At 38.8% G+C, this 72089-nt stretch overlaps 4 protein-coding genes across 6 annotated transcripts; 2 read left to right on the forward strand and 2 right to left on the reverse strand.

Moving 5' to 3' along the window:
- The first annotated feature begins 1904 nt into the window (after positions 1-1904).
- On the forward strand, positions 1905-16296 carry LOC131331243 (kinesin-like protein KIN-4A). 3 transcript variants are annotated; one of them, XR_009201340.1, is made up of 26 exons: positions 1905-2380; positions 4026-4172; positions 4262-4411; positions 5632-5885; positions 6278-6462; positions 6549-6673; positions 7429-7465; positions 8068-8159; positions 8305-8415; positions 8544-8657; positions 8815-8908; positions 9099-9211; positions 9979-10077; positions 10158-10271; positions 10369-10485; positions 10567-10647; positions 11452-11523; positions 11694-11787; positions 11948-11979; positions 12071-12168; positions 12256-12354; positions 12454-12675; positions 13534-13696; positions 14184-14339; positions 14429-14742; positions 15743-16296. XR_009201340.1 is itself a non-coding variant. In XM_058365126.1 (25 exons), the coding sequence occupies exons 1-25, from the start codon at positions 2255-2257 to the stop codon at positions 14654-14656; spliced, it is 3123 nt and encodes a 1040-aa protein (XP_058221109.1). In that variant the 5' UTR covers positions 1905-2254; the 3' UTR covers positions 14657-16296. The 3 variants fall into 3 exon arrangements, 1 of the variants encoding a protein (XP_058221109.1); XR_009201339.1 differs by having other exon boundaries at positions 14429-14737; positions 15739-16296; XM_058365126.1 differs by having other exon boundaries at positions 14429-16296.
- Positions 16297-21458: 5162 nt separating this feature from the next.
- Positions 21459-30277, reverse strand: LOC131331244 (uncharacterized). The gene is made up of 2 exons (XM_058365127.1): positions 29966-30277; positions 21459-22103 (listed from the first exon to the last, which is right to left on the reverse strand). The coding sequence occupies exons 1-2, from the start codon at positions 30149-30151 to the stop codon at positions 21738-21740; spliced, it is 552 nt and encodes a 183-aa protein (XP_058221110.1). The 5' UTR covers positions 30152-30277; the 3' UTR covers positions 21459-21737.
- Positions 30278-38840: 8563 nt separating this feature from the next.
- LOC131331245 (probable WRKY transcription factor 7) lies at positions 38841-41071 on the reverse strand. The gene is made up of 3 exons (XM_058365128.1): positions 40129-41071; positions 39466-39591; positions 38841-39365 (listed from the first exon to the last, which is right to left on the reverse strand). Exons 1-3 carry the CDS (start codon positions 40836-40838, stop codon positions 39203-39205), a joined length of 999 nt encoding a protein of 332 aa, XP_058221111.1. The 5' UTR covers positions 40839-41071; the 3' UTR covers positions 38841-39202.
- Positions 41072-57203: 16132 nt separating this feature from the next.
- On the forward strand, positions 57204-63120 carry LOC131331246 (cysteine proteinase mucunain-like). The gene is made up of 5 exons (XM_058365129.1): positions 57204-57838; positions 59910-60145; positions 60244-60384; positions 61654-62103; positions 62681-63120. Exons 1-5 carry the CDS (start codon positions 57364-57366, stop codon positions 62777-62779), a joined length of 1401 nt encoding a protein of 466 aa, XP_058221112.1. The 5' UTR covers positions 57204-57363; the 3' UTR covers positions 62780-63120.
- The last annotated feature ends 8969 nt before the right edge of the window (positions 63121-72089 follow it).

The raw sequence follows: 72089 nt of genomic DNA on the forward strand, positions 1-72089 counted from the left end.
CTAGTAAAAAGCTAAGGACATTTGTGTTGTGTCAACAAATACTCCTTTGATGTCTAAGTAAGGCCCTGTTTTGCTAAGATTATTATTTTTAAGTCCTTATTTTTCGCTTTACGAAACAGATTAGTCTCTCACAATACATTATCTTTAAATCAAAAAATAAATACAAACTTATTTTAGTTGGTGGAAAACACCCTAAGTCCATTTTGTAGGTGAAAAGTGCAGAAAATACTCTAGCAATTAGGTAGCAAGAATCATGTACCTTTTGGGTAATGAAGGTGTGTTTATATACGGATCAATAGGAGGATCCTTTCATGTTTAGAGCATCTCCAACCCATGCTCTATTCCTCCATTTGAGAGTATGGAATTCCTCCAACCCATCCTCTCAAGCATCCTCTATTTGAGAGGATGAGATTTTGATCCTCCATATTTAGAGGATGGGAGAAAATATGGAGGATCTCCTCTAAAATCACTTTATGAATAAATAGAGGGTTTGTAGTTGGAGTAAATATGAATAGTAATTTCCTCTAAAATCACTTTATGAATAAAATAGAGTATTTTGATACTCTCAAATAGAGTATTGGATTGGAGATGCTATTATGTCCTTTGTATTTGAAAAAGAAAATGGCTTCGAAGGTAACTACTAGGAAAATGCAGGGACTTTTGAAAGTTTGACAATGTTGTGCTTTGTCCTTCATAACGAAGAAGATTAAAATTTCTTTCTTTGATCCTTTATGTTTGAAAGCCATTTCTCTATTAGGATGTCAAGTGCTTGTTGAGGAAATGCTTAAATTTGGAGATATTGTAGTCATTTCTTATTACTACTAACCTGACTTACTCAATATCGATAACTTGTGGGTGGTAATCGGTATCTATCTAAAGCTTATAATGTACAAGGAACTCGAGATAAAATGTACCAAATTAGTTGGTCGAGAAATATTTTGATACTATAATCACCACAAATACGTAAAAGTAAGGGCCAGTATGAGCATAACCAAGTAAATTAGGGGGGGGGGGGGGGTACAAAACAAAAATGCTACAGGTACCGAAATTGGGGGACCGAAATCGGACCGACGGCCGCCGGCGGGCCGTCTCCGGCCACCGGACGGCCGATCCGAGCCGTCCAAAAATTCTAAAAAAAAAAACCGAGGGGAAATTTACATATACACACGAAAAGGGGTGCTCCGATCAAGCACCCTACACACCTCGGATGACGTTGATTCCCGCGTGGGGCCCCTCGGTTTTTTTTTTTAGAATTTTTGGACGGCTCGGATCGGCCGTCCGGTGGCCGGAGACGGCCCGCCGGCGGCCGTCGGTCCGATTTCGGTCCCCCAATTTCGGTACCTGTAGCAACACTCGGGTACAAAATGCAATAAACCCAACACAATCGCATCTACGTACGTGGCATTGTCGCCTCTACACCGTGCGTGGGAGAGAGTGAGACACCGGTGGGGGCAAAATGGGAATGACGCCCGAGAACGCAAGAGCTGTACCGAACCGGGTAGGGACTAGGGGTAAATCGGGAAAGATTGCCGAAGAAGCATCGATAGCAGAGTTAACAGCCGTCTAGCAGTGAAGACCCAGGAAAATGATAGTGGTTGTTGTCCCTTCTGTATATGCATACATATCAGAAGATATTCAAATGCTCCGTGGGTGAGGTTGAGCATGTTTCTAGAATACATATTGATATGGCGTCTATAGACTCAATAAAATGAAATACAAATTTGAATCGCACACCGATACGACGAGTTTAAACATCACACGCTGCATCAATGTGTCGTGAAGATTCGTTCTCAACCTTGCCCACGGGGCATCGAATATCTATCTTCTCCATATACACATACAGTACCTACATACAGTTATACACTTATACATAAAGCCTACATACAGCAGCTCCCTTTCATTACTTTATTACAGTTCCCCCAACTACCCTTTTCTCTCTCCTTAACTCTCTCTCTATAATTCCCTCCCTCTCACTCTGTAGATTGTCTGCAACTATCTCTCTCTCTCCCTTTCTTTTTCCCTCTCTCTCTCCATTCCTTTCCTGTATCTTCTGCTGTTACTCCATCGCATTCCCTGTCCTCAAATTTCTATAACTCCGTGAAAAAAAAGCCGTTGTTTTCAACTCACTCTCCAGCATTATTTTCTCACAATAACTATTTGAGCTTTCCACTTCTCTCCCTCCCTCTCTCTCTCTCTCTCTCTCTCTCTCTCTCTCTTGAGCTTTCTACTTCTCTCTCTCTCTCCTCTGCTTCCGATGGAAGTGTCGGCGGCGACGGAGAACTGCTGCGTAAAAGTCGCCGTCCACATCCGCCCACTCATCGGCGATGAGCGGCTCCAAGGCTGTGTCGATTGCGTTACCGTGGTCCCCGCGAAACCTCAGGTGACGCTCTCGCACTCATAACGCGAATGTCAAAATTCTAATCCTTGCAGAAATCTCAGTGTTTTTTCCGTAATTCGCTTTCTGAATTCTCCTTTGGGTTTAAAGGATGAGTTCTTCTTGGAGATCTGGATCTTAAGAACAACGAGTGTTGAGAAATCCAAGAGCCTGTCATGCATGTTTGACTACAATAATAGGTGTTGTGGTGTCATTATCGATTTATTATTTTAATTCGAGTTGTAAACATTTTCTGGTGCTTTTTTATTATTGGGTTTGGCAAAAGTTTATGGGAGTACAACTACAAGGCATAAATTTTGATAAATTAAAGTGTTGTCATTATCGATTTAATATTTTAATTTGATGTTTAAGCATATTTGGGTGCTTTTATTATTGGGGTTGTCAAAAGTTTATGGGAATACCACTACCAGGCATAATTTTTGCGAAATTAAAGTGTTAGTCATTATGGGTTTATTATTTTAATTTTGGGTTTTAGACATTTTTTTTGGGTAAATAGTTTTAGACATATTTGGGTGCTTTTATTATCGGGGTTGTCAAAACTTTACTGGAATACTAAAATTTTGTTAAATTGAAGAGTTCACTTTTTTTGGATTGGACTTTTCTATAGCTTGTGTGAGGGTCTACATCAATCCACAATATTAGTAGTAGTCCTTTAGCATACATAGAAATTCAAAGAATCTATAAAAAAAAATTCTTCTTTTTTTACATTTCTTTATTCATCATTCGGGTTGATGAACTAAAGCCAGATAGTTTTATGAGTGAAAGAAAACGGTATACAAAAATGCTTGAAGCATCAAATTTGTTTCTGGGTTGCCTTTTGTTAGCTGCTGTGATGGATTTTCCAGTTCTTAATTTTGACTGGTTTAAGGCTAAAAAAGGAAGGGTAGTAGCCGTTGTTCCATGACATGATGCCTAGGTTTTTGTTTTTAACTTCTTTCCTTAATTTGGATCAGATGATTTGCAGTTTCTTTGTCATTCTTGTCATTCTAGTATAGCCTATCCTATATGAAAACCAACCTATGTGAACGTCTTTCTAAATTCTTTTCCAAGTGGATCTCAACCATTAATTCCAATTAACGAAAACAGTTCTAGGCTTCCGGTTGCAATTTTGCAATGTGGCAGGCTCAATAGGTGCATATATCACTTTCTTTGCCGATCAAAAAGAAGAAGAAGAAGAAGATGCATATATCTTGTATATGGGAGTCGAACGCAAACATATTCTTCCTCTTTGTTGTTGTAATTAGACTTCTACTTCGTCCGTTTTTGGATAGATTAATTTCTTCAGCCAATCCATTCTTGCTTTGTAGTTGCTCTGCAACTAATGTTCTCATTGAACTTTTGATATCTGCAATTGATGCTTAGTTGGTCTGACAGGAATATGATTTTGCACAATTCTGGGACTTTTCTTGTGGATAGGTCATCTTTCATGAGATAGAAACTGCTACATATTGGCAGGAAAACTTAGTTTCAACTTCTCCTCTAATTTTTTATTTTTGTTTGGATAAGTAGGTTCTCCCTTCTTGACTAAATACAATTAATCTTTGATTCTTATATAGTTCGCATGATACTCAGGCTGCTTGTCCATATATTGATCCATTAAGGGTTAATGTTGGTTGTTCCTATATTGCAGGTGCAAATTGGCACTCATTCATTTACATTTGATCATGTCTACGGCAGTACCGGTTCTTCACCATCTGCCATGTTTGAAGAGTGTGTTGCTCCACTTGTCGATGGTTTATTCCAAGGATATAATGCGACTGTTCTCGCTTATGGTCAGGTAAAGCTTTTGTTGTTCCTAGGGAAGTGCCTTTTTCTGCATTGCAACTCAATGCAATCTGTAATAGATGCCATTTCAATGTGCTGCAGACGGGTTCAGGGAAAACCTACACGATGGGTACTAGCTTTAAAGATGGTAGCCAAACCGGATTGATTCCTCAAGTTATGAATGCTTTGTTCAGCAAGATTGAAACTCTGAAGCATCAAACTGAATTTCAGTTGCATGTTTCCTTCATTGAGGTATATTAAATTGTTTCCTCTTCTTATTTTTACATGTATATTCGTTTTTTTTTTTTGCTTGGCAATTACATGTATATTTGTTGATTCTTTAACTATGATGGATAGTACTTAGACATTGGTGGTAGTTGGTACTTGGTTGGAAGATCATATTGACGGTGGATTATGGTAAAAGAAAACGACATTAAAGGAGTGTTATTGACACTTTCTGCTAAAAGGGGAGTGTGAATAAGGTTAGTTAATAGTGGCCTAGTTTTTACAATAGTAATATTACAAGCAGTAAATGTAAGTACCATAACTGTAAACAACTTTTTTGGTGTACCAAGACACAACACTAATCCAAATTTTGGAATGCTTGGACATTTATGTTAACTGTTGTAGCTAATCTGCAACACATGTATGAAAACTGAATAATTAGTTGAGTTTAGTCCAAAAATATTGTCCCAAGTTCTTGACTTCTGTAAAACTCAAATGAAATCAGGAGGTTCTGTAGATTTTAATTTGGAAGTTTCCGTTCCTAACTTATACTTCGTTCTTCCAATTAATTAGGTCTAAGCTTTCTTGTTCTTTATATCTTGTGCACTCATTCTGTACCATAAATATGTTGTTTCTCAAGTGAAGGTGCAAAACTTCTTATTATGAGTAAATGACATCAAGTATGAGTTACACTGTTTCACGGTCTTGGGTAGAACGCAACTTCAAAAGCTAGCTATTGAAGTTAGCTATTGAAGTGAGGGTGCCCTCATGTTTATATACTTCATATTACGTTGGTACCCGGGCGATGTGAGACTTCGCTTCACACCCTCCCTCACGTGCAACGTGCTCCCTTGGCAGCACCTGTCGCGTGTAGGGCAAGGACACGCACCCTAACCAGCTCTGGTACCTAGCTTTGATACCATGTTACACGGTCTTGGGAAGAACTCAACTTCAAAAGCTAGCTATTGAAGTGAATGTGCCCTCATGCTTATATACTTGATATCGCATTGGTACCCAGGTGACGTGGGACTTTGCTTCAAAGTATCTGTACTCTATGTTACCGTACCTCATGACTTGAAATCTTCATTTGTGGTTTGCCATTATCAGTCATTAGTTTCTGTTTTTGTTAACTTGCTCATCACTCCATGGAGATCTTTTCTAGGGCATTGCACTTCTCGTGAATCGTGAGTAATATGCTGACATCAATTTCCATAGCAAGTGTTTAACTTGAAAATTTTGATGTGAAGATCCTAAAAGAAGAAGTACGAGACTTGCTGGATCCCACAGCTGTGAATAAATCAGAAACTACAAATGGGCATGTCGGGAAAGTAACTGTTCCTGGGAAGCCGCCCATACAAATTCGTGAGACATCAAATGGGGTTATCACTCTCGCAGGATCAACTGAAGTTGGTGTCACAACCCTAAAAGAAATGGCCGCCTACCTGGAACAGGGATCTTTGAATAGGGCGACAGGAAGCACAAACATGAATAATCAGTCCAGGTTTACTTCACATTTCTGTACTTTTATCCATAGTACCTCATAGAATACAGATGTTCCCTCTTTGAAAGAGAATATATAGTGTTTTTCTACTATCTGGGACCTATAGGTGCATAATGAAGCCGCCATCGTACAGTAAACTCCAGACCTTGAACTTCCATAATTAGACAATATACACAGTTATATGTCTTGATTTCAATTTCAAATTCCTGTTTTTCATGTGTCGTCCATGTTGGTAGTCATTTCAAGTGTTAACGGACTGGCTGGGTGGGGAACAATTATTTACCAATTGATTCTTCAGATAGTGGACTTTCTTAAATTGCAATCTGTCGTTAAATTTGCAGTAGTTGCCATTGGCAATAACAATTTCCATTGGTTTTTTGTTTGTTTTTCAGTCGTTCACATGCCATCTTCACCATCACATTAGAGCAAATGCGTAAGGTCAATTCAGCTATCCCTGGTGATAACAGTCTTAATGATATGAGCGAAGAATATTTATGTGCCAAATTGCACTTAGTGGATCTTGCGGGATCAGAGCGAGCCAAAAGAACAGGTTCTGATGGCCTTCGTTTTAAGGAAGGTGAGGAACTTGTTTTTCAGTTGTCAGTTGCATCTAAAGGCACTTGTGCTCATGCAAGAGTTATCCAAAGTGCTATCCCTTTTCAGGAGTTCACATAAACAAGGGTCTTCTTGCACTTGGTAATGTTATCAGCGCACTTGGTGATGAAAAAAAGAGGAAAGAAGGTGTACATGTACCTTATCGAGACAGTAAACTTACTAGGCTTTTGCAGGTTAGACACTTTCCGTGTTAGATGTTTCAATTATTATAGATTATTTTTTCCTGGAGTTTGATAAGATGATGAACTATATGAGTATCTATTGCAGTGAATTTCTTCCCTCGTTTTTTCATAATTGTCTTTTATTCGGGGTAAGGAAGAAAATTATTGATACCAAAGAACGAAGACAAATGCCTAGAAGGGCATTCTTCAAGATTACAGAACTCAAGGAGCTAAAGAGGGAAAAAAGGGTCAAGATACTATAAAATAATATATTTGACCTTCTAAAAAGAAACCAAAGTTAATCAGTTATTTGACTAAGGTGATAACATAGCCTCTCCTTGCTCGTTTTGGATATTCTGAAACTTTACGGTGTACAGTAAACACTTCATCATGGCTGACATCTGTTGTAGCATCTCGATGGTGCAACTAAAAACTGCTTATCAAGTAAACAGTGCTGCAGAGTTAGAAGTATGATGGTGGAGATGAACCAAGATAGACAGGTGTTAACATAAGCATCTATAGAACAAATAAAAAGTGTTAAACATTTTAATAGAGATGGATACTCATCGGATAAGGTTGAATTCAACCAAACCACAAATCCATTTGAATCACGGTGCATCAATCACCTGCTGGCACAAATGGTTGCAGAAATGTTCATTGTTGCTCTATTCTTCTCTTTTAATCTTCTCTTTATTCGTTTATCTGTCTCTTTGTTTGCTTTTACAATTTTGCATTCTTACTCTGTTAAGTTTCTTGCATTTTGGCAGGATTCCCTTGGTGGTAACAGCAGAACAGTCATGATTGGTAACTTTTCCTTTTTGTCTCTTTGTACATGAATACTTAATCATGGCATGAGATATTTTTCATGACTAAGCGGTCCTAATTATGCGCCATTCGCTGGTCCTAGTTTCCTGCATGAAATATTTGATATTTCCATGTTTGAAATTTCTTTGCTCATACACATTGTCGTGACTTAGTAAGTTCTTTTTAGAACACGAACATGTCTTCATGGCTAAGAAAATGGCTTTTCTTGTCAAACTGATACCATTTACAGTACCTAAAATAGTAAAATGAGAAGTTAAAGAAGTTTTGTACAACTGATGTCATGCTGGTCTAAGCTGTTTATGCAACCCTGATGTGTGATTCTTTATTTCCATTATTGCGATTTTCAAACAAGATCGTATTGGTGGGTGCAAGTTGATGTATCAATATTATAACTTTCTCTGTTGCTTTTTCGTTTTTTATTTTATGGCCGACAGAAATGGAAACATTGTAGCTCCCATGTTCTTTCCTGACACCATGTTCTCTTTTCTGATTGCACAATGAGATGTGATACTTACATTAAAACGTTTATGTTCTCTTGCGTGTTTCCTGTTTCTTATGCCCATTAAACTACTTCTTTCCAGCCTGCATCAGTCCTGCTGATATAAATGCGGAGGAAACTCTTAACACACTAAAGTATGCAAATCGTGCTCGGAACATCCAGAATAAGCCTGTTGTGAGTCTAATAACCACCATTAACAACCTCTCTTCCTCCCCTCCTAGCCTCTCCTCTTCCCCTTTACCTTTCTGCTACATGTAGATGGGCTTTATTTTTTCCTTACCTTATTCCGAGGTGTCTAAACAAGGATTTATTCGAGCAGGTCAACAGAGATCCGATGTCCAGTGAGATGTTGAAGATGCGCCAACAGTTAGAATACTTACAGGCGGAACTTTGTGCACGTGGGGGAGGAGCTTCATCTGGTGAAATGCAGGTACTTGATCACAACGTACTATTATGTTGATGGCTCTACATTAACTTCGTGGTCATTTTTTATTTTTATTTCCTTCGGGGAGAATTCATATGAGGAAAGTTGTTGGGTGTTATGTTACTGCTCTTTAGGTTCTAAAAGAAAGGATTGCATGGCTTGAGGCTACTAACGAGGATCTTTGTCGGAAACTTCATGAATATCACAGCAGATGTGCTGTTACAGAGCAATTTGAAACAGACATTCAAGTATGTGATAGATTTGGACTCATAACTTCTTACTAAGGATTGTTCTTGTTTTGTTTAAATGCTTTGTGCTTTGTTTTAGTTGGAGACCTTATAAAACTTGCTTATGATTGTTTTGTTTGAACCCTATGGTACTCACGCATTGAGCTTTATCCTTCAGGTTGGTAGCACCTGTTCTATGAAAAATGAAGGACTTAAGAGGGGCTTGCAAAGCATTGACTCGACTGATTATCAAATGGGTGACAATATGACAGGTGTGATATCTCCCCTTTATAACTTGGATAAGGATCCAATTTTCAATTGACGACTTGAACACTATGGGTTGCATTCCAAAACTACGAAGGATGAGCTTTTTGTTTAGTTATTTGTTTTAAGTTTATTCCTGTTTCTTTTTCATTTTCTCTGAGCTTTTTTTACTTACCAAAAAATGTTAACTTTTTGTAGCTGATACTGGGGAAATTGATGAAGAAGTAGCAAAAGAGTGGGAGCATACGCTCCTGCAGAATTCTATGGATAAAGAGTTGAATGAGTTAAATAGACGTTTGGAGCAGAAAGAGGTACAGTTTTGGTCTGACAAACCCACGAAAATGGGATTGCAGGAATGTTTGTTTAGCGCAGCGATTCCTAATGCATGTTTTGTATTGATAACTATTTAAAATTTCCCGAAAGAATTTCTAGGTCATGCTTGATGTTTCAGTTAGTAAACGCTGTGGCATGGTTCAAGTCTTCATGTAAGGAAGAATAGGATCAATTAGGAGTTTCTAGCTGGTGTACAACACTACAACTTTCCATTTTCTGGATTCCTTCATTATTTCAAAACTTATCGAGAATATGCCATTAGACCACACTCGACCACAATGCACCCAAATAAGTCAATCAGATTGTATAAGAGGGAGGGCTTGATCTGAGATCAGTTTCCTTGGAAGTTGAAAGGTCGTGACGATATTCTACTTATAAGTGATTAGTATTTAATCCAAGTTTGGCACGTTAAATGGGAGAAACTATATGCCGAATTGCATTTTTTGGTTGCCAATTAAAGGTGCTACTGAGTCTTCCTCAATATTTATGAATTTTGTTTTAGTCATGCTACCTTTATAGTTTGAGCTTTTGTTGTTTAACAATGCTACCGCATGGCAGCACTAATATGTAATCACAACTTCTTATCATGTACACATTTATTCATCAAGCACTTTCTGCGAAAACGCTTGTTTCGTTTCTTATATTTCAAAGTTGCTGTTTCATAATTATCATCTGGATCCTAAAATGTTGCCTATGCACATGATCGGTTCTTACTTATTCTAGGCATTTTGGCATTTGATTGCAGTCGGAGATGAAACTTGTTGGAGGATTTGACACAGTGGCCCTTAAGCAGCATTTTGGAAAGAAAATCATGGAACTTGAGGATGAGAAAAGAACTGTTCAGGTTACTAGAAACTCTTCTTAGTATAGTCTGCATGACCTTGAAAATTGATGTTCACTTTTTTCAGCTTTGTATCAATGCAGCAAGAAAGGGATCGTTTATTGGCTGAAGTAGAGAATCGTGCTGCTAATACAGATGGACATACACAGAAATTTCAAGATGTCCATGCCCAGAAACTAAAAGCACTTGAGGCACAGGTGATACTTTCACCAACTACTGTTATTTTTGGGTAAATAGTATGTCACTTATCTTAGTGTATTCTAACTGAAAAAATCCAACATTTAACCCCAACAGATTCAGGACCTTAAGAAAAAACAAGAGAACCAGGTTCAGCTTTTAAAGCAAAAGCAGAAAAGTGATGAAGCAGCAAAACGGTTGCAAGAAGAAATACAGTTCATCAAGGCACAAAAGGTTGATAAGTGTCTTTTTTTTTTATCACCATCATCTTGTTGATTTTTGTATATATGCTTCTAATTCTTTCTGAGGTTTTAGGTTCAATTGCAACACAAGATAAAACAAGAGGCAGAACAATTTCGACAATGGAAGGCCTCTCGTGAAAAGGAACTGCTGCAGGTGCAATTTTTTTATCTTCCTTTTGCTATCTTTGGATTGAAGATGTTGGGAAGACAACTTGTGTACTTCGTGGCACCATAATTTGAAAAAGACGCGAAATAATAGTTTTTGTAAACCAGGAAGCAAAATAGTCGAGCCTGCAAAATCAATTGTGCCACTTCCATGTGCTATTCTGTGATCAAGAATAAACCTTTAAAGTCAACAATTAGGCCTCTCAGATTGTTTCCCTGCCGCTAACCGAAAACAGTTGTATTACGAAGTTGTTTCCTCAACAACTTAAGTTTTTCGAACAATTACTGATCTAACTTGGTATCAAAGCTTGGGCTTGTGGGAGCGTGGGTCTTGGACTCTTGGTTTATCCATTTGAAGTTGTTTCCCATGTGCATTCTGCTTCTCCCCTTCGAATTGTGTTTCGCTGTATCTATGGGTGTTTACATCTATATTCTTTGTGGGTGTTTATCAGAGATTCAGAGTAGCTGTTTACTTATTTATGCTACTAAAAGTCTCCCTGTAAGACGCATGAGTTGCTAAATGGAGAGGTGGCAACCATTAGGCCGCTAAACCCACTACCCAAGGCCCACCAACTTTTTAAACTCTCTTGCCAAAGGCCATTAAGTACCCAATGGCCCAATATAGTGACCTCATTTTAGTGATCATCCAAGGGCCTTTAAAAACCCTTGGGTTGCCGATGAGTTACCTTTGAACATGTATGCCTATTCATTTATTTTGAATTTGGCTAGATGAATTGTCTTCATTTTTTTCCTTTCTTGTTCTATCTGCTGATTTTGTCTTTTGAAAATGTAGTTACGGAAGGAAGGGAGGAGGAACGAGTATGAAAGGCATAAGTTACAAGCTCTAAATCAGCGTCAGAAACTTGTGAGCATTTGTCTTTGATTGTGCATTTGTTTGCTTTCCTTCAGTTGTGAAGTATACTCTAAGAGGACTAAATTCAATTAGCCTCTTTTGGCTCGTAAGCTCCTGAAATGCTTATCTTGTCAACATGCTATTGTCTCTGTTTATTGAATTCACTCTAAAATTTCTTTCAGGTGCTTCAAAGAAAAACTGAAGAGGCTGCAGTGGCCACCAAGAGGCTAAAAGAATTGCTAGAAGCACGCAAGTCTGTATCCCGTGACAACTCTGGTATGTATTTGCATTTCAATTGTACAAATGCTTCGACAAGCGACTTGTTTGGAACCCCAGTTCTGTGTTCAATCAAACCTCTTCTTAAAAACAAGTAGGATTTATATAATTTGACCCTCCCTTCTATATACCACTTTTCTGATAATTCGATCTCTTCCAGCAATTACCAATGGAAATGGGGCAAATGGTCAGGTAAGCAGCTATGCTCCTCTTCTTGAAAGATGTTAATCATGCTGTTTTACACTTCGATTCCAAAACAAGTATAACCCAAGTTCCTTTTCAGATCAATGAAAAATCCTTGCAACGTTGGCTTGATCACGAGCTTGAAGTCATGGTGAATGTTCATGAAGTACGCTATGAATATGAGAAGCAAAGCCAAGTGTATGTACTCGGTTTGAAGTTGTTTTAGTCTATAATGTTTGCTTGCTAGTTGGTGTAGTTTCAAAACAAATGTTCTAACTTCTCCAGAAGAGCTGCCCTAGCAGAGGAGTTAGCAGTGTTGAGACAAGTTGACGAATTTGCTTCAAAGGGGCTTACCCCTCCTAAAGGAAAGAATGGGTTTTCCAGGTGAACCTTTTTCTCTCTGTATTTCATTGATATTTGATGCTGACGAGAGAGAGAATTGTTTGGTATTTATTACCATTGTAGCTATTTTCATTTGTCCAGGGTGTCCTCAATGTCCCCAAATGCGAGAATGGCAAGAATATCGTCTCTTGAGAACATGCTTAGCATTTCATCACATTCACTCGTAGCAATGGCTTCACAACTTTCGGAAGCGGAAGAAAGGGAGCGTGCCTTCAGTAATCGCGGACGGTGGAACCAGTTGCGTTCAATGGGAGATGCAAAGAGCTTACTTCAGTATATGTTCAATTCCCTCGCGGATGCAAGGTGTTTCCTTCATTCTACTGGCACACTGAATAATTTTATCATGGTTTCTTGGTATGGTTTTTGTTTTATTGACCGAGTCTTGATATAGAAATCATGTGACAAATGCCGAGGGTTGCTAATTCACGGAAAGGATATGTTTACAGTTTAGTAACTAAATGAAAGAATGTAAAAGCTGATTATACCACAAATTACCCTCACGTAAGTTATTTAGACATAACCATGTGGTGAATGGGTTTAGATTTGAGTGCCCAGTTGATGGATAATGGAATGTAGTAGGAGGGTCAGGGTGTCAGGGATCAGTTTTGAAAATTCACCTGGAAACAATGTTTGATTCTTGTGTACATGTGTTAGTTAGCATTGAGATGCTAAATATGTCACTGAGTAGGTAACCTATAATATGTTGCGATAGGCTTAGAATCTTTGATTAATAGCATACAGTATCTTGTTACAACCATGGAAAGTTCTTTTGAATATTCAGTTGGGATGCAATTTAATCCCACCTGGGTGCTTTAGGAGTTGGGATCATAGGAGACATCTAGAGGTAGATAGGCAATGTCTTTTATTTTTCACACACCAACTCTTTGAACAATGTCAGAAGTTCAGGTGGGTAGCGGTTATTCTATGAAATTTACCAGAATCTTGATTCTATTAAAACTAAATATAAGTCGTTCGACCTAAATATCTTGCAGTCAGTTCTGTAAGTTGCTTTGAGCTTTTAGAAAAAGAAAAGGCAGGCTACCTGATTTTAATTTTTACTGCTGTTATCTGCAACGGTCAATTTTTAGTATCAGATTAAGACAATGTTTTGCAATATAGTAGTTCATAAAGTTTACAAAATAAGTGTGTCTGCTGAAACAGGTGCCAAATTTGGGAGACAGAAATGGAGACTAAGGAGATGAAAGAACAACTGAAAGAACTTGTAGGTCTACTGAGACAGAGTGAATTACGGAGAAAGGAGGTTGAGAAGGAACTAAAACTCAGAGAACAAGCTGGTGCGATTGCATTGGCCTCTTCAGCTTCGGTGAGATTACTTGTAAAGTTGTAATGTCTAGTTTTTTTGTTTTTTTTTGTTCAGTATGATAATTTTCTAATTTGGCATTAGACTCGTAGCAAATAGCTGAAAGCTTCATGCCTACCAAAGAAAATGTATTATAAATCAAAATATTTTGAACATTGAACTTTCCATCGTAGTTTGAGTATGGGTCTCTTGACGGAGTTCCATGTGGCGACTCAGATCAATGGTTTTTCCCAAAGTACCAGAGTCTTGAAAGTTGTCTTACAAAAGGAGTTTTAATGTCTGCAGAACTTTTGTTCATTTTTCTCTTTCTTAAAATATACTCTCTCTCTCATGGTTGCTTCTATATTGTCGCTCATTCACCACAAGAACAATGTAACGCGTTTACAGTGTCCCCAGATAGGTAGGGGGACCCCTTTGAAGCTTTGAATATCCCATGTATCTATGCATACATGCACAGAGATTTACTTTTAAGTTTATTTTTTTCAAACAGGATAACTCTCCCAATTCTCTGAAACACTTTGCTGATGACATGAGTGGTCCCTTGTCTCCAATGTCTGTTCCGGCACCGAAACAGCTCAAATATACAGCTGGCATTGCTAATGGTTCAGTGAGAGAGTCAGCAGCCTTTATGGATCAGACACGAAAGGTTGTTTTCCTGCTTATGCTTAATGTTAGTATCGGTAGCCTATTCCTCGTTTTTGGTAAGTAATTTGAGAGGATGTTCCCTATATGCAGATGGTACCAATTGGGCAGTTGTCAATGAAGAAATTATCAGCTGTAGGCCAAGCTGGTGGGAAGCTATGGAGGTGGAAGAGAAGTCACCACCAGTGGCTTTTACAGTTCAAATGGAAGTGGCAGAAACCCTGGAGACTCTCAGAGTGGATCAGGCACAGTGATGAAACAATCATGAAGGCAAGGCCTCGGCCGCAGGCTCTTCCGGATGTGATATATCACCGTCGTTAGCTAGTATTCGCTCTTGTATATCCATCTTTGACTCAACACAACCCCAACACGTTACAGTGAAGGGCCTAAAAGTAATTACAGGTAATCTCACTATCTTTGATGAATTGGTCTTCCTTGTGAATCTCCTAATTAGTTTCCTAATCTCTAGGGAACAATGTTTTATATTCTAACCATACAGTCATCCGGAAAAGTTTCTTATTTATATGACACTTGCCAAAAACAAGTTGGTCTTAATAGAGAGTAGAGAAATGATTTAGCACTACCCATTTATAGGTTCAACTCCTCCTTTTTGTCTTTGTACATGCGAACTTATTACATTTTCCTTTCGTCTGAAAAAAGAGAATTAACAGTTAATAGTTGATTCAAGCCATTAAAGACAAAACAAAGAGTGTGGATGTAAACTAGCGGAATGCGGAATTACTTCCCTAAGTGATATTTATAAGAATCATAACTATACCAAGATGGATAGTGATCTTTTGTGAATTGTGATTAGTTTAATACGCTGTAAAGAGGTAGCCAATACAAATGTCATGTTCTACTTTGGAAGTGGGAATCAAGGTTAGGCTTCTTCGTAATGTGGTAGGTTCACCAAGTCACTTGCTTCTGTAACCATTTAGCCTTAAGGAGTGTGATTATTGAGCGGTACTGGGGCATGGCCGGTTGGTGTCCCAACTCCTTTGACAACTACATAATCATGTAGGGCCCACACACTTGGTTTTGAACCCTACATGAAATCGTGGTTGCTAATGAGTTGGGGCACCCCTAGCCAACCCCTATTAGTCTAATTGTGTATACGTTAGTCTAAAAGTTGTACTAGACTAAGTATGCCAATTAATCTAGGTTTTGTATTATTGTGAAAAAGCTTGTCTATAAATAAACAAGTACCTCATTTGTAATGGACATGTAAATTCGGAATACGCTTACTCATTCTCTCTCTTGTGAACATCTCTCTTTCAATCAAGCATCATTTTCTTTCCACATTTCCCCTCGTTTAGTTATCGGTATCACAGCCTTCCACACGCCATGAAACAAACTTAAGTGTCTTCTCTTTGTTTTCCTTTGTTTTTACTTCTCGTTTCTAGGAACCAGACATTTTGTGAATTGGTGACATGGAGGATCACTGCGTATAGCTGTCATGGACGAATAGGATTTAGGTTAAAGTAGGTGCAATTGCTGAAATTCAAAAGCTGCGATTATTGCATGGGGACCATCTTGTAAAGCAGTCTGATGCTATCAATGGGTCGCCGGACTGGTCACACGGATAAATGCCAGCAAATCAGGCAGTGGTAGTAGGATACAGCGAGGAATAGAGATCGGAGATCGTGCTTGTGGTGGTGGTGGTCTCCACTTTTTTGTACACGTTTCTGCCAATAACAGTTGCTTTAAGTGAAGATATACTTTCAACAGCCCATAGTTTGTGAATTGAGTGCTCTTTGATTTTTTTTCATTTTGGCCCCCATGTGTATTAGCTTTTTATGGCTTTTGTTTGTACTAGCTTTTTATGGCTTTTGTTTGTAAAGTCAATATTGATTTTTGTTAACAGAAGCTCCACAGCAGTATTCAGTGCAGAAAAATGTTTATCCTTTGAACACTCGTGTAATTACAGTGATTGCCATTTAAGAGGTTGCAATTCTCTAAAATCTGTATTACAACATGAGATTCAATTCAAATGCCTCTCTCTCTCTCTCTCTCTCTCTCTCTGTGTGTGTGTGTGTGTGTGTGTGTGTGTTTGTGTGTTATGTAAACCAAATATAAATCCCTCGAAGGGGAATACAATGAGCAAAAGATCTTAAATATCTATTATCAATATATCAAAAACTAACTAATGAGGGCGCAAGACACCTATTTATAGATTCAAAATCCTACACACATTAAAGACACTAAAATGACAGCAATACCCCTAAATCCTACTGCATTATACACCCCTTCTAAAGAAAACAATTTGTCCTCAAGTTGGACAAAATGACTCAAGACAACTAAATCAAGGAAAATATAGAACTTTAGAAGTATTTATTATGCAGCTCCGAAGTAGGCATGCGGCTGCATATTTTGATCCACGCCACAATCATGCAATAACCCATCTTCAATACGAGTTTCCATTTGTGTACATCCGCCGTGTCCTTGCTTATGTGCCTAGAAATCACCCATTTGCCATGCCTTTTAAGGCTCAACACTTCCTAAACATAGGTGACTACACTTGGTTCCAAAACGTCACAAGAATCATCAACCTTCGCATAGAGAAAATTCAACTTCACCACATGTTCAAGATCATACCCCAGACTTTCTCGAGTGAACATCATTCCCAAAGGATCTTCAAGGTGTTCTAAATAGTCTCTCCCCTCTTTTAGTAACTTTGTAGCTAGATGAGGTACCAACGTAACACACACTTGAACATCTTGAGCCATAGACAATTCAAGAGGCATCTCATACAAGCAACTATCAAGCTTTGGCTCTATGAAATCTTCTAAAATGAGCGGGACATCAAAAGTAACCTATTCCGACTTTGGTAACACGCCAACTCCATTCTCTACTTGTGCTTGTAACACACCAACTCCATTCTCTTCTTGTGCTTCCTCGCTTTCTTGTTTTACCATAGCGAAGCTTTCCTTAATCATGTTAAGGAATCTTCCCTCTTCGATGTGAACACCAAGCTCTTCTTCACACTTGTCATATATGAGAACACCATCTAAATCACTAGCCCCAAAGACGAGTTCATCCTCAACATCTTCACGTGAGAGTCTCTCACATTCAAAGATAGGAACATCATCATTGTCACTATCATCATTTGCATACTCATCATACACGGGAATTCCTTCAAGATCATGTCCAAGTTCCTCATTTGGAAACTCATCAAAGACGGGAAGGTATTTGAAACCACCATCTTTAAAATCAACTCCAAGCTCTTCACGTGAGAGCTCATCAAAGATAGGAATATCATGTGAGAACTCATCACAATAACATTGCTCCTCATCCTTCTCAAATGCATCCGGGTTGAGGCTCGTCTCTTCTTTCTCAAACACATCCAGTTTGAGATTTTTATAGGACTTGGAATCACAGTAACCATCACTATTCTTGAATGAAACGGACAAACGTTGCAACTTTTTCTCTAAAGTAGCAACTTCTCTTTTCAATAACATTAGTTGCACCTTATCATACAAGGTCGCAACTTGTTCACTCAACTTTAATCTCATTCCTATTTTCATGTGAATTGCAATCATTTTCCCTTTGACATTGTGGAATAACCTTCAATTATTCACCATTGTTCACAAAAAATCCTCTACCTCCACCTTCCCCTCTTCCTCTACCTTTTTGAGCCATTTCAATAGTAAAATCAGCCAACTCAATAGTAGACCCGGTCAACTCAGTCCCAAACAAACCCAGTTAACTTAGTACCCAGTTAACTCAAGACTCCATACCACCACAAATCGCAAGCAAACAACAAATCCCCAATAAATCGCAGCAAACAACAACAAACGAGACAAACCCAACTAAAATCAAGCCTAAATTTCAGATTCGAGTGCCAAAGAGTAGTTCAAAGATCATTACCGTTGTTTTTGAGTGCCAAATGAGGGTTAATCGACAAATTCGACTTGAATTGAAGGCTGTTCAACACTAATCAACAGTTTCAACATCAATCGAAGTCTGTTCGAACTATATTCGAGTGATTCGAACACCGTCGGAGTGTGGGCACGCGACCCGGAAATTTTCGTTTACAAAAATTGGGTGTGGCCCTTTTGTTGGAAAAGCGCGGCGAAACGCCTTGATTCAAAGTCGACACTCGGGTTTTAGCGGTAAAAACACTCAAAGAACCGAACTCGAAAACGTTTGCCACGTTTGTTTGATTTTGAAAAGGCGTAGACTGGTCCGTCGTCACCTTCGATATCTGAGGTTCGGGAGCCAGGTTACGAGAGGGGAAGGGTTTTATGGCACCCCTTTTCGCCCAATCCGGAGATCAGTCTCTACTTGGGCATTTTTGTAAAACATTTGCATTTTTCTCTCATTTGATCATTTTCTTAGCCAGTTAGGGCGGGGGAACAGTTAATGGGGGTTTTAAAACTGTAACAAGTTGCAATTTATGTGACAAAATGTTTGTGGATGATTTGCTTGCAATAGTAAACATAGATTGAGAACAAGCACTGAGCAAACCGAATGAATTGAAGTACACTGCCCTGAAAGAACATGAGCAGGATCCACACCAGCATGCACTGGCCGAGCCACTGCATGCTGGCACAACCTGCGCACGCCACACTTAGATTGGCGTACTCCACTTATCAGGTTTCACAGTCTTTGTTTGCAACCCTCTAGGCTCTGGAAAGGGACCAGCGAACACCCAGGACAAACCACGTAGTTTAATAGAACAAAATATATACAGTTACAGACAAATGAAATGGCTTCAAGCCATGAAAAGCAGCAGAACACCCCAAAACAGTGTAGGGATAGCAAGGAGGCCAAAACAAAACTAAGATGCAAGGGCCAGCCTCTGGATCCTGGACAATACTGCCGTACGCCAGTCATAAGCGACCGTACGCCAGTTTATCTTTGGATCCAGTGCTTGGCTTTGCATCATCTGGGTTCTGGAACACGACCAGAAGGATCCCAGAGGCCTTTTAAACATATGAAGGAGTAAGCAGTAACTACTACAGCTAAGCAGCTCTAGATATAGAAAGCAGTAAACTGGTTATTATCATGCTTAGGTGATTGACAGAAAGATAAGATAACAGAAAGGATGATCCATGATCCCCACGCCAATAGTGCTCGTACTGCCATGACTGGCGTACGGCATAGGTGCACTGGCGTGCGCCATGTCTCATCTCATACGATTGTTGTATTTTACCAGTTTAAGGCCAGGACTAGTATTGCTTACTAGCCTGGGCCTTACTGGTCTCCCTCAGAAGTTAAAAACAGAAAGGGACACAAAGGTGGTATACCTTTTTGTGTTGAGGTTTGAATGTGGTATTGAGCTTAAGGGTTGAAGATGGAGGTTTAGAAGGTGACTGGATATCAGTAGGGTATATGGAAGTGAGTTGCCCTACTTTCTCTTTCAATGGAAGAGGAGAGATAGAGAGCAAGAAAGAGGGAAGTAGAAAGCTTTTTCTTCTTAATGAGGCTAACCCCTTGCAAATGAATGCAAGGGGGGATATTTATAGAGGAGAGATAGACTGAGATCAGTTGGTGCTAAGACCTTGTTTGGCTGGTTGTTTGAGGAAAAGAGCCTCCCATGCATTAAATGCATAGGACTTGGCTTGATGGGGGGTGTAGGAGAGAGAGAGAGCGTCCCTGCCGAGAGTAATCATCAGGGAGACTGTGGCCGACGTCAGGGTGGCACAAAAGTCTCGTCCATGTGGCTGAATAAAGTTGATTTGACTGGGATTGACTGGTGTGCGTCACATATGGACCGGCGTGCGCCAGTGATAGCTGAGTCAACGGTCGATGACCGACACGTGGCAGCTAACTGGCGTGCGCCATGGGATCAATGGCGTATGCCAGTTTGGTTTTGCTGGGGCTGTTTGGCTCTGGTTTGAAGGGGGTTTGAAAGAGGTTCGGGACGCTCAAAGCTCAAATACACTATCATCCTCAGACTGTTTTTGACCATAATCATCATTGGGAAAATAAAAGATCGGAAAATAGCATTATCTGGACGGTCCAGAATGGGGTGTCTACAAGGAGCACTACACAGGTATGGGTCTCAGTTTCGAGCTCCGAAATGGCTGAATCGAGTGCGAAATCACCTGTTTGATGTTTGAAACAGGCAGATCTGGTGCGAAATCACTATTTTGAGCTTGAAATCACTGTAGCAGTGCTCGAAATCACTGTAGCAGGCTTGATTGAGTGCAGTAATGTTCGAAAAACCAAAAACAAGTGCAGATTTGGTCAAAAATAGAGATTCGAATGCGTGAACAGTGCCGAAATGAATATTCGAACACTGGGTCATGCATGAACAGTGCTGAAAATGGTTGTACAGTGCTCGAAATCACTATAGCAAGCTCGCAATGCTCCAAAATGCTGCAAAATGAGTTTTGATGTCTAAAAACAGCAAGTATCAGCTCCGAAATGGTGGATTAGAGAGTTTTGAGGGTCAAAATTGAAGTTTAAAGGGTTGGGTTGAGCAGATCTGGAGATTTGGAATGAAATGGTGTCTCTGGCAAGGTTTTCCGGCGCCGTTTTAAGGTTCCAGCGCCGTTTTCCGGTGAGGCTCAGGTTTTCGGCGAGGGTTCCGGCGAGATGAACGGTGGAGATCAAGCCTAGAAGCTCTGATACCAAATGATGCAAACCAAATCAATGATAGATTTTATAAGAGTGATAAATCCCTCAAAGGGGAATACAAGGAGCAATAGCTCTCAAATATCTATTATCAATATATCAAAAACTAACTAATGAGGGGCACAAGACACCTATTTATAGACTCAAAACCCTACACACACTAAAGACACTAAAATGACAACAATACCCCTAAATCCTACTGCATCGGTGTGAAACCTGTACAGGCTGTTTCATTGATAAAACACACAAATTTTCCTTTGAAATTTCTTTTCTTGATCGGAGTAGTTCCCTGCTTGATCACTACAGCTTGATTCTTCATTTGCAGAGATACAGAATCACATTTGTCATTTCTTCCCATCTTTTTCACGTAATTCCCTATCAGGTTACAATGAAATCAAAATTGTAGCCTGCTTCGGTGGATACATGGAAAAATGCAGCGCAGAGATGGAAATCTCCGTGGAGCTATGACTGTCAATTTTCTCAAAAAGGGATGATATAAAGAAAAAAAACACACCTCAACATAAGTATTAAAACACCAATAGCAGCTTAAGAATTCATTCCCTATATTTTCCACCAGTACACGGACGTGTCATTGTCAGATATACAACAGGCCTCATTTTGCAAATCACTCCAACAAACCTAGCATTCAAAATTTTGCTCAAAAATACTACCAGACGCAACTCATTTCAAAGGCTCGTATCAAAACCTATAAAGGCAGTTAAATACAATACATGCATGATGAAATGAACAGCGCATAATTGGTACTGGAGGAATATGTGCATCAAACGAGAGCTAGTATCCTGTTCGATTGTGGCCATTGTCATATTTTGCCACACCAGTATGCAGAGTGTTCATCTTTCCGGTGATTGCTAACTAAACCCCCACATTGTAAGCATACAAAGCTACTTCCATCTGAGAAGGCATCCAGCACAATTTGCTTCCTACCAGTCTCTGCCAGGATAGAATTTCCATGAGCGTCCGATTCAATGGATGGCCCCACCATATCCTGTTCAGATTCCATGGATTTCAAAGGTACAGCTTCTGCGATTGCACACTCTGCAAATAAAGAAGCCAATTCATCGGCGGCAGCACTTGATCGCAATTTGTTTCTGTATAGCTCGCGTGCACGGTTGAGGGTTTGAAATACAGCCTGATCTCCACCTTTGGTTTTCATTGCCATCACCACCTATTACCAAGAGCAGATAAGTAAGGAGATATAGAAATCTCTCATGGTACATTTCTAGTTTAATTTGAATTTTTACCCTCTTTGGCTTTCCCTTTTGACTATACACCGCATAACTTACAGATCATGTAATTTTCATCTTTTATAGGTTTACTTTGAGTTGAGTATTTAATAAACTGAACAACTCAAAAATCTAAGAAATGCTATTCCTATCAATATAAAAATGTTGAATACCTACTTAGAGTTTGCCAACACGAAGGGTAGCTGCTAGTTGTGAGTAGTTCCAAAATAGTAAATAGAAATCTCGCAAGTAAAGCTTGTATCATAGGTAGGGCAAAGCACTCCCGAGTAGTTTATATAAAGAAGGGGCAGGATGTGCTGTCCTAGAAGTTGGCTTGCTACCTCTCATTTTGTGCTAGCATTCTTCTTATTCGTAGGTCATTTGTGGCACGCGGGAAGGGCTCGTGCAGCTGCTGCAGGATTTGAAAAAGGAATTGATCGTGATTTTGAGCCTGTTCTTTCCATGACTCCTCTTAATTGAGATAGGAGATTCAATGACGGGGGCCCACACAAGCGGTGGAGCATGTGGTTTAACATGCATATCACACATAGTACGTAATTGAGACCAATCTTGTAACTTTTAATCCCAAAATCCTGGTTCATTGGATTTTAATCCTCTTCCAAGCATTTTGCCCTTCAACATGTCGCCCTCAATTCCCATCAACAGATGTGCCAAGTTCCCTGCTATCTAGAAATCAAATATCAAAGAAAGCTTTGTGATCTGAAGCCTCACACTTCCTGTCACCAGTTATCCCCCAACCATCCACGCTTTTCATAAACCTTTAAGGCCATATGCCAGCCATAGCCAGCATTACCTTAGTATATCCTCGAGCTGTCTGGACTCTGGACTCAACAAGTGGAAGAACAAGACTACAATAGCTATAAGAAATCCTTGATTTGTCAATTACCAGCAAAAAGAGATCTGAGTCTCCGACAAAACAATTGAAACACAGTAAAAGAACCTGCTATTATGTGCAAAGAATTGACCACAAACGAACCTGCTTAGAAGTAAAGAAGGATTAATGTCGAGCTAGTAGGCACCGACACGTACATGCGACACGATACGAAACGGACACAACACCCACTAGTTCATAAAAACATTGGAGGACACAACACATTGGGTGACGCGTTTTAAGAAATATTTCTTATACTGTTATATTAAAAAAATATGAATATAAAGCTCTAATTGTGAATATGTAACTCCATGTATAACTTGAATCATATTAATCATCAAATCATTCAGAAAAGTATTTCAACAAAAACAGTTTCATCACTTAGGTGTCTTTGTAGTAAACAGAACATCATCTTTCAGAAACTCACAAAAAAAAAAAAAAAACTCTCCCTAAGTTTTAATTAGAGTCTACTATTTCGTTTAACACCCCCCCCCCCCCCCCCCCCAACTTGTTTTGCGAGTGTCCCAAGACTAGAGTGTCTCGAGCAATTTTTAGAGTGTCCCCGGAGTGTTCAAACAAAAAATGTTGAGGAAAATTAAGACACTTGGGATTTAAGTGTCAGACACGAGTTCGGAGATTGTCGTGTCCAACACCGGTATGTGACCTTAGACGAAGTGCCCGTGCTACATAGATGTCAAGTCTGAAACCTAGCATAACTTGTAAATCTTTTGGTTCTCGAATTGAATCCAGCCCTCATCTAGGATGGGGATACTAGGGGCAAGGCCAATGGGAGACCTGTGAATGTACAATTCTAGTGATTTAGGGCTCTTGTTATTTATTATTGTTTTTAAGGGTAGTTTAGTCATACAGTTAAGTAGGGTTTTTCTATTTAACCTAGTCAGTCTTGTATTCTTTATAATCATTTCAATATGCAATAAACCTTGTGGTGTTGTTCTCATGATACCAAAGATGGGTAGGGTTCATGTCTCTTGCCTGCACGCGGCAGGTGCTGCCAAGTGAACACAGTGTGCATGAGGGAGGGCATTGATGCCTCACCTGGGTACCAAAGTAATATGAAGTATATAAGTGTGATGGCACCCTCACTTCAATAGCTAGCTTTTGGGGTTAAATTCTAGTCAAGACCATGTAACAAGACCTACCCGCCAAATAGAAAAAGGAGGACACACAAATGTAATGGAACAAACGCTGACGTGAAGGATTTTGATTCTTTTGGTTCACCGTCCAATGCTAGCAAAGCAATAAAATAAATATTGAGATTCTTATTTTGAGAATTCACCCTTGGCAGTTGGCCTGACAGTTGTGTAGCTGAAACTTGGTGTAGTAAGACTGTAGGTTCAACTCCTCTAGGGAGGCTGCTAATACTCTTCTTGATGGATTGGGTTTGGGGTTAGGGTAATGTAACTTCTTCTAAAGTATGACAAAAAGAAACGTTGATGTGAGGGAATTTCGACCCCTGAAGCTGGTTGTTAAATTTTAATCAAGTAGTCTTGATGGGAAAATTGCTAGAGAACAACTGAAATTCCATATGAAGTCCAGAATAAAGTTCGGTATCCACATTTTGTTCAGGAAAAACTTAAAAAAAGCTTCATGATACTTTTGAGATTACTGAAAAAACATCATCTGGGTTGAAGACGCATATAGGACAAATGCTGTACCTACTATTCAATCTCAAGGAGGCCGAACCAAGAGTATGGCTAAATCATTGAAAAAGATTGGTAAACCAGGTACTCTTGTCAACAGAACTGAGGATGATCTTGTAAACCATGGGAACATATTGAAATAAGCACCTGAGCTATCCTAGCGATTGGTTCACCCTATATGTCAGATTCTGAATTCACAAAACCACAAGCACCACTGCAGCCATAGCTTTATTGCTTTACTACAAGCACAGGCACAATGTCGTTCGAAGAAATTTTGAAATCACCGCCATTTTCTTGTGACGTTGCTCAGTTTTGAGCTTTGTTTACAAGAGCTTTCCACCAACTTCCATGAACTCCCTCCCCATTACCAACTAGGAAGAGATACTTTCCCTCAAGGGGAGGAAGAGGGGTTTTTTAACTAAAAATTAGAACAACTTTTATGAAGTACTTGTTGGTCACTACCTCAAAAATGTGGGCAGCCTTATAGTTCTTATTGGGGGAAGACCAGAATAAAAAACGAACTGGTTTCAACCGTCGGTTTTATTTTATTTTATCAAACTTCTTATTTTCATTATTATTTTTCATGGACACACTACTGATTGTCTAGGTAAACAGAACACACCAACAAAATGTAACCAAACCCCCATACTTCCTCGCACCAAATTAATGATGGAAGCCAATATTAAGAGAATAAGCTCCTATAACATGTGGAGTTAATACTCCCTCCGTCCCAATTCTTTTGACCCTCATCCTATCCCAACAGGATAAAAAACTAATTATAACTTTAAATTGGTAATATTATTTATATGCAATATGGATCTTGTTTGATAGATCTCAATGAACTCTTTTAAACAATGTTTTCAAAATTATCTAAAATATTATAGATTACAAGATATAATCAATTGAAAAGTGGCACGGACTCCCAAAAGGGACTAAAGACGGAGGGAGTAATATGCAAGAATAATTGATATAAGCCATTGAGAAGAAATCAGGAAATAATTTTGCAGACACTTGTCGTCTCTAGATTCATGATCAGCTATTTGAACCTTTAACATCTATAATCCAATTATCATGGTAACAGTAGAAGTTAGACCACTTTTGTTTTGATTGTTTTCACAATTGAATCAAAGGATAAGCCTAAATGGCAATTCCCGTCCATATTTCATTTTAAGCAGAAAATTCACAGTAGTCCAGACATGCCATCCTCATAAGGAGCACAGGAAACCTTTTATGTGATTCAGTAAACAAGATATAACTTATACTGTTTGCTGACCGCCCACCATAGTGTATCTTCTTAACACTTAACAGAAGTCTTCTAGGGAGACCATTACTGAACAGGTGGGCAACGAAAAGAAGCATGAAGAAAACTAGATGTAATTAATACTGTAGGAAACGGGAATCATTCTGAACAACCTGCTCTAATAGAAAATATTTGTATGCTTACATCAGTGGTGGACGTAGGATTCTCCATTTGCAGGGGCTAAACCACGTGTTAACTAATTGAAAAAAGAAACTCTCCCATTTAATCATAAGATACCCAATTTAATTTTTAGACATCAAACGTAATTAACAACAATAAATTCAGATCCAATTGACAAATCAAATTTCCAAATTCCTCCAATTTGGACTATATAATTAGGTTGAGATATTTATGTAACACGTACCAAAGGTGTTGAGAGTCGGTTAGATGGAGAAAGAGGGGAGCAGGTAGATCGATTGGAATGCAAATTTATGATTTGATCATTACCATTTTTGTTTTTGCATACTATTGAGGATTGAGATTTAGGTTTGTTTGATCTGCTCACAAATACTAAGTATTTAATGATACTAGAGAGACATGTAGAGAGAAAGACAGAAGATAGTATAATTTGTATGGGGTATTGGGGTTACAGATGAGATCAGGAGAGAGGGGAGAAACATTCTTTCTAAAATAATCAGACATGAGTTGTGGCCGTAGGGATGTTCATGAAAAATGGGATATCTACTTAACCTCTCCGGCCCGGACCAGCGGCTCGAACCATCCTATTTGGTCAGGTTCCGCAGTCCAGTGGTCTAATTATGGTTTAAAGAAAAGAACCGGTCATTTTAGTTCAGTTATTGGTTCTCCACTTAGACACCACGGTTAGAGCCAAACCGCATCATTTTGTAGTAATATAGATAATTAGGTATTTTAATTTGGTAAGTTTATATTTTTGGTAAGTTATAATATGAATTTATTTAGTGTAAAGATCACTTTTCCAGAAAAGTCTATAACTAATTACCATAGATATTGATCATTAAGGATGCTTTTGTGGACTATATTTGGTTTTGAATCTTAATGAAAATCTTCACATTATTTTGTGGGTTGTTTTGTCATAGGAGTTGGTGATGGCTATGTCAATTGGAATAAGTAGAAATGGAAAATGGAATTGTTTAATTGATTACTGCTGTAATATACAGCTATGGACGGTACAACAATGGAGAAATGAAGTGCAGGGAAAGAGATACAGGAGAGAGGGAGAGAGGGAGAGTCAAGAGAGAAAGGAATTTGCAACTCACTAACTCTTCTCCATCTCAAACCCTTCCACTTTATAAACAAACAAAACAGGTTGTCTAACTACCTTCCTAACAAACTACTAATTACACTTGTGACCATTTCTACTTATTCCAATTCACATAGCCATACCCAACTCCTATCATTTTGTGCGAATGAATGATTTTGCGGCTTCATATTTTTGTCAAAAAGTGTTCGGTACAAACAGGTTAGAACCAAAACCGAACCACCGCTGGACCGGTCTTGCATTTGGCTCTGGACCTTCTGGTCAAGGGTCTACATATATAGTTGCTAGGTTTTGCTTCTCAATTTTCTAGAACTGTTCATAATGGTCCAGTTACAGAATTTCTATAGAACCGCACCAATCCGGACCGTGTGCACCCCTAGTTGTAGGGGTGAGTAATCACATTACACTTAACAAAATGTAGGGGCCAGATATTGGATTTTTACACCCTCACGTAACAATATAGCATACTTACTGGAGCTTTTATAATTTGAGCAGGGGCCCGCACCCCCTAAGCCCCTCTCTCTATCGACCGATGGTTGACATCAACTCGTTAGGCTGATTACAAAATTCGTAGATGTTCCACTCGGCATTGTGCAATTACGCCGCAGCCCCTAAGAGGAAGTCCAAGCAAGAGGCCAACGGGTAAGAACATGGAAGTTTGGATCAACATTTGAACTCCCATGAAAGAGATGGCCACACTTCCACCAATTACGAATCCCAAGATTGTGTAGAATGTTTTTTCCCTTGTTCAAGAACTACGATCCTTAGCTCAGGAGTTGAATCATGTCCATGAAATTTAGAAATTCCCATGTAAATAAAAGGGGATCTTAGTTGGGATGTTTGAAAATTTTCTTTGTTGATGGATGATATAAAATCCCACAAGCACTGCCACGGTGGATTATTTTCTCATTTCTTATTTTCTTACTATGGGTAAGAGCACAATACGAGGGGGGCGCAAATCAGCCCATGAAATTGCTAAAAAAATGCTCTAATCGCGATGACAACATTTCTTCTCTCACCCAAGATGCAATAAAGGCTCTTGCAAAACCTTTCCTTGCCGATTGCTTCCATTTGCCACATTGCTTCTCCTTCACCACCCCAATTCAAGACTTCATTCCAAATATAGAGCTTAAGAACAACTACGAAATCTTCAATTATCATGAAAGAGAAGTTTGTTGTTTGTACAAGAATATATTTTGCAATACTAGTACATCACTGCATAACAAAAATCAGATTCAAGGGACTTCAAAAGCGTTCCGGTCCTTAACATAAATGCAAAGCGAACATGTGACATTCATGATTCAGTGTTATAAACAGCAGTCTCAGTGCACGTATTGGTATCCCTGACGCATCCATGTATCGGCCAAAATAGGACAATAGCAGCTGACGTATTGGAAAATACAGGTACTGGTGGTCCAAAATCCCAACATGTATTGGCCAACATTTAAAACGTTGACTGATATTAGTATTACCAAAATTGGAAACCCATTGAACACAATTTTGTGCTTGTTTTGAGGATATCGCAGTACTATCCTACAGCTAATCAGTCTTCCATTTAGAGTAGCACAGAATAAAGGCCAGATCTTCATGCCTCAGTGATGGATGCTGCCTTCTACCAAAAAATTGGACATTAACGGACCTTAGCTGCAGGAACCTTCAACTATACTCACGTTTCTTCGACGGAAACGCGTTTCCGCGTTCCCATCGAAGGAAACTCCAAGAAACTCGTCCCAATGACGACGGGAACTCGTTCCTTACCTATACGGGAACTTACACCCAAAAAAATGGTTGAGAGACTTACGTTTCAAGCTACAATTGGTACCTTTAAAGTTGTTTTGTTCTTGTTGGTGTGCACATCTGATATTAACCTTCTAGAGTCATACTAATGCCTTTAACTTTTACGCCTACTTAACATGCACAAGAACTCTATTGTGTAATCATGTGCTACAATAAAAATGTTGAAATGTAACTAGAAACTTATAATTTTAATAGTAATATTTTATGTGGTAGAATAATATTTTTATATTAACATTTAACAATATAAAATCCCAATATATATTTATAATTTTAATAATTTTTCCTAACCGCACCCAATGGCGCTCCCACACTTCTTTAATCACCCGCTCCCGCTCCCGTCCCCACTCCCGCTTTGTGTAACTAAGTAACAGACAAATTGACGGAAAATTACAAATTTACAATGGACAATGTGACAACACATAATTGAGCAATATCTCCCAGCTTCATAACCACTCCCTTCTAATACATTTTCCTCCACACATAAAATAACGCATGGCAAAACAAGATTCATGTAACTAACAGACTGCAAACAGTAAGGAGGGGACTTTGTGATGTTGGATGAACCATTTACATTTTCTCTTTCAAAAAGATTATGACCCTGTTCATGTTTGTCTAAAAAATAATAATAATCAGACACTACTGTGTCCGGTTTGGGTCTCTAACAGTTAAAACCAACCCCTCCCTCTGCGCATAGTCCGCAATAAGTTTTCTCCCCAATCATTACTCGCATTTCTATTGGTGAATTAGCTGATAAACATGGGAGGAATTGAGAGCCAAGATACATAGTCAAACCACACTAACCAAAACAACTAATCAGAGTGAACTGAATACTATAAGAAAATAATTGAGTAAAAGAAACACGTACTGAAAGAATAAAAACAACTAAATTCAGAGAGAAAATTAAAAGCTTTTACCGCCTGGAGGGACTGAGAAGGCTTTCCCTGGTCGATCAGCTGTCGAGCCATTGTGAGCAAACCTCTCACGGCGTCGTCGCCGCCGCCTCCTTGGTCGGAATTTGACGTCAGCTCTTGCGGCGTCTGCGGCACCATATCGGACTCCATCATATCAGCGTCCGTACTGGCCATGGTTGCATCTGGCATCTACACCGCCTAGGTTCCTTCTCTCCTCTCTCTCTCTCTCTCTCTCCAATGAACGGAGGTTTTCACCTGGATGTTTCTAGCAATTTCGACAAAATTAGCACTCACTCTTTCTTTCTTCTTCCTTGGGATTTTTACTCCCAAACTTCTGGGCCTGGATCGGTATTGACTTCTGGGCCGAACTAAGAGGCTCAATTGGGCCTAGCGGATCACCCAGCCTCAACAGGCCGAGTTTTTGGGCCAAATCGTGCTTCACGGGCCGGCCCAAGATAGGCCCTGTTACACTCGTCTTGAACAAGAGATCCAGACCGAATCGATTCGGGACCCGAGCCAAAGCTGGGCGACGCTCGTATTTTGCGGACAGACCTTTCCGGCACGTAAGCATAACCGCCGGGTTCAGGTATGCCATGCATAACGTGACTAACGTCACACCAGATGATTAGGCCATGTGTCTGGGACGACATTGCTCAACTTCTAAAGTAGAAATTTTTTAATCCAACGATGATTATTTGTAACGTCTCTCATATGAGATGCGATCCACACATACAAATAACTGTTGCATTGAAACCTTCTTCTTTTTTTTCCCTTCTAAAGAGCAACCAATCATATGAGCTTGGGTTGGTCTTGACTTCAAGCGTTTACAACCAAAACATAGGTCTTCATGAGGTCACATGTTCTATTTTCACGGAGGCTAAATATTCTAGACCTTAGGGCCACTGGAGTTATGCACGGTTGTTACCTTTAAAGCTCTGGAATTAGTCAAGGTGCGCGCAAGCTGACTCAGACATCCGGTCATTTTCAGAATTAACAATTGTTCTTAGCATGTCATTGGAAGGTATTAATTATCACAACACGTCCTGGGCCGTCATTTTCCCAAAACAAAAACAAAATGTGGGTCTAGGACGGTGTTGATTTCTAATTTGGGCTAGACCTAATACTATGCTCTTTTTCATCATTCGTGACAACTGGGCTATGCACAAAACCGTATAGGCCCAGTTGGTCTTGATTGCAACAGTCGGCTGGACCTGCTGCTCTGTTTGGACATTTTTGGTCCTAAGGTCTTCTGCTGTTATTTTATTTTTTTCAAAAAATAGACCGGACCGTCTAGCTAGCTAAGCTTATTTGTGGGCCTTTCTTTTGCTCATTTAGATCAATCGAAACCATTCACTTTTTAGAACTCGTCAAATTTAGCAACCAGTTTAAAACACGTCACTCGTAGATCTTTTAATTTGATTGTGGAACACATTTATATTGATATAAATAGATTAAACTGGTTCCGATTGCAATTCTATTTATTCCAATATGAATGCATTTTGAAATCATATCAAACCCTATCCAATCAATGCGGTTTTTGGTGTTGCTTATATGTTCGATGAACTCTAAAATGTGAACGGTTCCATTAGAGTTGTCCCCAAAAAGATTCCACAAACGGGATTAACTCGACGATCCAATCCATTTCTTAAACCGGAGAAGATCTGTTCCCCAAATTTATTATTGGAGGTTTTGCCATAGAGAGTGACTGGCATCCCAATCGACACTACAGCACCCCAAAAAATTAACTGTAATGATTCTCACACATATATTTTTGTGGGGCCCATATCAAGGTCCCACAAAATGATCCGAACCGCTCATCTTTTTTAAAATATTTTTTGGAGGGTTCCTATAAAAAATCAGCTCTAACGGATATCGGTAAGAGCTTTCTCAGAAATCATAGGACTAATCATTCTGTTTTGCCCTACGAATTCTAAGAAAGCCCTTACCGATATCCATTGAAGCTGATTTTTTACAGGAACCCTCCAAAAAATATTTTAAAAATGATGAACGGTTCGGATCATTTTGTGGGACCCCAATATAGGTCCCACAAAAATGTATGTGCAAGATATGTGCAAAAACATATGTGCAAGTAGCAAGACGGTTGAAAAATTAATCATCGATGGCATTGTTGGAATGAATTTGAAGGCTGGGAATCGTTGGGTTGATTTTCAAGACTGGGAAGATACAAATACAAGTTCATGAAGTAGTAATTTTATTTCTCGTAAGAATAATATGGTGGCCTATGTGCTGGCTAAGCATGCCCTTTCTATTAGTTATCCTCCTATTTTGGTTTGGTGATTTTTCAAGCTGGGCGCAGAGGGAAGCTAATGCGGATGTTGCGTTGAGAAATTGACTAATAAAGCTTACCGATTGACAAAAAAAGAAAAAGAAAAGTAGAAAACAACAATAATCCCCCTTACCAAAAAACAAAAAAAAACAATAATCCCAATCCTCAATTGAATTCATTTCACAAAATAACAATCCTCTATTGATTCATTGGATAAAAGTTATATAATACATGGGCATTTTTCGCATATAACTCTAGACACACTCAAGAGACAAATCTCACATTGAGATCTGTCCATAACCTAAACATTATATATTTTTTCAAAATATAATCAACAAGATAAGTATAATACAACTCTGGACACACTCAAAAGATGAATCTCACACTTAGCCGGAGTTTTGTTTTATTACTCAAAACAATTATATTTGTTTACCATTTTTCCAAAATAAAGTCAGCATGAAGATTGGAAGAAAAAAAAAATTACTAAACCAGGGTTGACATTTGGAAGTTTTTGTTTGTAATACTGTATATTTTAGCCGGTCTATGATAAGGCGTGCCTCAAAGTTAACATTATTCATTTAAAAGTTGTTGAATATGATATTAACAAGTGCTCGGTCAAATTATTTTTTGTCTTAAAAATAATAGAAAAATAGAAATTTAACCATTCAAAATTTGGATTGGTTTTTCTACACTCTATTCTTTTCGAAAAATGTGATTCAAAGGAATGATCTGCAAACAATAGATTAAAAAAAACACTAAAACAGGGTTGACATTGCACTTGGAAGTATTTTTTTATGATACTACTATATATTTTAACCAGTTTTGGATAAGGTGTTCCTCAAAGTTGACATTATTCAATTATAAATTTATTTAATTAAATACTAACAAGTGTCTAATCAAGTTATTTTTGTCTTAAAAACAGTAGACAATTAGAATTTTAACCATCCAAAATGATGATTGTTTTTTGTACACTCTATTCTTTTCGAGACAAATGCGAAAGGAATCATTGCAAACTAGAGATTAATACCATAATTCTAGCCGGTTTATGATAAGATGGTGCCTCAAAGTTGAAATTATTCGTTCAAGAGGTTATATAATTAAATATTAACAAGTGTCTGATCGAATTATTTTCATCTTAAAAATAACAAACAAATAGGATTTTAGCCCGTTTAGAATTTGGATTGTTTTTTCTACACTATATTATTTTTGAGACAAATGTAATTCAAATTAATGATCTTCAAAATAGAGATTAAAAAAACACTGAAACATGGTTGACATTGTACTTGGAAGTTTCGGTTTACAATACTGTATATTTTAGCCAGTGTATCCTAGGTGCCTCAAAGTTGACATTATTCAATTAAAAAAATTAATTAAATATTAGCAAGTGTGTGATCGAATTATTTTTGCCTTAAAAACAATAGACAACTAGAATTTTAACCATTCAAAATTTGGATTGTTTTTCCTACACTCTATTGTTTTCGAGACAAATGCAATCCAAATGAATGTTCTGCAATTTCAAGATTACAAAAAAAAAAAAAACTAAACCAGGGTTGACAGTACTATATATTTTAGCCCGTCTATGCTACGGTGGTTCCTCAAAGTTGACATTATTCATATAAAAACTTTTTTAATTAAGTATTAAAAACAATAAACGATTAGTATTTCAACCGTCCAGAATTTGGATTTGTTTGTTCAAACACTCTTTTTGAGACAAATGTGATTATCTGCGATTAAACAATAGACGATTAGAATTTCAACCGTTCAAAATTTTGATTGCTTTTTCAACACTCTATTCTTTTCGAGACAAATGTGATTCAAGGGAATGATCTGCGAACCAGCCCGAAGACGGACCGGAAATTTTTTTCCAAATTGAATCACCATTTCAAGAAGTTAGAAAAAGTCACATTTGAAATAACAGAGGAGACTGCCCAAAGCCAAAGAATTCTGAGTTAGGCAAGTTTGTGGCCCGTGGGAACGGTAAACAACAACATTGGATCCTTTTGCCTTTGAGGACCATTTCCAACTTTTTGACCACAAGACTGGAAAGAAAGAGAGAGGAAGAAAACAAAAGAAGAAAAGGGTAGAGTCGTATTCGAGGAAAGGAAAAAACCAATTTGCAATCCACTTCAAAGGCTGGGTGGCTGTTCTGTTCTGCCCCCATCTACAGAAACTCTCAACTTAAATAACACTCTAATTTATTAGTCAAATACTTACCAATCTGCAGGATGTGATCTCTCAATTTAAAAAAATGGCAAATGGGATGTCAGGGTATTAGTTAAACGAATGGGGTAGTATGACTCCGCGGCCTCGTTCAATTGCACAGAAATGATAGGAAAGTCGATTTTTTTTGTGTCTTTTTGTGTGTACAGTTAGTAAAAAAGTTATGGGACTCAGGTCCCGTTCCAGAAATCTTCTTAAAAAATAAGTACTTATTTTGAAATTTCTCAAAGAAAAAATAAGAAGGGTTGTTCCACAGAACCCAAATAAGCAGCTTATTTCACATTTTCAAAGTCAAAAATAATATACATGAAAAATAATTTTTTAATTTTTTTTTGCACCGTATTAAATATCTCAATGAAATTTATCAAACAAGATCCATTTGATAGTAAAATTATTTGTGTAAGCACATGATTTTTGAGTTTGAAATTATTTTTTTAAAAAATAAGTATTTATTCATCCTTTTGTGGAACATGCCTTATTATTAGACAAAAAATAAGTTCTTTAGGCCATCCACAGTGGTATACTAAAAGATGGATAGTAAAAAATTGACACAACAACTTTTAATTATTCATTTAAAGGATTGCTAAGCTTAATAATATTGAAGTTCACAATGGTCACTTCTAATCCATAACCAAAATAAGGGGTCCACTACAATTTTACTCACTCACTCTCTCCTCCTTTGTTTCCCGCCATTCACTTCCCTCCATTTACTTTTTGTGGGCAAAAATATATCGATTCTCTCCCTTAATTTTGGGAAAAAAATCGGTGACTTTCTTCCCTCCTATTATGATTATTATAATTTATTTATTTTTTTGGTTGTAGGGGGGAGGGGGATAGAAACGGGAAAAAACAGTGAAATACCTTAATCCGGCGACGATATAGAGTAGGTGAAGAAAAAAATATCAGTTGAAACACAGGTGTATTCAAATTTCGGAACTAATTAACTTATGTAGTGTGGGGTCCACAAATTTTGATTATTGAAAAATATTGTTAATTTTAGTTATCTAAAATCTAAAATTTGATTATTTCCAAGGATGTTGCTAAGTTTGATTATACCATTATAAGTTATCTTTTACACCAACATTATTAACTTTAAAAACAATTGATTTTTTATTATACCACTGTGGATGGCCTTAAACCCATTCTTGAATGAGGCCTCAGCAATTTCAACTTTTCACCCGGAATACTTTCACGTGAAATAGATCATGTCAAAATAAATAAATAAAAATTATTTTTTCGTGCAAGATTCATTGTTAATAGAACACACGTAGAAAATAAGTTTTTTTTTATTTTACTTCACCTCACTTCACCTCATTTCATTTTTCCTAAGAATTTATTTTCGTGCAACATTCCCGACGACTGAAATAGAGCCTGAGGGATTAGCCTACTGGTCAAAGTTTCAAAATTAGTGTTTATTTTTAAATCCTAGGTTCAAAATATTCTCGTTATTAACTCTTCCGGAAACAGCTCGCATCGGACTTTGTCCCGATTTGAATGGCGGCTCCCTTGACGGTAGAATTGGCCCCTTATAAATTGAACAATGCGGGCGTAAAATATTCTCATTATTAACTCTTACGGGAACAACTCGTATCGGACTTTGTCCCGACTTAATGGCGGCTCCCTGACGCTAGAATTGGTCCCTATAAATTGAACAATGTGGGCATAAACTTGAGTAATAAAATCCGATGAAATTTTTTCATACTTTAAAAATGACTTGAATCGAAAGAAACACGAAACTTCAAGTGAGAGAGAGAGAGAGTCACATGGTAGAATCATCAGCCCCGCCGTCCCCTTTTGACTTTTCTCAGTAGAGGGAAAACGTCATCCAGAGCAAAGATATCTGGAATCTCTAGCGCCAATCCAACCAGGATCCCATCCTCCATTTCATCGATTAATTAAAGACGTATATATGGGGTGTTTTCGATAGTGAAAAATTTACTGTATAAATTTTTATTTGTGGTTAAAAAATTGTTTAGTATTTTCGGTAGTGAATAAGTTGTTAAAATATGTCAAGTTGTTAAAATATGTTAAGTTGTTTCCGGTAGTCAGGGGCGGACCCAAAATTTAATTGCAGTAGGGTCAAATATCTGCAACACATGCTTGTTTTTGTCTTTGCAAGAGTCTATGCTTGCTTTTGTCGAGAGCGAAGAAGAAGAACAACAACAACAAACTATAGAGTATAGAGTCTATATATAGACTCGTAGACTTTGTGCGTGAGAGAAAAAAAATGTTGAGTTCTTTGCATAACGTCACAATCAAAAAAGGCAAGAATTGTACAATAAATTTCGTGAAATTTTCAGGGTAAGAATATTATCTTTTGGGGCAAAATTACAAAATACTTCTCAAAATTATACGTGCTCTAGGGGTATTTTGGAACTCATTGGGGTCAAGTGACCCAGCTTGCCTTAGTGTAGGTCTGCCCATGCCGGTAGTGAATAAGTTGTTGATAGATTTGTGAGTAGTGTAACTGTAGCAAAAACAGTTTTCATTGAAAAATTTTTTGTTAGTGGAAACGAAATGGTAAAATATTGAAACTTTTTTTCAGTGTAGATGAGATGGTAAAATGCATTAAATTTTTTGTATTTTTTGTTAGTGAAAATGGAAAAAAAAAAAAAAGCATTTTTATAGGGTCACACATGACACACCACCTACCCTAAAAAGTCCAACTCTCTTCATTGATTTTTAAAAACATCTCCAACCAACCGTTCATTTTTTCATTTTCAAGAATTATTGGCCTCCAACCATGCTTCATTTTTTTTTATTTTTTTTTATCTTCAATCAAAATGAAAAATCACTTTTGGTCATTAATAAACCACATTCTTCATTTTCATTCTACACTTTAAAACGGTATAAGTTATGGTATCGCGATCTCTCGTCCAGCCCGTTCTATTTTTTCTTGTTTGTTGGCTTATTTAAGTCCTAAAAATGTATGAAAATAGTTTATTTTTGTATTTTGTAACCCTCCCCTTGAATAATTATGGAAAGAAATCAAATTCGTTCAAGTGAAAATATGCTGTTAAAGTTTCAAACCATACTTCTCAATCATTGTTTTTTTTCTTGAACAAATCAACTATGTTGATGTACGACATATCTATCGGTATCACCTCGAGTTGATTTTTTTTTTTGACTAAATTGTCTTCTAAAAAAGAGCTACAAAACACACTGGGCCCTCAACGAGAAATTTTTTTGACAGAACTCGACATTAGAGAAGCTGGAGGGGAGCTGCCTTTGTCAAATCACATTTCAAGTTTTGGTAAAAAATAAAAACAATGTTTTATACCACAACTAAAGGTGAAAACAAGTCTAGCTGAGTTTTGTAGTGCTCAAGCCTAACTCGTTTAAAATTTGAGCTCAATCTTGACTCGTTTAGAAACGAGTCAAACCCAATCTTAATGCGCCGATCTGAGAGTCAAGCCGAGCCGAGTTTTAATCCAAGTTTCATGCTCCTCACAAACAACTCAATTCATTTGCAGCCCTAAATTAACAACCACATACCCCTAAAGTCAGCTCTCTCTCAATTAATTAAGGGAAAATAATAGTAGTCTAAATCGCACATAACCCCTTATTTTCTCCCACCCCCACCACCCACTACTAAAAGACAGTCTCTTTTCCGAATGCAATTTTGTTCACCCTCTTTGAGGGGTGTTCCAACTTCAAAAAAAGAAGGTTTTGGAAAAAGGAAGGTAATTTCAAGCCCAAAAATCATATGTTTATGCAAATAATTTTCCTACCAATATGGATCTTGTTTGATAGATTTCATTGAGATCTTTTATACGGTGCAAGAAAAATCAAAAAATTATTTTTCATTTTCATTATATTTGAGTTTGAAAATTGAAGAAAAAGAACTTTTTAAAAAAGAAGGTTAGTTGGAACACCACCTGAAAATAGTGTGAATTCCACCGTAAAATGATGTTATGCTTACCATGCAATACACTTTTTAGTAAGCATGACATCACTTCATGATGAAATCCACACCATTTCAGCCAATAGAAAAGAGAATAATGTTCACCATGTTAAGTGGAAGGTGAACAAAACTCAACTCTCCCCCCCTCTCTCTCTCTCTCTCATCGCACTACTACTGTAAATTAGTTGTCTAAATCGTCAACCGTCCCACACACGACACGTTTCCTACTATTAAATTACTCTCACAGATTAGGCGAATTTCACTTGTCTTCTCATTGACTACTCCCCGCATTACTATTACATATAAAAATCTAGTGCGGAATAATGTAAACATTTTCAACTAGTGGAAAAATGGGAACAAGTCCAAGTGGGTATCCTATCATCTCAATTCTCAAATCACAACCATTTACATTTATAAAAAAAAGGGCCATATTCTCTCACTTCATAATTCCAAAGACTCTTAAAAAATCAACCAAAAACAAATTCTTTTTTTATATATATAAACCGAATAAACAAAAGTTTTTCAGCGGGTAAGAGAGAGAGAGAGAGAGAGAGAGAGAGTGAGGAGAGAGAAAGCAAAAAAAGAAAGAAAGAAAGAGAGAAACAAATGGACCCCACTCTCGGTGATTGTTCGAGGCCAGCTGACGCACCACCCAATAATTTCCTGGGAGACAGAGCCCAAGCCGCAGCGTTGACCACTAGACCGTCCATATTCTCCTTCCCTTTTCCTTTTCCTATCGCATACGGCTGTTTCTTTTCAGCTTTTTCCGATCTCGATTTCCAACCGTCGGATGATTTGATGATCGCGATGAAGGTGGGAAAACACACGGTTAAGATGATTCGAGGACGAGGGCCGCGGTCGCCTGCGTGACGGACAGGGTGTGGTTGTGATCTCCCTCGTAGGTGACGATCAGCATCGCCGGATCGTCCAGCGCCCTCTCCACGTGCTTGCGCGCCGGGCAACCCCTCACGCTGCTGCACTTGTAGTAGCCCCTGATTATCGAATACGAACCGTTCAGATTATCAGATTACAATTCAATGAAGAGAAATTATATCAGATTTAAATTCAGCGATGCAGGGGATTAATTTTTACCTTGGATGTGGAGAGCCTTTGATTGGCTTCTGACCGTATTTTCTCCAGGTGTAATCGTCCGGTGGTATGTCGGCCATCTTCATGCTTACCGCCGGGACTCTAACTACCCTCTTCAGCCTCGATTTCCTGATACATATCGTAACAGAAAATTAGCAATCTAATTTTGATCGTCTATTTCGGACTAATAGACAAACGATAACCAAATTAATCAAAGATTCGCCCGACTCAATTAAAACGCGTTTAAAATAGCTCAACTCAATCGCTTATTTTTCTAAAATTTCAAACTAGCTAAGCTTGAGAATCAAGTCAAAATAGAAATACACAACGAGCTATTATAAGTTAAAAGAATAGCCTTGCTACCATGATTCACTAATTCAGTCATACGTCGCTTCGATTCGTTAAAAAAATTAAACATAAACATGCTCAGCCCGTTTGGTAATCTCCTTAAAACTCATTTAAGAAAGGCTCGACTTTAAGGAAGGCTCGACTCACCTTAAGCTCGTTTAAGATCAGCTCAACTTGTTGAATTAAATTTGAATGCATATTTCTACAATTAGCTAAAGTTGCTACGTGTTCTAGTTGGGCTCGTTCGATCCGTTTATCAACCTCTAACCCTAATCAACAAAAACCGATGACTCCGAATGTGATTAACTGTTGAGATACCTTTTCTTAGAGCAATGGCATCGTCCAGAGGACCCACCGCACTTGTTCGCCAAATCGTCCACCGAGCTGCACTTCCTCTTCAACGACGACGACAGCGGCGGCCTCCCCGCCGACGACACCCCCGACATATTCGTCAGCTGGAACGCCGACGACATCGACGGCTGGAAGCTGTCCGTGTCCCCCGTCAGCGACGACTTGAACGAATTCGCCGACGACATCGCCGGTGTCGCCGCCGCGAAATTGATAGTCGTCGTCCCCGTTGACTCCTTCCTCTCAACAACAGACCCGTTCTTATAAGTATGGATGTTCTGAGGAAGCGGTGGCAAGCGCTGAACTGGAACCGGACAGTAAACCCTAGGAACCGGTTTATCCTCCGCCGGTCGAACGGCTTTGTCTAATTCGACGGCTTTCTGCGGAGTCACAGTCATGGGGCCGCGTCGGAACCGGGCGTGGCCGGTCCGCGACCGGTCGAGGAGGGAGATGAATTTCTTAAACTTGTTGACGGCGACGTCGGCGACGGCCCTGTAATCGATGTCGGGATCTGTTGCGGTTTTCTGCTGGTGGTGGTTGTTGGTTTGGTGGGAGAGGATTCGTATGAGTTTCTCGACGCTTTGGAAGCCGGCGACGGCGGCCTCCTTGGCCGCAATCTCTTCCGTGTTGGCCCCGAAGCTGCCGTCTCTGTAGCTATTAGTCATTAGCTCGACGGCCATGGCTTGGGTTCCCAGATGGTTTTGGTTAAATTTCAGTCGGTCGTATGTGTGGGGATATATAGTATAATGGAGAGAGAGAGAGAGGAAAGGGGGCAGAGAGAGGTGGAGTAGTCAAACAGATGATGATATGCCCATTCACAAAGCGGGGGTGGGATTGTCTGTGTTCTCAAATCAGGACTGTAAGTTACAGTTGGGATCATTCGGGCGAAGATCTTCTCGTGTAATTATCATCTTGTGTGATTCCATATGATGTGACATGAGGCCTCATGTGGTTTTGCTTGACAATTGGAGTCGTTCATTTTGTGACTTTTGTATGTTCATCGTCGATGGAAAAGAATCAAAATGATCAAACATCAGTATCTAAGTAAATGAAGCATGAGTGTTGTGTGCAAAATGAACGTCCATTTCTCTCACAACTTTTTCAATTTGAATTATGCTAGTATTGATCTACGATTAGATTGATATTTTTATATGGTTGTTGTACGCATCGGATTTTTAAAGTCAAACAACTTGGATCTTTCAATTGAATCGCGGTGCATGATCCAATTTTTTGCATCGCATGAGAGTAACATAAGAGAATATCATGCGAGTGGAACTTGATTCTCACCTAAAAACTTATCTTGATAATTCAAATTGTCGATTATTGTGTGTATGAAAAAATAATTGTACATGAAGAATATATTGTACGAATATTGATAAACTTGCTCCAATCAAATTACATTTCAAAAAACAATAAAGATTTGCAGGTTTATGTATATTTTACAATACAATTTGACTTAGAAGTTTGGGTGTTAAATATTTGTAGATTAGAATTTTTCAATAGATGACCTATTTGATAATGTCTAAAATGAAGAACTTTATGATTTGAACTGAAAATCATATCCTTCGTTATAGGATCCAATCACCATAGTCCTACCAGAATTTAGTAGTAGACCGGATGATTTTATCCTTCATGAGAAATAGATAAATTATTCAGTTTCAATATACCACAATGTCATGTCCAAATATCCTTCCACCACATATTTTATTTTCACAAAACAAATCAAATTCTACTACCAATCTAAAGAAAACGTGATGGTGATGGTGGTGTTTAAACCTCAATTGGTGCCAAGATATACGGTGCCTAACAATGCTTACCACTTGGCTACCACTTCATTTGCCTTCAACACCATATGTTAATGCACAATTTTAGAGCATGTCCAATGGTTGCGGAATCTGATTCTAAACCCATAATTTGGTACCAAACTATACAACTTTAGAGCCAATGGAAAGCGATTTTTTGTTCTAAAATGGCACAATTGGCAATTGGAAAATTGATTCCTGTTTGGAACCAAGCTTTGCCACATTACCATTCCAATGAAGTGGAGGGAAAATTAGTGACGAGTGCTTTGGCTAAATAAGCCACTTGTTATTATTTTTTACTCAATTTTTTCACCATTTATTAGATTTGCATCAAATTTTTTTTAAATTATTGATTTGTCTAGACAAGATAAATCCAAAAAAGTAAAAAATTATGCTCTAAACATAAATTATTTTGAATAAAGTCAAAAATCAGTCAAAAACCGGATTTTTTGGCTTGATTAAAATAATATGGGTTTGCATCATCATTTTTTTCACAAAAATCAGACATTTTTCATGAAAGTAGGGGAGTAGATGGTTTTGAGACATCAATGGCACTGGATAATTTTCCCAATCAAAGCCAGGGGCATAGATGACTAAAAACATGTCGCTTGTGTCCAATTTCCGTCGAAACCCATCACCTATGGGCAGCCTCCACGTGTCCTACTCTTTGAACAGAAAAACGTTTCCTAGGGGCATTTGACCGATGCCCTATTTAATGGTGGGGTCCGCCTACGAACCGGTAAACCAGTAATGATGAGAGAGAGAGAAAGAGAGAGAAAGAGAAAGAGAGAGAGAGAGAAAAAGTCAAAAGGAAGTAATGAGCCGTTGGATTGGGAGAAATGAGAGGAGGAGAGAGAGTGAGTGTTAGGTTGGAGCCAGTGAGGTAGAGTTGACCTTTATCAGCTTTTAATACAAAAGTCCAATTTGGGTTGTGGGGCCCTTCCCAAGCATCATCTTTGTTTTTTCCTTTTTTTTGATTTGAGAGTATCCGGACCCGTTTGTAGGTACTTCAATTAATTCTCTCACCGTTCCAATCAAAGGCATGCTTGCCATCCACACGAGAAATTTTTCGGTATCTAGTGGGTATATCTCACGTGTTACCCACTTGACACATTCGGGCTGTTCAATACACTTTTGAACGGCTCGGCTTGAAACACTCTTCCTTCTCTCACCACAACTTTCTTTCTCTCCAAATCCAAGCTGTCCAAAAATGTAATGGACGGCTCGAATGTACTGAGTAGACTCCATATGGCACCCATTCGGCACTGAAAATTTTTCCCATCCACACTAGGATCATTGAATTCACGAGAAATTAGTACTTTCTTTTGTATTTTGATCTCGAAAATCAAACTTTTATCAATTGTATGGAGAATAAACCGACCAATCAAACGAGTAAAGCTTGGGCTAAAGCATCCTCTTCTGTGTCTACCGGACACCGGGAGTTGTTTTTTTTAAAAATTTTCAATTTCAAAAGTCACATGGGGGATTCTCTTCTCTCTTTTTAGAAAGAGGAAAAAGAAGACGACGACTTTCTTTTCTTTATTACATTTCTCTTTTTCTTTGTTTTGGTTCCATTCCGGTCTCACCAATAAAAAAAGCCAAACCGTTCCATTCGTAGTTCTCGCATTCATGAACGCGTGTATAAAAAATTAGCTTGATCAAAAATTGCTAAATGTATATAACAGTTGTTTACAGTAGACATTGAATGTGTTTTGAGCTTAAGTCGTCAAATTTTAAACGATTTGTTCATATTATATCGATTTTTCTTATAAGTAATCTTAAATGCTAAAGCTACGAGATGAACGGTTTGGATATCACCTTTTACGTGATCCTTTTAGATATATGTTATTAATTTAGATACTTATATCTGGTAAAAAAAAATGAGCTATATCTGTATGCACGCACACTTATTATGTATATATGTATGCAGTCTATTTCCTATAAGGACGTCCGCACTTAGCAAAGTGCGGACCTTCATTTTCCGATGAAATTTCGATGATGCGAGCCGCTCAATGTGATTAAAATGTGATTTTAAGGGACTCCGCGAGAAATTAGCAAAAAAAAAGATCGGAAATGACTTCATTCGAGCAGTTCTCATTGAATGATTTAAAAAAATGCTCGGATGGAGCCCTTCCTGGTCATTTTTTTTTCTGATTCACGCGGGTACCTTAAAATCACGTTCTGAACACATTGAACGGCTCGGATCATCGAAATTCGATCGGAAAAGGGACTTCTACACTTTAATACAGTGCGAACGCCCCTTAGGTGAAGTTTTTGTGTATATGCATGTAGGTAGGTATTTACTGCTTAGACTCCGAAAATTTATGTAAATGCGGTCAATCACAAATTTAAATCCCAAGTAGCATTTAGAATAATACGAAGTATCTGTGGGGGGCTGATTTCGCCGTGTTCTTCTTTCTTGAGCCTTCTTCTATGGTCTGTGGGAATGTTGAAGTGATCTTTCGTACCTGCAGAACCGGAGGGGGCTGTTCCTCCGGAAAGAAGCTCCGATGGGCAAGTTAGTATGGTGGAGGAGGAAGAAGAAGTTTAGTCAGAATAGTTTTGCTGTGAGAGAGAAGAGAGTAAAAAGTAAATTTTTCTAGACCCCTTTGGTGTTGGAGGTGGTCCTATATTTATAGCCAAAGATATTGAGTGCTGCACAGGCTGGTTTTGCAACCCATGTGGTGTGCCACATTCGGATGACGTCATATGTCAGTGCATTTACTAGGTGTCCCTTCTCTGAAGGTTGCAGAGCCGCGTTTGTCAGTGTCAGAGAAGTCACATCATACAGAAATGTCATCTCAGTTATTAGAGATGACAAGCCACATATCATTGGAAGCTTCTAGAGAGTTCTACTAAAGCGGTGTCCGGACAAACTTATTCTTGGATGAACGAAGCCAATTCGAACGAACTCATTGTCCACCGAACAATAAGAGCTTTATTCGAACAAAGTGGTCCCAACGAGCGCTGAACAGCTTACCGAAGAAGATCAAATCTTCATACGCTCGGATAACTCTTCGACGTTCGGCGAAGCTTACGAGGACCTTCTTATCCTTCGGAAGACGGTCATCGTATCATGCCAATTCACGTTTAAATCCACAGATGAACTAAGACAATTACGTGATGAGCTCAGGCAAGCACGACCCATCAGGACTCTTTTACCCCTCGGATACTTCGGCCCACTACAGTATCTATTACACTAAAGCCATCCACAGTAGTATAACTAAAAGACAATTGTTGTTAAAGTTAACAATATTTGTATAAAAAATGGCTCACAATGGTATAATCAAACTTAGCAACATCCTTAGAAATAATCAAATTTTGGACTTTGGATAACCAAAACTAGCAACCTTTTTCAATAATCAAAATTTGTGAACCCCACACTACATAAGTTAACTAGTTCCAAAATTTATATATACACGTATTTCAACTACAATTTTATTCTTCTCTTATTCACTTGCTCTATATCTTCTTCACTTCAACCACAAACTGTTTCTCTTTCTTTTCCTCCAAAAGTGAAGCTCATATTTCTCGATCATCTATAATTTAACTCATCGTTGCTGGATTAAGGTATTTTACTCTTCTTTTACGTTTCTATTTTAGGCTGCATTCTTATAAATTTAACTTAAAACTTAACTTAAATCTGAAAATTGTCTTTACTTGAACTTTTTTCGCATTTTTTAGTTTTGCGCCAAATTTTTATAGGTTACTGATTCGTCTCAACGAGAGGAATCGGGAAAAGTGTTTTTTTTTACTTTTACCCAAGTATTTTGATAAATAATCACTTTTTAGCAAAAAAAAATTGATTTTTTCGACTAAAAAGTGGTTATTCATTTTTTTGTTCCTCCCCTATGGTTGAGTAAACAAAGAACCTTGCAAAAAAAAAAGAGGAAGAACCTTGCATTCTTTTCCAAATTTAAGAATACATCTGATTTTTTTTTTTTGAAAGATTAAGAGAGTGGTGGATTTGTGATATAGGCTATAGGAATATGAAGAAAAAAAAATCGGTGTTATTTTGATAAATAACTCTAGGAAGAACACCATATATTCGATATATTTTTGTCCAAAAAAAAACGTAATGGAGGAAAGTTAATGACGGGAAACAAGAGGGGAGAGAGGAATTGTGTGAAATTGTAGTGGACCCCTTATTTTGGTTACGGACTAGAAGTGACCATTGTGAACCTCAACATTGTTAAGCTTAGCAATCTCTTAAGTGAATAATCAAAAGCTGATATGTCAACTTTTGGTTATCCATTTTTGATTATACCACTGTGGATGGCCTAATAAACCATTAACCTAACTTTTCGTCTGATAACTAAGAGAAAGGAAATACATATACTAAGGGGTTGTTTGATAACACAAATTCAGCACTTAAAACTGATTGAATTAAGTAATAAGTGATTAGGAAGGTTTAATAATCACATTTTACATTACTTAAAAAGATTAAATGCTTCTTAAAATGTAGGCTAAAAAACTAACAAAAATTAAGTACTACATCTGTCCCAAAATGTTTGTCTGGTCTGCATAACAATGACTCAAAAATAGTGCACTTTTATTTCAAAAAAAAAATTTTCAAACTTTTTTCATAAATTAAAAGAACTCATTTACTATCTAGTGAATTGTTGAAAAAAATTTGAATTCTTCTTACCAAAATTGTGTTATTTTTACGTCATCGTTTTGCAGACCGGACAAATATTATGAGACGGAAGGAATAGCTTTTTTGATTGAATTTATGAGTCCTGTCATCACTATCATTGCCACTGCTGCTGCCGCTGCCACTACTACTATCACTTCACCATAACCACTACTACCACTGCTCTACCAACACCACCACCACTAGCATAGACACTTTGCCACTGTCACCACCACCATGACTACCGCCACCACTTCACAATCACTGCCACTGCCACCATTACCACTACCACCACCACAAACATTCCGTTGTCGCCGCCACAACTACACCACCACCACTACCACAAACACTTTGCTCTTGTCGCTCCACCACCATCATTCCACTAGCACCACAAGTACCACAATCACTATGCCGCCGCCAACACGACCACTCCACTCTACCACCACCAGTACTACCACAACCATAACCATCACCACCACTCCATCGCCACACGCCACCACCATTCCATCACCACCACAAATACATGGTTGCCGTTAGTAAAATTAAAGATAATAACTATAATTAATGGAACTAAAATTATTTTATTTTTTTCAATTTAATACTTAATTTGTGTGACTGCATCATGAACGTAGCACTATGTCATATATTTTAAATCAGTCAAAGGTGGCGTGTGGTCTCATTCAAAACTATATTATATATCCAGATCTGCTTGTTTATTTTGAGTCTTAAAATCTCAATGCATGATTTTCAATCAATTTTTTTTCTTTCTATTCATTATTTTCAAAAAGCTTCCTCAAAATCTCAATCGAACAGAGTATCGTCGTTACTTCTATTCGGTTTGGGTTACAAAAGAGATTTTTTAGAGTAATAAATGGAAAGAAATAGATCTTACCCTGTTCGGTTTGGGTATGAGAGAGATTTTCGAGAGTAATGAGAAATAAATCTTATCCTGTTCGGTTTGGATTTTGAGAATTATTTTTTAGAGTAATGGATGAAAAGATGTAAAGTACCCGATAGAAAAATTGATTGGGAACTTTTTTTTTTCAAATTTTAATGAATAATGTAACGAGGAGTATCAATACTAGTAATCTTTTCATCCTTTTTCATAGAGTCAACTGACTCCACAGATTTTCATGTGCGTCGTCGGCCGGTACATGGACTGTGGGACACGCAACGACTCCATTTCTTTCCCTCCCCTACCGGCTACCGACCTCTCTGGTTTGGTTGTGACTGGTCCATTATCCATAAGCATGGATCTAATATGTACTGTAATACGGAGTAAATTGTTTTTAGATATCTCAGTCTTTGAATCAGTTACCCACGCATAGTGGTGGAACTAGGATTTTGACGCCAGAGGGAGCCTACTTAATAGACATATATATATTTTATCGGAACGTATACTTATTATATCATGAGTTAACGCAAGCGGTTTATTTCAATTGGACCCCTCTATTTTATTGAGAAATTAGCCCTACTGTAAGCTCCTAATGGACTAGGTCTATAAAAATTTGCAACACCAAAGAAGTTTCGAACCTGAAACCTAATAGAGGTTAAATTCTTAAGTTGTGGGCCTTGATTAGACCAACTATTGACGGTTGTGAAGGGTCGGGCGACTCGGACCACATGAGTTAACGCAAGCGGTTTATTCCAATTAAATCCCTCTATTTTTTCCCCCAACGCTTCTCCTGTTTTTTTCTTTTTTTGGTTATTGTAAAAGTTTGTTTTTGTTTGTTAAGAAAAATGGTCCCTATATATAAACAACTACACTGAGCGTCGCTAGTCATCCTTTTCTCTTTGTCTAGTTTTTTTTCCCCCCAATTGTTCTCCTTTTTTTTTTTGGGGGGTTACTTTCCGATAAATTTACATGCCAGAATTAGCAGTCCACCAAATAACGAATATTTGATAATAATAGTAATATTTGCTCTTCATTTAAAAAAAAAACCCAGAATAATTGATCATTGTGCCACAGGGCTGTGATTGAAAGTTGAAACCTGTGTCGATGGATCCATGGACCCAACCACTAGGCTAGCCCATTAAATGTTGTGGTAATTTTGTTAAGTAGGCCGAAATTTCAATAAAAATCCCAGACCCAAAAATTTACTTGACCCAAAGTGGCTGGTTCGGGTTAGGGCCGAGGGCCTGAGGTGTAAAGGGCCTTCCTCACAAGTAAACCCAACCTCAATTTTCTAATTGAAGAAAGATTTGATCTTCTTTCACTTTGCAAACAGACACTCTGGAAATAAATGAAAAATAAATTGCAACTCGGTGAATGGAGGATACAATTAAATTTTTGTTTTGTTGTGAAATTTGGCGACACAGAGAGAGATCGTGCTTTATGGACCTTACCGTTACGATGGAGTTTGTACTAACTTAATTTTTTCATCGGTATACTTATTTCCGTTGGTAGTGAGTTTTGTCTAATTTTTGGAAAATCATTGAACTTTTCGGATTTATCTTGATGAGAACATTTCAGAAAATAAAAAACCTAACACCTGATTAATTTGAACATAAAAGTTGGAGATAATGTCAAAATCGTTTTTGTTAGTGCAAAAATTTCAGTGCGCAAAAGGCTTATACCATATGCAGGATACAAGTCTTTTATGCATTAAAATTTTGACATTAACAAAAAGAGTTTTGGCATTATCATTTTCCTAAACTAAAAGAAGTTCGCTAACAATAAAATATGTACCGACTTGTTAAAAAATTAGTCAGTACAAGTTTAAGTAACATAATACGTGTGTGTGAGCGTGAAAGAAAGCTAGAGCATGAGCGGACGCTAGAGCAAGAAAAGAAAGCTAGAGCATAAAGTGAGGATAAAATTGTAGTAGTAATAATTAAAATACACGGAAGCAGGTTTTTCTCATCATAGGAACATGCTTTGTGTGTGTGTTCTAGAAGTCAAGAGGCTCAGTTTGGATGACGAAAATCTTGAGAAGGAATGGAAATGTGATGCCATACTTTCATGATTTTGACGTTTGGAAGAAACGGCAATAGGAGTGTTTTTTCTAGGAAAAATGTGATGGTATATTTACTTATTTTCACGTTTGGAAGAGAAAAGAATAGGAATATTGTGATTCTTGGTGACACATTTAACCAGTAATCAAATTCCAAGAATAGGAATATGATTCCCTCCTTTGCCCCACCGTAATCTGAGATTCCTTGCTAAATCAATAAAAAAAATGAAATGTCGACTTCGATAAATTTTCCAAATAATTGTTTCCTGCATAAGATTATTGAATTAATTCAAATACTGGAATGAAATTACTCCAGATACTAAATTCTTATGAATTTGATTTCTAGTAATCATATTTTTATTCCTACCCAAGAAAATTCCTAAGAATTTGATTCCCAATAAATATATTCCTAATCCTACCTAAGATTCCGGTCATCCAAGCATAGTCTCAGTGTTAAATGAGAGAGAGAAAGATCCTTAATTTTTTCCCCTCAAGATGAGAAGCATGAGAAAAAGTAATGGAGATCAGAGCAAGTGACAAGAGAATTGCTTATCCAAACCCAGTCCAAGTTGAGAGGCCCAAAATCATAGAATCTGGATAGCTGTCTTTCTATGGACATCATCCCCTCGACTTCATGATGTCTGTCAAGTTCCTGTTATCGAGTTGTGGGCATTGGCGGAGCCATGATTTAACTAAGGTGGTGACACCGTTCAAGCAAAGTTCACTAGTATATGGCTTGTTTGGGTAATGCAAGATGTTCTGGGATAACTTATGCGCACGTCTGACTGATTTCTATAGGCTCTTCCACAACCGTTGCACACTCTACTATCGTACAATATTATTGATTAGCTAGCCTCAAGCTGTACATTATTAATGCAAGAAACTGCACATGCCTAGAATCTTCACATGTTCGCAAAATGTGTTATTGTAAGACATAAGGAGGCCAAATATATTTGACTTTTTCTTAACTTCGTGTACAGGAAAACATCTGTCTCGCACAATGATTTACAATCACAACTATGCCTCTCGTAAGTCGTAACGTTCAATTATTAGTATCTACGGATGTACAAAATTCATTTTGTTTTACATCGCAAATCTAAGATGTTTGTTGATAATAAAGTGAACAACACTATTTCCTAATCGTCGTCGTCGCCGTTTTTTTTTGTTTTAAATTTGTCTACAGAATGTACTATGAGTTTGTCACTCTAACACGCATCATGTTGCTTGAAGCTAACTCCCGTACTATATTACTCCCGACATGTCATAACGACGTCATTTTAAAAAAAAATCTGTCTAAAGACTTTTACTATGAGTCCGTGACTCTAACTAACATACACGCATCATATTGCTCGAAGCTAAATCTGGTACTATATTACTCCCGACCTATCATGGCCACACCAATAATCAAGTCGTCTAGTGCATTCAATTATGCGAAAAGTCATTTTTTTATTGCATTCAACTCGATCAATAGATATGATTATATTACTATTCTACGAAATCATTTTTGATTGCATTCAACTAAACATAGTATTATACAATACAATTTTGCATTACAAGTCATTCTCGATTTACATGAAATTTTCAGCTCTTTGGCTTCCTTCCCGTAGATATGCGTATAATGGATTTATGTGAACAAGTGGTCCTTGACAGAGCTCAATGAAGAAAAATAATTCATGTAGCCGACTTTAAATAATTGGGACATAAGGCTCGGTTTGGTTTGGCTTCCTTCCTGTTCAAAGCATAGGAATACTCATTCGAGGATAAGTACAAACTTATTTTAAGGACATTGATTTAAGAATTCTTTTATGGGAAGTGATTTTCGTGCTCCTCAAATTGTTGAAAATTAATGTAGAGTTGATTTTGCACTCTCCAAATTATTAATTTTGCGAAGTACGATTAATAATTTAGGGTGTGCGAAAATCACTTCCCTTCTTTTATACCCCCCCCCCCCCACCCAATCAAAAATAAAATAAAAATAAAAATAAAATCTATTTATTTTACTTATTCTGCATTTCAGAACCACATAAATTTACTTGACACATTGACAGTAAAGTACTATTTATTACTTCGACCAAATCGTTGATTGACGAGATCAACGGTTCGAATATGCGCAGCACAGTGCGCACAACACCATCCCCAACCTGTCAAAATTATCTAATATGTGCTTGCATGACAAATTTTCTACCTATATTGATCAGAGATTTTTAATTTTTTTTAATTGCTTTGGGCCAGGTAGACAAAATATTTTTTTCTTCAAGCTTATTCGTATAATCATAGCCATTACTGTTCTTCAAAAAGAATGTGTTTCGTTTATATATTTTACAATATTTGTTCAATTTCATTTTTGGCATGACCAATAAAATAAACGATTTGGATCACATCTCGAAGGCACAACAAGGACACCAAAAGTACCTCCGATTTGGCCTTTCATTTACTTTTTTATTCAGGAGATAGAATTATTTGAAGTTTGTGCATGTCCAAATTTACACTCAAACAAATAATTAGTTAATTAATCAAATAAGCAATGAAAATCAAAGTCATCATATTTAAACTAATGATCTCTTTTTTTCAAGGCTGATGAACTCACCAAGCCGAACAACATAAACAGTTTAGATCACGTTCATGTGGGCTAAACGACACAAACTCGTGTGTTTATGTTTAGGGCTCCAGCTCCAAATGAGAGCAAGCGTATTATACAATTATGTTGGGTATGCAGACAACCTTTAGCAACGTTGAAGCTCGAGGTTGTGGAGAGTCGGGGACCCAACTCTTTTTTTGGCTCCCACAGCGATTTCCACTTTTAGCAAGGGCAATTTTGGCCATTAGCCTTAACTATTTATAATGCAGTTGTATTATAATTAGAGTTGAGAGTTTTCAAAGAAAACAGGGCGAGAGAGGCGAGAAAAAATTGTTGTTAGAGAAAAGAGAGAGAAAAAAAACTGGATTTTGAATATAGAGTCGGAGTTCGATTCCTAACAAATCACATACAATTACATCTACATAATACACACACTCGCATTTACGTGCAAGGATCGTTGGTCGTAATTGATGCATGCAAAGAAGCCAATTCAATAGTCTCCTTCACGGTATTGTTGTGGGTGGTTCTTCGTCACGTCGTTCAATGGTTGTTCAAGAAGTTTCCGGCAAAGATCCGGCAAAATTCATACAATATGACGGCTTCAAAGACCGAAGTTCCGACGAGTCTTGTCTCTTTGTTAGTTTTCTAGATGTTTTGATTTTCTCGGTGTTTATATCAATATAATTTGTATTCTGATTGTCCTAGAAAAAAAAAAAAACCGATTGAACGGTAGGTATCCCACACAAAAGGCGTCCGAATCCTATTGCTTTGTGCAACCAGTAGATACATGCAACGTGGCCTATCAAGATTCCTTACATAGGTCTATCACCTAAACTATTGGAATTTTTTTGAAGAGAACTATTGGAATTATGAGTAGATAAATCTCACACTTTTCCTTTTTCTGATGGAAAATTCTAAAATCAGCCCAATGGGTTGACGATAGTAGGTGTGTGAATGTGTATTAAAAGATGTAAAAAGTACACAGAAATACGTGTTTTTCTTGTCTTTTAATGTGTTTATCGTCAGCCCAGTGGGCTGACAATAGCAAGACCGTTTTCTGATTATCAAAAGAAAAAATTTGCGTCAAGTGGTCTGACGCTTTTGAGATTCTGCAACACAAGTTTTTGCAAACATCGGCTAAGGGGGTGTTCGGACAAATAAGCCAAAATGGTTTATTTTTTGTCTTTATTCAAATTTTTTTCGTATCACTTGGCTTATTGTCATTTTTTTGGGGATTATTGCATCTTCACGACAAGAGGAATCTAAAAAGTAAAAAATTTTGACCGAAATTCAATTTTTTTTGAATAAAGACGAAAGTAAATCAATAAGCCAATTTTTTCGTCTTTATTCAAAAAAAATTGGATTTCGGTCAAAATTTTTTATTTTTTAGATTCCTCTTGTCGTGAGGATGCAATAATCCCCAAAAAAATGACAATAAGCCAAGCAATACGGAAAAAATTTGAATAAGGACAAAAAATAAGCCACTGTGACTTATTTGTCCGAACGGGCCCTAAGTCAAATTGTATTTTTTTTTTTAAGTCTTTTCTTAATTTTCAATACTTTTGAGATACATTTTTGTTTACCTCTAGCAATTTGTCTTATTGAGAAGAGTTCAAACTAAAAAAATTCTTGAAAAAATTAACAAAATCTTTCACTATTCTTACCTCTCTTTTTTCAATTCAAATCGCATTAGTTAAAATTTTTGATCCAAAACTAAATAAATTCATTGATGACAAAAGGAAACTACTAAAAAAAGAAAAAGAAAAAAAGAAGAAGAAGTGTAAACTCAAGTTTGTTTCTGAAATATATTCACCTCTCTTCGTAAGCATTACGGTGAATGAGAATGTCAAAGATATGGCAAGATTATGTTATTTGATTTATAATGAGAGATGGAATTAAAACAAAAATCTGTTGTTTAATATTAGTTAGTTATCTATCACGAAGATTGAATCTGAAATAAAATCAATGATAAAGATGAATGATGGATCAGAAGGAATTCGCCGGCCATTTGATTCGTCTACTTATTTATTATTCTAAAACAAGCAATAAATACAAGTTTATTTGGCGAGTCATAGCTAGATTGATAGTTGTTTACAACGAAAATCAACGCTAAATTAATTTTTGATCGATCCCTTTACTTGTTATAAGACGACCTACCCCACACGAAATTAGTAAAAAAACATTATTTTGCCGAACAAGATTGCCTAGTCTACATTTATAAATTACCTAAATATATGTATAAAAATATGCAACTATGCAAATAAGATTGGTAAACGCTAATCTTTCATTTTGAACTCTCGATTAACCAAACTATCTATCTGTCTGTCTGTTTGTCAATCAATTTCCTATAGGAATGTGTTTACGGCCTATACCAATCTTCAAAACCTCCATTTCTAATTTTTCTAGAGTTTTGATTTTCTTTTAATTTGTTTAAATTGGAAGGGTGAAAGAGAGAGAGAGAGAGAGAGAGAGAGAGAGAGAGAGAGAGAGAGAGAGAGAGAGAGAGAGAGAGGGGATGTGGGAGGGGTAGTTGGAGAGAGGGAGAGAACGTGGTGAGGGGGAGAGATTTTTAAGGGAATTGAGGAAAAATAATCCAACACTTCAGTGACATTTTTATGTGGTGGCTCAATTTATCTCTCCACCACACGTTTGTGTGATTTTTACTACTAATTGTTGAGCTTGCACAAATCATTGTTTTATCCAGTGCATCGAACGGACACAATACTAGATGATAAAAAAGACAGTTTAATATTTTTTTCGGTCCCGTGTTCGATGCAAGCTAGCATTGGTTTCACTTTATGCACCAAAAGACATGTATGGTGGAAAATAAATTTGGGGTACCACGTAACGGTAATCCCGTGCATCGAACGGTCATAAACGCTAATTTTGCACGTTTGACTGTTACTCTGAAAATCCATTATACCGCAAAGCATTGTGCGCTATGAACAATACAATCCAAAAATCATATTGGGAAGGGTTTTTTTAGATTGTTATTATACTTTCTCACAAATTTGCATGCAAAATTTTATTCTGTATTTATCTTCCAAACAGTTTTACAGATTCTTCGTAGTTCCTACTACTATAATTCTGATATTCATAATCTACAATTTATAATTCAAAATCCCAATAATAAGTAATTGGCTCCCTAATAACCTCCACTATGAAAAAGCGAGTTGAGACGTTTTCGAGGAGCACGAATCGCACGATATAAGTTTGCAACCCAAAAATGAAAACCACTGGATGTATGATTTTTTTGTGAAACCTAATCTGTGCCCACCTTTATTAGGTGTTTGGTTCCCATTTTGCTCCTGGATTGCTAAAACCCCTGTAGGTGCAGGGGACTTAGCTTATCCCACCCCACCTCTTAGGTAGGGCTGTAACCGAGCTGAACCAAACATTGTCGAGTTTGAGTTCGGCTTGTTTACTAAACGAGCAAAAAATTTGAGTTTAAGCTCGGTTTGACCTTTAACGAGCCAAGCCCTTATTGAGCCGAGCCGAGTCATTTACTAAACGAGCCTCTTTAATCAAGCCGAACCACTCTTAACGAGCCGAGCTTGGCTCATTTTCTAAAAGAGTTGAAAACTCGAAGCTCGGCTCGTTTACTAAATGACCCGAGCCGAGCTAGTAAACGAGCCGAGCTTGGCTGCTCGATTAGTTTACAGCCTTACCCCTAGGATAAGCTTATCTGGGTGGATATAATGACCCCCTTGCCCCTTAAATCTCTCCAAACTCTGTTTGTACTTTCACTACAAGGGACGATTAAACAAGTTCTCACATTATTTCTTTATCCACACACTCTTATCCATCTATTTTAACTACCAAACAACCTTCTTAGCTTAGAACATCAATATCAAGCTGGTCAAACCAGCATTCGTCATTATTGTAGCCAGAAACCATATGCCTCATAAAATTTTTTTTTAAAATAACTCGCGGCTTGAATCATTTTTTTAAAATCCATAATGGATCCTACAAAAATCATCAATTTTTTTCCCATTTGCCATGCCCCAAATAGGGTCCTTGGCAGCAAATACTTAATTGAGAAGAAAATGAGAGTAAAGAAGCCGATTCCGTATAATTTTGAAAAATGACTAGCTAAAATAGAAAAGTAATTTTTAAAAATTAATTTGGTCTAAAATCTGTTGAGATTGGTAAAGATGCTCTTATCATTCATTTTTAACTACTATCCTTAGGTCGTATTCATCCACTTTTTATCAGCTTTTCTTTTTTATTCACCGAAAACTTCATCCGCCGAGCCGCTGGAGGCCAGGAACACCGTGTCCGCCACTGCCAAATACGACCCAAAACCCGGCAATGATTCCCACATGGCCACATGACTCCTATTTCTGAAAGCCCAAAAGATGTGGAATTCGGACCCCCTTCCCCTGGTTGGTTGGTCAAATGAACTACTCCTAGTAATTTCTCTCTCCGGACTTCACTTTCTCTCTCTTCGGAGTTCCGTTCTTTTCTTGGCTGTTTCCTCCTCCAGCCAATCACATCTAATCCGCATTTTTCTCGTTTGGACTTCTACTATTTCCAAAGCCATTAATGAAAGACTTTTCAAAGCCAAAACGGGACCCCTTTGAGATTTTTACTCTGTAGCTCCATCCCTCCCATAAAAAAAACCCGGTCGTACTTAATTAAATACTAGTCGTAAATAACTTTTTTAAAAAATTAAACTTTGAAAAAACTAATTAAGATTTAAAATTACCATAAAAAAAATCACGCACATAAGTATTCTGAATTCTAATTTATATGCAGATTTATTTTTACCATTTGTAATCCTTTCGTTTCTATTGTGAACTCGCAATAATGCACTTTGATGTACGAAAAATTAAACAAGTTTATGAAGTAGTAAGAATAATGTTACTATATAATTTCACCAAAGTACAAATATGAAAAAGAACGTAGACATAAGTATACTAATGCATCGGAAATAAATTCGAACACAAATGTATCGGGAATCTTTCATTGAATGCAAATTATTCGCTTCGCTTACGATGTAGACTCAAAAACATCGATCGGTCCGGACACCTCTGCACCTATTAAAAATATCTTCTCTCTTCTAAAATTCAAATGAACAAATACAATACTCCTAGATATATATCGTATATAAACGCCATGAACCGACCCATGCCGCTTTAAAAACCCACCCTACTCCCCACCTCCTCCATACCCCACCACCACATTCTTCCTCAAGAAACAAAGGGGAGAGAGAAAAGTAGAGAGAGAAACACAAACATGGGTTCTCCATTCAGATCCCTCATCACCACCGCCATCCTCTTCCTCTTCTCCGTCCTCCTCGTCCTATCATCGGCGCTGGATATGTCGATCATCGGCTCCGGCGAACACCACCGGAGATCAGACGACGAGGTCGCGTCCATGTTCGAGTCGTGGCTGGTCAGCCACGGCAAGAACTACAACGCCCTGGGAGAGAAGGAGAAGAGGTTCCAGATATTTAAGCACAACCTGAGGTTCATCGACGAGCACAACGCGGAGAACCGGTCGTACAAGCTGGGCCTGAACCGGTTCGCTGACCTGACCAACGAGGAGTACCGGTCCAAGTACTTGGGCGCCAAGGCCGGGTCTGGACGGAGGTTGACGGCGACGAAGACGAGTGACAGGTATGTCGTTAAAGACGGCGAGAGTCTTCCGGATGCCGTCGATTGGAGAGAGAAAGGGGCCGTCGTTGACGTTAAAGACCAGGGCAGCTGTGGTATGTTTTGATTTTCCTTTTTTTTTTCCCACGTTATTATTTTTAATTTGCTTTTGATTTATCAATATTGCCATTAGTACATCTTATTATTTGCAGTGGACTAAAATTATTAAAGTTAAGTTTTTTACGTGCATAAAGTATTAAATTTTTTCATCGATTTAAAGAATTTATTGGGATCTTAATTTGGTGCGAAGTAATTCAATAGGTAAAGCAATCCTTCATTTTTTTTATTAAAAAGTTGTATAATTTATTTGTTATTTTCTTTGAATTAATTTCCTTAGATTTTTTTGTGGGATCAAATTTATAGTTCGTCAATTTCTCATAGGATTTCCAACGACGAGAAATGATAGAGGAATTGTTTGGCTTGTAGGAGAAAGGTGTTTGCTTGATTTGACTGCAATGCCCTCAGATGAATGGTAGATTCAAGGATATTATAGTAATACTCAAGTTTCTCCAATTAGTCAAACTTATCTGGTTCTGAATGATAGTCAATTTATCATTTTAGGAAACACAATTAATTCATCTACATTTTTTGGGTCCCAAACTGATAAAAGGATTCTTTAATATATTGGAAATCGGTATCTGTGGTGAATTTTTATTTATTTTTTGTTAATCGATGGGAGAGATGATCATTTACATCATGTATGAATTTCAAAGTACGAACCTGGGACACATAATTGTGAGAGTCTACGGGAAAATCAAGTCCGACAACTCAACTAATACAAGAAATAAGCCTATCACATGGAAGAAACAAAGAAAGAAAGGAATAGCCACTCTAAGGGAAGAACACCCACACGCAGTTGGGAGAATAAAACAGTGCATTCTACCTCTTTAAATGGCTCATCTCACCTGTAAAGGATTCCTTTGTTAATGTACTGGAAATATTTATGGGTGGTGGAATTTAATATTTACTCCATAAATTTACTACGGTTTTAATTTTTAAATGGTTCATCCCCCCTGTACATGGTTATAGGCTGAATTTTCATTTTCAGCTATTACGTAAATTGCCAGCTAGTTATTTTCGGTTCATTGGATGTCGATAGATTCTTATTGGCGTTTGCTTTAGACTAGTCACAAATCCTCTCTACCTTATCAAAAATAAATTCTAAAATCACACACAACTTCACACCGACATTTGTTGTGCATTTGTGTGTGTCACTAGTACTGTTGGTACGCAATTTTGTGCTTCGTTGCATTCTCGGCTAGTGGATTGGGTGCGAATGTTGAGAGATGTATAGATTTTTACGTAGTTCAATGGTTATACTTGTACTAAAACCCGTGTACATTTGAAATTGGGTACAAAGAATTCTAACTCCACAATAAATGCAATAAAATTCTAACTCCACAATAAATGCAATAAAAAGAAGAGAATTTTTTGGAGAGATAAGATCCTCCCGGACTTGTTAGGGTAGTGGGTTCTTTTCAAACCCATGTTGATCATCGAAATTTGTTCATTTTTTTAGAATTCTCGAGAGCATCAGCTATGTTAAAAATTATTTCCATCTCATATTCTGATCTAGCATTTCAATTTTTGTTTATATGTTTCGAAATCATATTATAATATTTCGAAACTATAACAATCGATTTTTGCTCAATATGAGTTTTGGCGTGACTGATTGACTCGCACTCATTTCTTCGTAGTGAGCGATTTTGATCATCAAAGTCTTTGAAAAAAGTCCACAACATTAACATATTGGGTCTAAATAGGAATGGGAGGGAGAGGATGCCATTCCTATACTTTGGGTTAGTTGGCCTTGCATACGTCATGCATGAAGTCATTCTTCTTGACCTGGCTGTTTCCACCCATGTGTCCCACTCCCACTTGTATTTGTGTTTTCTTTGCCTTCTGATTGCCTTTCAATTATCTGATTGGGGTCCCACCTAATTTTCCATGACGTGCTCGATGTATAATCTCATAAACGAAAGCAAAAATGAATTTGTACAGAAAGAGACGTGAACGCAAACTAGTTGACTCTTGGGGGGTAAATAATTCTCATTGACTTTATGATGCCTGTGTTGTGGTTTGCAAAAATGTGTGGTATACTTAATCATCGTGGATTTGGAAATGAAGGGAGCTGCTGGGCCTTTTCGACGATTGCCGCTGTCGAAGGGGTCAACCAAATAGTGACCGGCGATCTGATCTCGCTATCGGAACAAGAGCTGGTGGAGTGCGACAACATGTACAACGAAGGATGCGATGGCGGTCTCATGGACTACGCCTTTGAATTCATCATCAACAATGGCGGCATCGACTCTGAGGCCGACTACCCTTATAATGCTAGGGATGGTAAATGCGACCTATCCAGGGTTAGTAGTGATTTAAGTATTTTAAAAGAAGGATAAAACTAATGATACCCATATTGAGAATTTAGCTGCTAATTGTTTGTTACTTTTTGATGATGCAGAAAAATGCCAAGGTTGTTACGATTGACAGCTACGAAGATGTCCCTGCAAATGACGAAAAGGCGTTGCAGAAGGCAGTGGCAAGTCAGCCCGTGAGTGTTGCCATTGAAGCCGGTGGCATGACCTTCCAATTCTACGAGTCGGTGAGATTCTAACTCCATCTTTGTATGCAAGTTTGGTTTGTGATGGTAATTGTGATAAGTAGGGCTGCAAACGAGCCGAGGCGAGCCGAGCCGAGTTTTAGAGTGTTCGAGCTCGGCTCGCCAAAAATTTAGTTGGAGCTCGAGCTCGTGACGAGCTGCAGGACTCGAGCTCGAGCTCGGCTCGAGAAGTATTTACAGAGCTCGAGCTCGGCTCGCTCGGCTCGTTTATGAAACAAATATATATAAATATATATATATATATATATAAATAAATATAAATATGTAATATATATATATATATATATATATATATAAATATATATAATATAGTTGAGCTCGCGAGCCAATTCGAGCCGAGTTTCGACTAGCTCGAGCTCGGCTCATTTACGAAACGAGCCCAGGACTCGAGCTCGTTCGTTTGTGTCTCGAACCGAGCCGAGCCGAGCCGAGCCGAGCCGTTATAGAGCCGAGCTTCGAGCCGCTCGCGAGCGGCTCGGATCGTTTGCAGCCCTAGCGATAAGTCCTTCATTATTAGCTATACATGGCTTGAAGTTGATCCATAAAACAGATTTTTCACCAAACAAAACTTGTCAAGATGATGCGAGTGCAAAAAATGAAAATTCTGAGGCATGATGATAAACGTTCTTATTAGAAATCGGAAGGACCACAAAATTACCATTTCGGAATGTAAGAAAAACTGCCCAAACTGGACCAAATATATCAACTTTGTTGGTATATTTGGTAAAATTATGCCGTGTTTTGAAAGGTATTGGTTGCCGATTAGGAGGCTTTAAGGAAGTTATCTACCGAACAAAACTGAACCAACTGAACCTTTTAAATTATCTCTATTTGTATTTGGGGATGCTGTAGTGCACCCCTGCACTACACCAGTGTGCGATTTTTTATTTTGTTATAATCGATTGACAATCGGTACAATCCACATTCACAAAACCAATAAAATTGAAATGGGGATTGTCTTAAAAAAAACAATCAACATGAACCCCTTACATATCCCTAAATTAGCATTCGTTATGACAAGTATTCAATATTTCCGCACTATCCTTCCTTTTAATTAGGCATCTTTGCAGTAGGTCAACAAAGTTATTGGAAAATAGGTGAAAGGCTTGAGTAATCTAAATGACAAGTATTCAATATTTTCACACTAACTATCCCTTCAATTGGCCATCTTTGCTGTAGGTCAACAAAGTTATTGGAAAATAGGTGAAAGGCTTGAATAATCTAAGCGTTTCTTATTCTCTACATATTCAGGGTGTATATACAGGAAAGTGCGGGACAGCACTAGACCACGGTGTCACAGCCGTCGGATACGGTACAGATGATGGTGCAGACTACTGGATCGTCAAGAACTCATGGGGATCGAGCTGGGGAGAGAGTGGCTACATCAGGATGGAGCGTGGTACTGCTGGTCTCACTGGAAAATGTGGAATTGCAATGGAGGCTTCTTACCCAATCAAGACCGGCGTAAATCCCCCCAACCCAGGCCCATCTCCTCCTTCCCCAATTAAGCCCCCTACTGTTTGCGACGACAACTACACTTGTCCCGAAAGCACCACCTGCTGCTGTGTCTACGAATTCGGCAAGGCCTGCTTTGCTTGGGGTTGCTGCCCGCTTGAAGGGGCCACCTGCTGTGAAGACCATTCTAGTTGCTGCCCCCATGAGTACCCCGTGTGTAACGTTTACTCCGGCACCTGCAGAATGGTAAGAACTAAGGATTACTCTCTTTTTTTGTGTGTGTTTCGAAGAGATTTTTCGTGTGTGTTATGGATTCTAAAACTTCAAAAAGTTGCGTTTGGGGTTGTCATGGAGATAGGAGAAATGATTCAAGGAGTGAATAAACAACTTTTCATTAAATTACACGGCACCACCCACCCCTTCCGCCACCTCCTTCACACTTTCTGGTGGCATTTTCACCCAGAATCTGTTGATTTGGGCAATTTGTGTGAGACTTCAAGAATTGTTTTGCGTTTGGACTATGGGCACCACCACTCACCTGCCAAACACATTCAAGTTTTTCACACTTTTAAACTATGACGAATGGTATTTTGGTCAAATTCACATTCAAAATCTATTTCTCAAATTATATTTCCACTCATTATTATGGTGCACGCCCGGATTTTTTCAAACCTTCCACGAGCATTTTAGCTTCTCATTGTAATCCAAATCTGGAATCTATGAACAAAATCTAATCAACTTAATAATTGCATAACTGTTGATTTATGATGCTCCCAAATGAGGGGTGCTTACCTTTTTTTTCTCCTTCCCCTCAATGTATCAGAGCAAGGACAATCCGCTGGGAGTGAAGGCAATGCAGCGCACTCCGGCTAAGCCTCAGTGGGCTTATACGAATGATGCCGGGAAGAAGAGCAGTGCTTAAGAAAGCTCTGTAGCTTTTGAGCATCGAGGAGGAAACAAGTCGGAGGGTGAAAGGATCATTGCATGCTTTATTGTCTTCTCGGTACTTATTATTTAGCATGCCTTATTTCCACCCAAGTGATGGTCAATGGCTGATTATTCAGATGGTGGCTATGTAGATAGTGCTGCTTTAAGTTTCTGGTACACATGAATAACAGACAGATTATCTTCAAGTTTCCTGTTTCTTATGACTATTGTATATGCTGCTTCGAATTCCGGTTATTTAACGATGGATGCAGCGAATTGGTATATCCTATTCATGTTGATTGTTGCAATGGAAACATCGTTTGTGTTTTTATCCAATATTAATGGTGGTTTCTAATGATTGAATTGTTGTTGCACAAAGGCGGCATTCTTGCACCATCGGTGCGATAATTCCATGTTATTTCTGGGCATCTTTTCTCCCACTTGAGCTGATCAATTGGGTTAAATAACGATCTTCGCCATATGGTACAAAAGTTGTACCTAAAGTTGGGGTGTAAACGAGCCGAATCGAGCTTTGTGTAGGGGGATGAAAACAATTGGTACTTCGGATCAACTGGATTGCAACGGCTTATTCGTGCCTCTTCACCGGAACTCTAACTCGTCGTCTGAACTTTAATCTGCAAAATAGACAGGGGGTGAGTGCACCTTTGCCTCTCTTGGCAAAGGCCCTCCGATACCTTTGTTAGTATCACGTACTAGAAGTCGAACCCTAATTCTCAGTAGGAATGCAATAAGAATACAGTATATTGCGTACCTTTTACCTTTAGGTTTAACTCTTATTTATAGATTTGCGTATGCTTGCTGGCCAAGCATCCGTGTTGCCCTAGGATTCCTAACTCGTACAGGAATCTCAGGATATCAAGGATTCTTGTTTCCTTTATTAGTTCATTACCTTAATCCTTGTAGGACTCTTTTCCATAACAAGCCGAACATCCCATACTCGTTGGGTATCTTTATCAAATCCTATATTCTCGGGATCTTATTCTTTTAACGGAATACTATTGTTTCTGGACTCTTTCCAGAATGTTCCTTATGCTTCAATATTTGACTGAAGTTCTTTCTTTTGTTCGGCCATCTCGTTGCCGAACAGACGGCTTGGACCATTGACTTCTCATGTCACCGGTCCATCTTGCCGAACATTTGTTTAGCATGATGACTGTCCTGCCTATATTCAAACTATGGTCCCACATACCATTTGCATTGCTTTTTAACCCGTGATCCCTCGTATCACGTGCTTGGTTCTTTGCTTCATCTGTTCGGCTGTTTATAACCGAACAGTCTGCTTTGGACTGCCTACTTCACATGTAACTTGGCCCTTAGTTTGCCGAACAAACAGCATGGATCAATGACTTCTCATATCATTGGTCCATATTGCTGTTCACTATATTGCCCGGCGGTAAGTCCTGTCATATTTACCACGTGCTCCCGAATATCACGTGTTCGGCAACTAAATGTATGTGTTCGGGAATACCTCCCTACAATTGCTCCCCAGCTTCATCTATTTACCACTGTTCGGGGGCAATATATGATGTTTAGAAACAGAATTAAATTTAGACCAGACTCTTCTGATCCCGTGCAGTCATATTTTAAATATTTCATTGATGCATTTTGGCACCTCTGTCATTATACCATTTCGGGGTAAATGACTCCACGTGGCACGTTTCGTATGCCTAGCATTAATTTCGAACTGACGTTCTATGAAACGGCGTCAGAACGGTTTCTGCTTTCCGTTACTTTAACCTGCAACGGCGTGAGAGGAGACGTTTCGTCTCCGTCTCTTGCCCTTAAACCCCTGAAAGGGCTCTTTTTGATTTTTTACCCAAGACTCAAACTTGCTCCTTCTGTCTTTAGAAACCAAGCGAAAACATCCCGCTATCCGCCATTGCTGCCATCTGCAAATCCGATTACTTTCTTGGAAATCGTCACCGTATTTTTGTAAGATCCTCGTTCTTTCTTCTTTTCTTCTGCTTGGGTTTCCAATTTAAAATTTCCCATTCATTCCAATAGATTCCATCCGAGATTTTTCATTCTCGGATTCGTGAATCATTTCTAGGGTTTCAGTCGTACCATTTTCTCTTTGGAATATATCCATGGCAGATGATAACCCTCCTAAACCCAGTAAGTTTAGGAAGCTTTGTGATACCCCTGCTGCCATGGCGGCATTTAGAGAAAAATACAATATTCCTGAAAACGTAGGGCTTGAACTCGCCCCATTAGGATCGGATAGGGATGCTGGATCGTGGGATAGAATGTGTATCCCAATCGTGTCCATTGTCGAAGGCGGGGTCCGTTTCCCCCTTCATCCATTACTTCGCTAGATTTTAAGCTGGTACCGTCTTACACCCATGCAAGTTTCTACGAACGTTTTCAGACTGATAATGGGGACTATAGCCCTAAATGGGATTCTAGAGACCAATTTAGGAATCTGGGACATCCAGTGGTGGTATAGTATAGTACTAAACCCTGAGTACAATACTTACTACTTCAAAGTTAGGAGGGCAGAGAAGCGCTTCGTGCTCAATCTGTCAGATTCTGCTCGTGACCACGAGATCGACTTCCTCTATGTGACTGGAGCATTCGAGCCTTTAGGGGAAGATGGCCAAGTGCTAGGGCTCCATTGCCCCCACATATGGGGCTATCCACGTATGCTCTTGATTTTACCGTTTTACAATTCTTCATTTACTGCTTTCTCGTAGCTTTTTCATGTACTAAATTTGGTTTTTCAATTTGAATTTTGCAGCTGAAAACGTTAATCATCGTCCCAGACGTACACCAAGCAACATCCGAACAGAGGACATTAACAAAGTCCTAAAATATACAGGCGTGCTTGGTACCTGAACAGCTGGTCGGGGTCGTGACGCTGACGTGCTTCTGGGATACTATCCTGCGTACAGAGGTGTCATCGACAGGAGGCTTGCTCACCCCAGCACCAGTGCTGCCTCTACATCAACTGCTCCTCAGCCTAGGAGCACAAGAGCTAACGCAGGAGTAACTGTAGCTGGTCAACTGGGTGAAATCCCTATTTCCGAAGGAGTTCCGTTACCTCGAGTTAGAGTTCGAAGATCCAGACAGGTTATTCCTCTTCAACCCGAACAGCCAGTATTGAATCTTGACACCAGTCAATCATCCTCTTCAGGTTACTCTCAATCTCCTCCTAACTCAAGCACCATGACACGTCAGCCTTTAAACCTCAGCTCTCTCCTCACCGTCTCTTCTCGGGGACGGGGATCTGGTCGGGTAGCTTCCACAGGAAACGCCCCTCCTGCACCCCGTCGTAACAGAGGAGGTTCGACCCGCTCCACTTCATCTCGTGAAGTGGATACTACCATAGAGGTCAGTGATGCTCACAGAGACAAACGGCCTAGATCAGAAGACCCAACTAGTACTGCTTCTCAAGCAGATACCGAAACACATCACCCTGTTTCACCAACTACCCAAGTACTTCCTCAAACATGGACTCCTCTATTCACTAGAGGAGACCGTCCCGTTCACGTCGGGGGCAGTGCTAGTTCGTCGGAAACAGCACTTGCTCTGGCCCAAGGGTTGCTACTCCCTGTTGACTTACAGAAAGAGTCTTCGTCTCCCCCTGATCGGCTTGTGTCCACTGGTCTCGTCAGTGAAATCAAGGTAACAAAAACTTCTCTTTTTAAAGCTCCATCTTTGTAATATTTAAGAGAAAAGTTACTCACGTTTTGGTATTGCTATAGTTTATCCAAAAAATGGTCGTACTGGGCCAAAAATTCCAGGAAGCTGAAGCCGAAAGGATCAGGCTTTTAAATGACAACACCAGGCTGATCCGAACAGTCACGAGATTAGAGAGGGAGACAGATAAAGCTAAAGCTGATTTGTCTGAGACAAAGGGCAAGCTTGAGACCACGAAGGAGAGCCTTCATCAAGTTTTGGCCGAGATGGACAGCACCAAAAAGGCATCCTTTGAAGATGGTTATCAGAAGGGTTTTGACGCCACAACATCAAGTTATGTCGAACAGATGCCTGATATTCAAGATCAAATCTGGATCGCATGCTGGGAGGCATGCCTTACAAAGGCAGGAGTTGCTGAGGATTCTCCCCTATGGGTTGAGAATGATCTACCAAGTCGCCAAGTTGCAGCTCCAGCAGATGATGTTGATCAACAGATTGACGACTTTGCAGATGTTGATGAAGAAATACAAGTTGAATCACAAAATGACGTTGTGCAATCATCTGTTCTGGAAGTGACCACTGAGATTGTTATCCCAGAGGTACAAACTGCTGCTGTTGTTGCTGAAGCTGATGTCCCTCCTGAGGTTCAGAACCTGGATTAAGATAGTAAACAGGTAGTTTTTAAAAATCATCCGGCTAGTCTTGCATGACCATAGCTTTCTTTACCCTGCGTGGTACCAGTACTATCAATATTTTATTTTAAAACAGGTATTTGGCCCTTCGTGGCATAACTTTTATGTTTTGTTCGGCTTCCATGTTTGCTGCATTTGTTCGCATGCAATTTCAATCTAAGTATTTCGTACTGTTAATCATCATTTGTTTGCATAAGTATTTCGTACTTTAGCAAATCTTTCACACATGATTTCATGTTCTGAATTTTAAGTTTCACGTACTTAAAAGCGTTCCACCTTGAATGGTTCTCATACTTGAATGTTCTTAAGTTTCATGTACTTGATTTAGTGTGGCTTAACATATATTCGTTTATGCTTTAATAAACTTTGTACAAGTGTCTCGTACTTTAAAGTCCATACAAGTGTTTTCATACTTGTATTCGTTAAGTTTCACGTACTTTAAACAAAGCATACAAGTGTGCTCATACTTAATCACACAAGTGTTTCATACTTATGTTTAAGTGTTACGTACTTAACTGTTTGAAAATCACACAAGTGTTTCATACTTGTGTTTAAGTGTCACGTACTTAACTGTTTGAAAATCACACAAGTGTTTCATACTTGTATTTAAGTGTCACGTACTTAACTGTATACCCTGCTCCCCAATACGAATGAGGGAAACCAAACTCGTAGTTCGTATTTTAAAACAAATACCAACAGTTATACTAGAACAAGACTTTATTCAGAATCTATAAAACTCAAGAGGGTTGTATTCGTACCCCTTGTGACGAGAATAATCAAAACTAGAACAAATGAATTATATTCGTAATTCCCACACAATCACGTAGTGCAAATCTAAGACAGATTTTAATACTTCTAAACAAAGAACTTTCGTAGATTATGAACATTCCAAGGCCTTGGGATTGGATCACCATCCAAATCTGCCAATCGATAGGCTCCTATGCCTACAATCTCAGTTACTCTATACGGGCCTTCCCAATTGGCCCCCAACTTGCCTTCGTTAGCCACCTTGGTGTTGCCGAGCACTTTTCGTAGCACGAGGTCCTCAACACCAAATTCTCGAGGATGAACATGCTTATTGTAGCTTTTCATCAGCTGTTCTTGATAAGAAGCAAGATGTACCAAGGCTTTTTCTCTCCTCTCCTCGGCGAGGTCAAGCTCGATTTGAAGGGCCCTGTCATTGCCTCCACTTTCAACCAAAACGGTCCTGTTGGTCGGCAAACCCATCTCCAAAGGTATGACAGCCTCTGTTCCATAGGCCAATGAATAGGGGGTCTCTCCCGTAGACCTCCTAGGCGTTGTTCGGTGAGCCCACAGAACTAATGGTAACTCGTCAGGCCACTTACCCTTTGCTTTGTCCAGTCTTTTCTTGATTCCATCAAGGATAGTTTTATTAGACGCCTCTGCTTGCCCATTACTCTGAGGGTAGGCTGAGGTGGAATAATAATTTCTTATTTCATACTGGGCACAAAAAGCCTTGAATTTCTTCTGAAATTGGGATCCATTGTCTGTGATCAATGAATAAGGGACCCCAAAGCGAGTGATGATGCTTTTCCACACGAACCTTTCTATCATAGGTTCAGTGATTTTGGCCAGTGGTTCTGCCTCAATCCATTTTGTAAAATAGTCAGTTGCTACAAGCAGGAATTTTCGATTCCCAGTTGCTTTGTGTAGTGGACCCACGATATCCATCCCCCATTGGGCAAACGGCCAGGGACTTGTCAAAGGCACCAGATCCTCGGCGGGTGTGGCCACCAGTAGCCTTGAGTAATTGCTCGGTGGGCAATGGATCTCCCTCCAGCATGGCTCCCACATGTTCCCTCGTGGATTTTGTGAAGGAACTTCTGTACCATTTCAGGATGTACGCATAGCAAATATGGACCCGTAAAGGATTTTCTGTACAATTTTCCCTCTGGGGACAGCCAAAACCTAGCAGATTTGACCCTTATCTTGTGGGCCTCCTTTTTGTCAGAAGGGAGTATCTCGTCTCGTAAGAACTCCATGATTGGGTCCATCCAACTTGGTCCTTGGTTCACGTCCAAGACCAAGTCTACACTCCTCCCAATGCTCGGCTCATTTAGATATTTTACTACCACCCTTCTTTTGAACTCAGTTGGTACAGCTGCAGCAACCAAGCTAAGGAATCTGCATGAGCATTCTGTCCTGAACTTATTTGCTCAATATATACCCTCTCGAAGGTATCAAGCAAGTCCTTGGCTGCCTGTACGTAGGCCACCATCTTTTCATTTCGAGTCTCGTACTCGCCGGACAGCTGATTCACAACAAGCTGGGAATCACAATACACCCTGACCCGTTCTGCTTTAAGAGTCTTTGCACTTCTTAATCCAGCCAAGAGTGCCTCATATTCAGCCACATTATTCGATGCACTGAATCCAAGCCGAACAGATAGTTCAATCAGAACTCCTTGAGGAGGAAAAAGGACAACCCCAATTCCAGAACCAATATTACATGCTGATCCGTCAACGAATAGCTTCCACTCCGTGGGATCCTGTTCGGCTGCAGGTTGATCCTCCATGGATGATGTCTCAGTCACCTGTTCCTTTCTCGTAGGAGGTAGGGGAGCCACAGTGGGTGAAAATTCTGCCACAAAATCTGCCAACACTTGGCCTTTGATTGCTGTGCGTGGCTGATATTCGAGATCGTACTGGCTTAACTCCACGGACCATGTCGAGATCCTTCCCGAAAAGTCTGCCTTTCGTAACAACGATTTTAATGGAAACTCAGTATAAACCACAACCTTATGGCTTTGGAAGTAATGTGGCAATTTCCTTGTGGCTGTCCTAAGTGCCAGGACAAGTTTTTCTAAAGGTAGATATCTCGTCTCTGCATCCAACAATGTCTTGCTAACATAATAAATAGGGATTTGCTCGATCCCCAAATCCCTCAACAGAACTGCACTTACTGCATGCTCGGAAACAGCTAAGTACAGAATTAAAGACTCACCTGGTTGTGGAGTTGACAACAGTGGGGGTTCGGCCAGGTACTTCTTCAGGTCCTGGAAAGCTTGCTCACATTCTGCTCCCCATTCAAATCCCTCCCTCTTTTTTAATAGCTGAAAGAAGGGTCTGCACTTGACACTTGACCTGCTGATGAATTTGTTAAGTGCTGCTGCCATTCCAGTCAGCCTCTGGACTTCCTTGGTAGTTTTGGGACTCTGTAGTCTCTGCAAGGCATCAATCTGATCGGGATTTACCTCTATCCCTCTCATGGTTACCAAATGGCCCATGAACTTTCCCGAACCAACTCCAAACGCACACTTCGAGGCGTTGAGTTTTAACTTGTATTTCCTCAGGATTTCGAACACTTCTTTTAAATCAGTAATATGCCCTCCTTTTTCTCGACTCTTCACCACCATATCATCTATGTAAACTTTCAAAGTCTTCCCAATGAGCTTCTTGAACATAATGGTTGCAAGTCTTTGGTATGTAGCCCCAGCATTCTTCAGCCCAAACGGCATGACACTGTAGCAGTATAACCCTCGTGGTGTGATGAACGAAGTCTTCTCTTGATCAGGTTCAAACATAGCAATCTGGTGATATCCTCGATATGCATCGAGAAAACTCATTCGCTCGTAACCAGAGGTTGCATCAACCAATTGGTCAATCCTGGGCAAAGGAAAACTGTCCTTAGGACACGCTTTGTTTAGGTCTGTGAAGTCCACACAGACACGCCACTTCCCATTCTTCTTCTTTACCACAACAGTGTTGGATAACCACTCTGGGTAATAGACTTCACGTATTGCCTTGGCCTCCAGTAAACGATCGACCTCCTCAATCACTGCATCTACATGCTGCACGGCTGCCCTTCGTTTTTTCTGAATGATCGGCTTGTGCTGAGGGTCAATGTTTAAATGGTGACAGATCACATCTGCATCCACTCCGGGCATTTCCTCTGGCACCCATGCAAAAACATCAATATACTCCTTTAGAAATCTTATCGACTCAGCCTTTTCGTTTGCTGGTAGTAGTGATTCCCCAATTAAAAAATATCTTTCAGGATCAGTCTTGTTGATCTGAATCTTCTCAATCCTTCAACCACTTTTTCAGCCTGGCTTCTTCTAACATCCTCGATGGTTGGTTGATCTGGTACTTCTAATGTATGAACATGGTGGACCTTTGGAGCTGTTTTGATGATAGAAATCAAACATTGCTGTGCCACCTTCTGGTTGCCTTTAAAGACTTCAATCCCATTTGATCTTGGGAATTTCACCATTTGGTGATAAGTGGAGGAGACTGCTCTCATCTTGTGCAGCCATGTCCTCCCTATAATTGCGTTATAGGAAGAAGAGACATCGACCACTAAAAAGTCTGTTCTCAACACAACTGATCCAGCCCGAACAGGTAACGTTACCTTTCCAAGGGGCCAGACTGCTCCTGCACCGAACCCAATAAGAGGTGTTGTTGACTGTTCTAAGTCTGATTGGGCCAGGCCCAGCTTCTTGAATGCATCATAGTACAATACCTCTGTACAACTCCCCGAGTCCACTAGAATTCTTTCGATGTCATATTCCCCAACTCGTAGGGTTACGATCAATGCATCGTTGTGGGGTATTTGGACCTCCCCCAAGTCATCATCACTGAATGCCAAGCTCTCATTGCATACATCAGTCTTTCGCCCTCTCTTGTTTCCCAATCGCATCACGTGCTGATCGTGTTTGACCTGTCTTTGCAACAGCCTCACCTCACTCCTCGTATAAGGTGCAGCCAACCCATGTATCATATGGATCACGCCTTTAGGGTTTTGCTCGTAATCCAGCTCCATAGCCTTCCCTTTCTCTTTAGGGTCCTCCTGGATAAACTCCTTGAGATAGCCCCGAGAGACCAAATCATCAAGGTGCCTCTTGTATATCTCACAGTCCTTAGTCATATGGCCCCAATCTTTTTGATAGCTGCAGTGCTGATTCGTAGCACGTTTTGCATCTTTGTCTCCGCC

Source organism: Rhododendron vialii, chromosome 6a, assembly GCF_030253575.1.
Source record: "Rhododendron vialii isolate Sample 1 chromosome 6a, ASM3025357v1".
In the NCBI taxonomy this organism is placed as follows: domain Eukaryota; kingdom Viridiplantae; phylum Streptophyta; class Magnoliopsida; order Ericales; family Ericaceae; genus Rhododendron; species Rhododendron vialii.

Excerpts from the sequence above, each read along its gene's own strand:
- LOC131331243 (XM_058365126.1), top strand. The coding sequence starts at position 2,255 with ATGGAAGTGTCGGCGGCGACGGAGAACTGCTGCGTAAAAGTCGCCGTC. Across the intron at positions 11,980-12,070 it reads GAAATGGGGCAAATGGTCAG|ATCAATGAAAAATCCTTGCA; the intron begins GTAAGCAGCTAT and ends GTTCCTTTTCAG. Across the intron at positions 14,340-14,428 it reads TTATGGATCAGACACGAAAG|ATGGTACCAATTGGGCAGTT; the intron begins GTTGTTTTCCTG and ends CCCTATATGCAG.
- LOC131331246 (XM_058365129.1), top strand. The coding sequence starts at position 57,364 with ATGGGTTCTCCATTCAGATCCCTCATCACCACCGCCATCCTCTTCCTC. Across the intron at positions 57,839-59,909 it reads TAAAGACCAGGGCAGCTGTG|GGAGCTGCTGGGCCTTTTCG; the intron begins GTATGTTTTGAT and ends TTGGAAATGAAG. Across the intron at positions 60,146-60,243 it reads GTAAATGCGACCTATCCAGG|AAAAATGCCAAGGTTGTTAC; the intron begins GTTAGTAGTGAT and ends TTGATGATGCAG.
- LOC131331245 (XM_058365128.1), bottom strand. The coding sequence starts at position 40,838 with ATGGCCGTCGAGCTAATGACTAATAGCTACAGAGACGGCAGCTTCGGG. Across the intron at positions 39,592-40,128 it reads TGCCATTGCTCTAAGAAAAG|GAAATCGAGGCTGAAGAGGG; the intron begins GTATCTCAACAG and ends GATATGTATCAG. Across the intron at positions 39,366-39,465 it reads AAAGGCTCTCCACATCCAAG|GGGCTACTACAAGTGCAGCA; the intron begins GTAAAAATTAAT and ends TTCGATAATCAG.
- LOC131331244 (XM_058365127.1), bottom strand. The coding sequence starts at position 30,151 with ATGCCAGATGCAACCATGGCCAGTACGGACGCTGATATGATGGAGTCC. Across the intron at positions 22,104-29,965 it reads CTTCTCAGTCCCTCCAGGCG|GTGGTGATGGCAATGAAAAC; the intron begins GTAAAAGCTTTT and ends TCTTGGTAATAG.